This window comes from Apium graveolens, chromosome 7 (assembly GCF_009905375.1).
Source record: "Apium graveolens cultivar Ventura chromosome 7, ASM990537v1, whole genome shotgun sequence".
In the NCBI taxonomy this organism is placed as follows: Eukaryota; Viridiplantae; Streptophyta; class Magnoliopsida; order Apiales; family Apiaceae; genus Apium; species Apium graveolens.
The window spans coordinates 185,808,606-185,880,694 of record NC_133653.1 but is presented as its reverse complement, the minus strand read 5'-3'; the positions used below and the strand labels follow the sequence as shown (position 1 = coordinate 185,880,694).

Below are 72,089 nucleotides of genomic sequence, written 5' to 3'. Positions count from 1 at the left end.
TCAACGGCTGATTAGCAGAACATCCGTTGAAGCTTTCATCCGTTGATGACTTCATCCGTTGAAGGATGTTATCCGTTGAAGCTTTCATCCGTTGATGCTCTCATCCGTTGAAGGATGTTATCCGTTGAAGCTTTAGAGACATCCGTTGAAGCTTAGCTTCTCATCCGTTGAAGGTCTTTTAAGTCATCCGTTGATACCACTTCATTTATACAAAATTACAAGGCATGAAATATTTACAATTGGCCTTCCTATCTGCATATCATCTAGTAGTCAACATGACTCATAGTTTCTCTCAACTTCTAAGAATTACAATTTTAAATACAGAGACTGAAATATGCTACAATACTAGACTTATTTCTAAGTAAAGCTACACCATCAACGGATAGCCAAAGTGGTCTTATCCGTTGAGGCTACAGACACTAAATTTCTACTTAAGTGTTTTGTTAAACATATCATCAAACTAATGCACATATATTCCTAACATCTTTTTAGATAATTAGTTTTATTAACTAACTATTAGAGCGAATTTTCTACTATGTGCCCAAGTATACACAATAAGCGTGAAAACTTATAAGTTTAAAATATTTTGATTAGTTCCTTTTTGTAATAGTGACGGACCCCTGCATACACAAAAACTACACCAATCCAAATGGCCCCAATTTAGACTAGGAGTATAATCGAGCCGAACTGATCCGAACATTGTTTAACTCGACTCGAACTCGATTAAAAATATTTGGGTTCGAGCGTGAGCTCGAGTTCGACCGAGTCTTAAATTTCAAGCTCGAAGGTCAGCTCATTAAAAGTTCGATGGGCACGAGTTCGACTTGAGAACTCGATTCAATTTTCCCAAATATTGACAAAAACTCAAAATTAAATCGGTTCGGTTCAAGTTCGATTCGATTAAATATATAAAATATTAATGAAATATTAAGTATTTATATAAAGAAAATTAAAAATGGTAAAGGCTTGGCTGGCGAACCTTATCCATAGTTCAGATGATAAATCAGGGACAAATCCAAAAATTAAATCCCGAGGGACACTGACTATATTTTGTGAATACACCTTTATATTTTTGAATCGTTGATGGCACTTTCATCTATTTTCAAAAATATTAATGATGAAAAAACATCTTCCATCTGTCCCTTTTAACATGTCCATTTTGAAAAAAAATACACATATTAAGAAATTATTAGTTAGATAAATTTTTTCTTTGAATACCCGTAATTAATATCTTAAAAATTGAGAATCCAACTAAGTTTTAAATTAGCCTAATCTAGGGAATATGAACTATAAGGATAGTTTTGAAATTTATCTCTAAACTTGCTTGAAAAGTGTAAATGGACATGTAAAAAATGACAAATTTTATTTTAAAAATGGACATGTAAAAGGGCAGGGCCGAGCAAAATACCAAAAAATATCAAAATCGAACTGAAACCGGTAAAAACCGATAAAAACCGAGTCGAAACTAAAAATTTAAAAACCGAACCGATTTCACAGGTGTGGTTTCAGTTATTAGTTAACACCAAACCAAAATAAACTAAACCGAACCGATTATATAAATAATTAAATAAATATTTAATATATACAATTTGTATGAATTCTAAAATAATTTTAAATAAAAAAATATATGATATTAAATATTGATATTATATTAAGAGTTCTCTTCCCCAACCATTATTGGGTGGGATGAGCCAACGAATCACAACCGTTAAATATAGAAAGAAGCGGCTGAGATCAAAATCTTCCGCAATTATTCATTGCGGAAGCAAATTCATCTAAAATAAAACATTGCGGAAGTGAGAAATTACCTTTATGTCCTTATTATTCATTGTGGAAGCTTATTTCTTCTACACCCGACCCAACAACAACAAACATACACAGAAAAATATAAACACACATATAATCAAGGCGATTTCATCGAATTTCATCGATTTGGAGGGCGATTTTAGCGAATTCAAGGCGATTCCAAGACAATATATTCTTCTTCTTCCGCAAATGCTTGATTCGAAGGTTTTCTTCTTTCATATACACACATGCTTACATACACACACACTTGATCGCACACACACAAGATTTTAATCTTATACACACACATGAATATGTTTATGTTAGATTTGAAATTTTGTATATATTATACAGTTTTTTTATTTTAAACTAGATTTTTTGTTAAAACCAATAAAGTGTTTAATGAAAGTTTCCTGAGAATTAGTTTGTTTTTTTACATTAGTAATGTGTTATAATTCTGATATGATCATGAAAGGGTTTTGCGGCCAAAATGAGTAGAATGTTTTGAATATTTGAGTAATTCTGATGTGTTGTAATTTTGTGCAAGTTCTAATAATTTTGTTTGAATATCAACATCAAGCTTGTGTTGACCTGCATTTAGGCACCTGCATTTTAAGTTTGGAGTAATTAGATTAAAGTATTTTTTTTATTAGGATGATTTTTAGTAGTTTAAGTTTGGAGTAATTAGATTAAAGTAATTAAGCTAGGGTTAATCTTATCCTTTTTGCTTAAGAAATGTGTTAGGTCCTTAATATAACTGTAGAGGGGGTGAATACAATTTATGCAAATAAATTGAATTAAATACTCAACTGAATGAAACGATTTTGTATTGACTGATAAAAACTGATTGTAAAACTAATCTCTTAAAGGATGAACAGATATCCTTGAGAGCTTCTAGGTTACATAAAAAGATATATCAATTCGCGACACATAAAGTGTAAACCTAATATGTGCTTATGTACTACACAGCTAAACAATCAATAAGGAATCATATTCTATTACAATAAGGATTCCTAAAACATATCCATGTATTGATTGCTAGAAAAAATAAAGTCTTATACTGATATGTATTATGCAAATCCTTTCCTTTTTCGATATCTCCTGACTTTTAGCTGAAGTGACCAAATGCTGATGTCAAATAATGATCAGCAAATGCTGATGACAAATGCTAATGACATCACCTCTGCTAAATACTGATATCAAATACTGATAAATAAACTCTGATAGTTTATATGCTGATATCATCAATTCGATAAATAAACTCTGATAGTTTATAACTTTGATATTTTATAAACGACATACAATATTTATTGGTCCTGTAGGTTGAGTCAAATGAAACAACATCTCTAAAATTCGAGTGCGCATTTAATGATCGATCATCAACCCAAACCAAACCTCTAACTCTATTTTCTTCATCCAAATCAACTCGATAGCAAAAAAAATCCAAAACTTGTTTCTTGCAATTGTCGTAACAAGGCCATCAATCCCACTATCCGCATCACCGGAATCAAACACATGTCGTCGGATATCACGAATGACATTACAAATATCTTGATTTGAAAAACTAACTTTTCTCACACCACCCCATGTTTCACCAAGAAATTTCATCACTTGGGCGGTTTCAGTCCCCGATTTATTAAATAACTCAATCAATGCTCGGGTCGCCGAATCAATATTTATGATATTTGCATGAATTGTACTTTATCTGGAGCTATCATATCATGATCATGCTTCAATTGAACCAAAATTATTTTCCACTTATCATTTTTAACCCTATGAGTGACACACAATAGGGCATTACAATTTGTTCTTCGAATTACATCTCTAATCCTCCTTTTTCCCTTTCTCTCATCTTCAACATCCTTTTTCGTAGAAACTAATCTCCCAACCTTACAACAAATATACAAGCGCTAGGATACACCATTTTCCTTTGAATATTTATGGGCACTCCTAATAATAATCTCAAATCCAATACTTCTACCATAATCTCTATAAAACTTTTCGGCTTCATCCAAAGTGTTAAAAAGCATCCCAACACAGGGGACAACACTATTTATATTTAATTTTGTATCATCATCATCATCATCATCATCATCATCATCATCATCATCATCATCATCATCATTATCATCATTATCTACATTAACAAACTTTTCTTTTCCAATTAACATCATCAACATCATCACTAACATCACCATCCTTATTTATATTTATTTTCTTTTCTCTATTAGAATCATCATCATTGGATCACCTTCTCCCTTTTTTTTCATATAATCAACATCATCATCCATATCCAATTTTTTCTTAGATTTATATTCATAAGTATCAACATCTATCAATTCATTAACATCATCTACAATAAGTTTACGATAAACCGGATTTTTTTCCTACAAGTGTAAAATAATTAAAACCATCATGCTTGCTCACTAGATGAACTTGAATAACTAAACAAGTGTGAAGCTCTTAAAATAGGAAGAGAAAAGACACCTTTAATCTTGAGCTCCAATGAAAAATGGTGAAAAAATGAGAAGAAAAATGTGAAAAAGATGGAAAAAAGAGGTTGGTGGAGGTGCATCTAATGCTCCTTCCACAATGATTCATTGCTGAAGGAGTATTAAAGACTCCAACCAAACAACGCGCCACTGATGCGCGAAATTTAAAAAATTTCCAGACCTTCCACAATGAATCATTGCGGAAGCGCTACTTTCGCAATGATTCATTGCGGAAGTGCCTCATTTTTTTTTCAAAAACATTATTTTTGTAGTAATTTTTTTTAATTTTTTTAAAATTAATTATAAACTTGATACGACTTGTTAATATTATAAGAATTTTTATATCATTTTTTTAATTTGTTAAACATAAATATTGTTTATTTTACCTTTTATTATGGTAAAATAAGTACATTAAAAAATAAAAAATTTATTTAACAAATATAATTTTATTTTAGAATACTTTGTTTATGATATAAAGTCCAGTTAGAAAATAAAAATATATAATTCCGTATTACAAATATTATAACACTTCATAACTACGAATGAAGTACTTTGAGTACAGATTCTATCATTTTTCTTTGAAATAGAAAGTTTCGTACAATTCAATTTGAAACACATAAATATATTTTTAAATATAATAGATAGGCTATTTCAGTAGTAGACTTGTTATGTTCATATTTATATCCTTAGAAAAATATTTTATAAATTTTGTATAAACATTTTTTCTTAATAATAAAATTGTATTTTTATTAATAAATACTCGTTTCATTAATACTATTATTAGGTAATTTGAAAAAAGACGATTTTTGATTCATAAACTCATAATAAACTCATGGTGTCATGAGTTTATGAATAAAAAAACTATTCTGTATATAAATCAAAAATCATTCGGGATACGCGTTTATTGAAATAATCTAATAGTCTTAGATATTTATATTATAATTTTATTATTCAATGATACATAATTTTACTAAATTTATACAATAATATATTTTATTTTATTATTGTAATTTTATTATTTTATTTTATTTAATAATTAACATATAGTAATTATTTAATAATAAATCAAACGTGATTTTCACAATAATTCATTGCAGAAGATGACGTGGCAAATCATTACGGAAGGTTACGTAGTTTTCGCAACGAATGATTGCGAAGGTGACGTGGCTTCCGTAATTAAACAATACGAATTAGTTTGAACGATTCAAATTTGTTGGTTCCGGAGTCACGGGGAACCAACAGTGAATGTGATTTTTTTTTTATATTAAAGTTAGAATTCCATCAAAACATGTCCTTGTGCTCATCTGATTGTTTCTATTTGTTTACAGATGAACTTAAACTATCAAGTTAGCTAAAGTTATTAGATTAACTCTTATCTGTGTTTGATATTACTGTTACTGACAGAAACAATAGATTTTCGCTGAAAAACAATTAAAAAACTATTTTGTAAAATTCAAAAGCTGCGTTTTGGAAAAATGCTTTTGGCGTAAAAGCTGCTGTTAGAAAAAATAAGTCCTCACAAGCTTTTACAAAAAACTGTATTTCATTTTTTGCGGGAAGCATATGCTGATTTCACCATCAAACCTTACGAAAAACATTATATTTTTAATTTTTTCATCAAAACATGTACATATTAAAAAAATTACCAAATAATCATCTGATTTTTGCAACAACATTTTTCTAAACAATACTTTTTCTAACAGCACAACAATTTTTAACAACAATTCCAAACAGAACCTTAGTGTTTTTGTGTTCTGCTTGTAGGATTCCTTTGTCAATTTTAGTTTAACAAACTCTCGAGTATTTTCCTTTCATAATATTTTTAGAGTTCATGTTTTTTTTTTCAGTTTTACATAAGATAATCAAACGAATAATTTGGATACAGATAATTCGGATACAGATCTGCCTATATCCGTATCCGGATCCAAATCCGAAAATTCGTATTCGTATCAGAATCCGGAAATATTTAAAAAATAATAGCCGGATCCGGATCCGACAGATACTCTCTGGATACGGATAATATCCGGATATGAATATGATTTTCAATCAGATTTTTTATTTTTATATTAAAAATTCAAAAAAAATGAAAAAAATACAGTAAAAATTAAAATTTCATTTTAAATATTAAAATAAGAGTTAAAGAGATTTAACCGTATTTTAATTTATTTACAAATTATTTTTTATTTATCTTTTCAATATATTTGTTATCTTTAAATTGTTGAACTCAAATGATTTTTTTTATATATGTCAATACTGTTTTTACAATTATATATAATTTATATAAACATAATATTTAAATAATATATATATATATGTGTGTATTTATATACACATACACACACTATAAATTTAATATAATAAATTTTAAATTATATAAATATTTAAATATAATATATATTTATTCGGATTCGGATCGGATACGAATATACCTATATCCGTATATGTATCCGTAATCATCGGATTCGAATACGGATAATATCCATTTTGTTTCGGATATGAATAATATCCATTTTATTTCAGATACGAATACGATTTTTTCAGATCAATATCATATTTTTCAATTTTTTTTGACAGCCCTGGTTTTACGCACCAGAGCAGTTAGGCAATATTCAAGTGCCTGCGCTGTGGTTTGTAGTTCTCTTTTCAAGTGCGCCATTAATGTATCCATAACATAACTGGGAAATTAGAAAGCAAGCCATGCAGGTTTTTTACCGAGATGCACAAAATAAATGCACTCGTTCCGGTGCCATGGCGTTACAGTGTCTTGTTCCGAAATAATTTTCCATTTTTTTATTTTTAGGTTTTAGAATCAAAACTGAGCTGACTATAATCAAGCCGGTATATTTTAATCAAAATCGAATTCGAATCAAAGGTTGCAATTTGCGATTTTAAAAACCGAAAATATATAATTATTGTTTCAGTTTTATCCGGAAATCGAGCCGAACCAAAATCATTCTCTCCTCCATATAAGGGGATGGACGGACACTTGATGATTGTGCCAGTGACAAACTACGGTACATATACAAATGGCACTATAATTACCAAAGGATTTGATATTCCCGTCGTCGTGCTGCCAGGGCCCAATCCAACGCCATTGTCTAACAAATGTTGAAGACTATGACAGCACAAAAGATTTATTATACTCTTGTATATATTTAACACAAAACGGATACTCCTAATGGGTTATAAATCCACATAAACATTCCAGCTGTAAGATTCAATACAAATATGATATGGCTACCATGATCAGACCGTTGGGTAGAACATGGGTAGCCTGGATCTTCTATCACCGCCTTCATTTCTTTCTCTCTTTTTTTAAAATTGTGGTCCCCAATTATATTATATAAAAAAAAATTAAACTTTGATCATCATCAATTTATAATATTAAATTACTATCACATTGCAATTTGGTATTGTATATGCATCATATCGTACAAAACATCCAACTAAAATATACGTTGGAAATTAAATAGTAAGAGTTTTGAATAATAATGTAGGTTACACCCTATAATCTGAAGTAACTTGTTCGAATAACCAAATTTAAATCACCGATCCTCGCCGCCGACACACAAAAACAAGTTGAAAAAGATAGATAACAAAGTTAAATAATAATATTTATATTGGTTGATGGGTTGGTAAACTATACAAGAGAGAGGTTTATCACTGCACATCTCTCTACTTCAATAACAACTAACTTACACATAAGTTATAACATAGGCTGACAGGCCCAAACAAAGATAAGTTCTGACAAGTTACAAAACATACCATTGAAGCAGTTTGAATTGCTTTCAAGCAGACCTGCGTGGAGTTATCCAACAACACTTGGTGGGCCGGTGTCTGTACGTTGCAGATGTCTCCTCCTTCAAATGCTTTATTTCTTCCCAGAAATATATTTTTACATATTTTTTTATTTGTACAAGAAAATTATGAAATATAAGTTGAAGTTATACTTTGCATAATGTGCCATTTTTTCATCTACAAACATTGAAATATGCCAAATTATTATCGAAGATCCCAAAATAGATCCCGACTAAGAAGTCAGTTGTTCCCGCGATGAGCAATTTTTCACACAAATCTATATGTTGTGGGATCATATCTCGTATTTTAAATGTCTCCTCAGTCCTCATACACGAAGTTAGGTGCTGATAGTAAATCAAATATGTATTCTTCTACCTCTTTTTTAATTGGATACGAATAGCGGAGTTTTAAAAATTATCCGAACAAAGAATGAAGCACACACATATAAAACTTGACATGTTACCTTGCCTGTTTATACACAGAATATGAATAGCACTCCAGCATGCCAAGAGAACTTGTCTACCTGTACTGTAAGGAGAGGAGTTACTGAAGTTGCATCTATGAAATTTTACTATATGTTCAAGAGACCAGCATAAGGCAGGAAGCAAAGCAACTGCAATAGTACAAAAATCAGAATACGAGGTATTAAGAAAAACAAATAATACATTAATTTTAAGAAATGAATGGAACAGGAGTCGTCATCAGAGGAAAATAATAATTCCAATGCTACAAGTTCTCTCACACGTACATTTTATTTGCCACATACACTTGTGCTACTAAAGCTTTCTTCAATATATATATAAGGATTCCAACACTTCCTAGTCAGAACAATCTCTCTGTGAAATGGAAGGCGCTAGATTATGAAGTTGCAGTTGCGGCATACTAATTATAGTACTCATCACTTTCTTTTACATCTAAGATAGTTTCAAATATAAACAAGCCTCCCTATTTATATAGTCTATATAAATGAAAAACTACTCAGTGCCATATGTGAAATTATAAAGGCCGTAACAAACTCCAATTTAAAAACGAGAAAAAGAGTTCCAAAAGCCAACACGACTGATATTTTGCAGCCAAGAGAGAATATCCTATTAAAGATGTAACCGTATCTGTTGCTACATGTAAGGTTTTTGGTCTTCATCTTTTATGTTTGTGTGTGTAAGGTTCTTCATGACTTTTATGTGTTTTTAGGTCAGAATTAGGAAGATAACAGATAGAACTTGAGTTTAGAGAGAATACAGAGAAGAAACAGAGAGATTTGACAGAGAAATGGGAGAGAAGCAGAGCTCGAGAGCTTTTTATGTCTGTGTGTGTAAGGTTGTACCACTGATACTAACATTAGACAGACTACAAAGTGCCAAAATCAAAGTTGATGCTTTCTCGTATGAAATGTTTGACAATGTAAGTGTACTTGGTTCTATTAACAGACCACAAGCAATATTTGTTGTAGGCTTGTAGCTCAGTTATCCCAGTAGAACTGTGATGGACAAGTGACATGTCTGTACACAACATACCTAAGAAATATTTAGTTGGTACTTTCTCAGCAACCTCACAGGTAATACCCAAAAATCATGAGCCTTTTAGGATATGCAGATAGTCCCTATCCAGGATCAAGGAATTAAATTTTAATTTTTCGTCTTTGCTCAGCCATATTACTAAATATGCATAACCACAAAACCTTGAAAAGACCATGATTACTACTCAAGAAAATAGTGATGCTAAAGCAGACCTTAATGGTAAACTGAGATATACTGAAACAAGACTTTACCTGATTGAACAAGTAGTTTTCCTCTGCGATTCAACTGAGATTCCGGGTTTTTCAGCTACGTATCACTTGTTCATGTTCAAAGAAGTAAACTCTACTAAAAAATTATCAAAATATTAATGGCTGGAACAGAAAAGGATGTAGAATTTATTGCATTCCAAGTGAAATAGATCGTATGGTAGCAGATCCTGAATACTGAAACCTAGTCCAAAGTACTCTAAATTTCATACTCCAATCAAAATACATAAATGAAACCGGTCTAGACATAGAGAATGCTAGTGCAAACAAGATTCAAGTACGATAGAAATGGTATTTAAAACAGATTTGATTCCATTCCTCGGACATTAAAACTCCTTTCCACAAATCATTTAGTTGGTATGTGCTTCAAGCTTCTATGGGCTTTTACGTGGACCGCCAACTGACCTCCACCTTCAACTCACCTTTACTGCAGCTAATATAATCGGTACATGTTCCTTGTTCAAGAGCAGTAAATTTTACAGTCTTTTCCACTATCTTATCATCATCTTCTTTAAACGTATGTCAAGGTCACAACCATTTAGGCCAAACTGTAGAATGAGCTGATGACCTAGAGGCACAGCTACAATATCTCGCGAAAAATGAATGATTACATCATCTCCACTACTCACTTTAACTTTCTCACGATGTCGTTTGCAAAAGATGATGCTTGAATATGCAGGTTCATTAATTGCGCTTGTCCTAGCAGCTACAACACCGTAAAGATTAAATTGATCAGATTTATTGGTCAAGGTAACCTTCAGATGGGCTTCCACAGCATTATCGAATATTGCATAAAAAACCTTAAGATCTTTGAAGCCGTCTTTTGACACGAAGTATTTTGATCGAGGAGCGTTAAGCTTCTCGGGCTTACTATAGGGGTACTTAATAGTCATGGTTTCATAGACAACCCCAAACAGATAAAAACTAATTGAAAACCCATCATTGGCACAAATTGATGATTTAATAGGAGCATTCGGTATAATATGATCCAAAGATGTAATTAGTGGCTTCCTAGATCAATCTAGTGCCATATCGGCGACCTTGTAGGCCTCAAAATCATGGTACTTGAGCATTGTGCTATCGATGTCTTCATCTACCATGTCATCATCTTTAAATAGGTACTGATTACCATTCTTTTCATCCTTGCACACAATAGGTCCTTCGTAGGTCACTCTGTATACCTCTGCCAATTTCTTCAAAAAACTACATAATTTTACACAAATTAATAGGAGCATATAAACACTACATACATGGCATATAATATACATATTCATTCCGATCAATAACATTCATGTACATTACTGCAAGCATAATATGTACACCAAGGGCATGTTTGTTTTGTGTTATTAAATCATTGCTAATTTTACAGGTTGTAGCACAAGTACAACTGGCGAGTTTGTTTTAATTGGCCTGTGACAAAACCCGTGCCCGTAATTTTAGTAAGAAACAATTAAATAAAGATTGAGTATAGATAAAATTAACAACCATGGCTGTGAATTTTGACACAACTGATGAAGCCAAAGTCGAGCACAATAGCAGTGACAAAACGAGGCAGCCCTAACTCCTTTGAATTTATAACTCTAATTCGATCTATACTATATATATCAACAATATAATCTAGAATTGGGTATAATTTAGTTGGTTATGAAAAAAATAGATAGTTTTATATATCTGTTAAACTATCAAATTATTAAACTATTAAACTACTAGATATAATATATTTATTCTACTTAATTATGAACACATATTATTCTATTATTTTTATTATAAATTTATAATTATTATATATTATATAAATATTTTAAAATTATAATATAACGGAATAAATAAAAAAATTCTTTATTAGAATTGTAATTATATATTCATGAAATTTTATATATTTCTAATTTTAAAAACATAAAATTTTACTTGTTCTATTTAATTTGTTCTAACTTTATTATATTTTATGTAATAAATTTATCTATATTTTTTGTAAAAAAATTTAAGATAATATATACTAGTCCTATTCACAATTTTTGCACAATGATTATAAAATTAATAACAGTTTTGATTTTAAAACAAAGAAGGGTGCTGACTCACTGGAATATTGGTGATAGATCACAGCAGACCGAGACGATCCTTGTTCGAGTCTTGTTAGAAGTCCCTCAGCAACTCAAACTTGGCTTCTTCTTAAGCCAACAACAAGTAGTCCTTCGCTCCAACATAATCAATTCAAATCACTTAGTTCTCATTTGAGCAAGATTTTAAATAAATAAATAAATGAACATATATATATATATATATATATATACAAAGTCTTACTTCCATACAAACTAAATCAAAATACAAACTATACCTCCCACACACAACCATACATAATTCCCTCCATTTTTAATTAAATTTTTCCGTCAATTAGTAAATTCTTTTTAAAATCTAACTTCACTATATTTTTCTACATCATCCAATAATCAGTATGAATACCATATTTGATATGTTTCGACGATAAATCACTAATTATGTCTACGAGAATTACTAAAAAGTACTGATTCTGGAATTAGTACTGATTTCAGTTTATTGATTCGGGTAAATTTAAATACTGATTTGTCGTCAAAATATATCAAATATGCTATACAAATTGATGAGTGGGAGATGAATAAAAATACGGTGAAATTATTTTTTTAAAAAAGTTAACCAACTAAAGGGAAAAGTAAAATTAAAAACGAAGGGAAAGTGATTAAACATATTGTTTATATTCTAATATTGGTTTGTATTTGAACATTTGCCTATATATATATATATTTATTTATTTATTATTCTCGATCACTAGCGCGCTTATACTAGCGTCATTCCTCACACTCAAAAATTCAGGTTACTAAAGATGACTGTCCTGTCATCTTCCATGACAACTTCATCCTTTCTCAACAAAATTCGGTCCATTTTCTTCTGCCTATTCATTCATTTATGTGCGACTAACAATAAAGACAAACAAGGGTTTGAGAATTAAGAGATCTGTGGACATAGTAGAATTATAAATAGCAGAGAAAAGTGCATATGCATGTGAGAAGCGAGGAATAGAGGGATTAATCTCAGGTATGAGATTGATGACCAGTTGGTCACATTATGCTTGTACATTAATGGTAGAAGAGGAACATGTTAGATTATTTTAATAATCTATTAATAATTTGGGCAACACTTATAAATAAATAAGATATGTATGCTATCATTTATATATTGAGCCTATAATTTTGTGATCTAATTGATTTATTTATTTATTAATACGCTTAAAGAGTATATAAACATATATATATATATAAATAATCATGAGAATATTGTGAAGATACCATTACGTAATTACTATTTTATGAGGGGCTGAATAATAATTATGTTAATATAGTGTAACTGATATATTTTATTAGTTATATAAATACAGGGTTATGGTCCCCATTCTATACAAGCGTTTCTTTTCTACTCATCCTCTCAGAGAGAAAAACAAAAGGACAATTGTGATAGAAGTGGAAGATCAATCCCTCCTCCCATCCGCTTGATTTGTTCATCTCCCTTACAACATTGGACTCAGGTACGCTTCCGCGTTTTAATTATTACACTCATTGATTTTAATCAGTAGTCATATATGTATGCATATCATGATTTAGGGTTCTTTTATGGGCATACATATATGTTTATATTTACAGAACATTGCAGAGTTGTTTCACCGCCGAAGGTCATAGTTGAACAAAGAGATAGAAATGAAAGTTGGGTTTTTCTCTGACAATTACATATGGCGGTTATTGATGAGGAAAAATCAATCGAGCTGGGTACCAATTCATTTCTTCCAAGTCTCGTCAACACAAGTCAAGTCTTTTCACTAGAAGTTTTTCTGGTCTTTTCACGGGTACTTATATTTGATACGGGGAGTTTATTATCAGGGTGGTAGGTTATTAGGAGGGAGTATAGTATGTTATTGAATATACAAACTTTGACCAGTATTCGAAGTTTAAATTTAGGTATGTTTTATGTGAATAAGATTATAAACTTAGTTTTGTCTCGACCTCCTTTTATATTATGTCTTTTATATTATGTCATTAAATTTTATATTTTTAGTAGAAATTTCGACATTTTTTATATATCGTACACATACAAGTTGAGTTTCTTTCGAAAAACATGCTCTTTATTCTTCTGAATGAGTGGAAAGCTGCATACAACTTATCCTCCCGTGCGAAAGCGGGATAAAGGAGATATGTTTGGTTTGGTTTACACTTAAAGTAATAATTCCTAATTATATGACGGAACCATGATATCATACCTCCATGTAAGTTAGGATCAATTTTTATTTTGTTTGGTAAAAATAATATATATTCGAATCCTACTCCCAATTGTAAAATCATACAATATTTTAGCATCATCTGGACCAAAACAACAGATTTTCCAAGTCGTAACAGAGATAATAAATTCTTTTAATACAGGACACATGAATCACATTTTGCAGCTTGAATTGTTTGTGTTGACAACAACACGCATTCCTTTATATTCATTTAGATTGTCTAATTTCTTTTGATCTCAAGTCATGAGAGCAACCAGAGTCTACAATCCAATTATTATCCATAATTTATAAACTGATCACTGATAGAGCGACTGGAGCCATTTCTTCTTGTTCTTCTCCTTCAATATTGCAATATTCCATGAGTCCTTGTAAATTGCCCACTGCATAAGCTGCCTGAAAGTCCAATTCTTCTTCACTATTAATAATACCATAAAATTCTGGTCTAAGCCCCTGGATTATAATCCGTCTTTTTTTTTTGTATCAGTGATTGCATTTTGTGGATCAAATCTAGAAAATTCATCACAAATAATTTTATCGCCCACCGACATGTTTTGTTGTGAGACTGACAAGAGCTCGTTTTCCAACTGTTGGAGCTTCGCAGCGTTTGTTCGTGTGAACAATGTTTCCAGATTGTCCCATGCCTCCTTTGGAGTTTTTGTGCCTTTAATATGCTGCAACAACTCGTCTTCAATTACTGATCAAACATACATGGCCTTACCTGCTTTCACCTTCCATTACCTTGACTCTTCTGAGTTTGTCAGTGATGTAGTATTGCCACTGCTGATAATGTCCCACAAGTCTTGCACAAGCATGTAAAACTGCATCTGAATACTCAAGGTGCTGTAATTGGAACTATACAGTTTTTCTAGACCGCTAAATGATGTTGACAAGTCCCCCATAGTAAAGTGGATGTAATGCCCAGCAATACTCCAAGCAAGATTGGTCCCTCCCTGACCAACAGTATTTAAATCCCAGACTTCGCAGAGATTTCACATGTTTTAGTTCTTCCAAAACACCGCCTCGACAAATCTGACTCTGATGCCACTTGTAAAAGAATTTGTACAGATAATAAAGACTATTAATGATAATAAGAAATGACCTGCTTTAGGATTACAAGAACTGTATTACAATAAAGCTTTCAAACCAATCTGATGACTGCATACTTCCTGGCCTCGAATTTTCCAACTATTTTTTCAGCTTAATGTTGATGGAAGTAGATCTAGATACTTCTCTTATTCAGTACATTTTCTTCCAAATTCCAAGTTAAATTTAGTCAAATGCACCGAAACTAGAACATTTCTTAGAAAATGTGGAATTTCAGAAACTAGAAAATCTCATAAGATTCCTGAGGGAGTCATTGAACTTTACTGAAACAGAACTTTGAAAGCAATAGAAACCTTGGTTGGCTGAAAGTAAGTCAGCACCCTCTCAAGCAGGTAGTTCAGTTTCAGAAGTCAGAACTTTGAAGTCAGAGCACATGGCTTCCAAGCTAGCATATCTGAAGCCATCTTCAGCTGTAACATGAATGGTAGAAATTGCATCACCTTGGACAGCGCTCAGAGTACCCACAAGGATCAAACTGAAGATCACACATCTCAGAATCTGGAAGAATTCTCTGTATACCAGATTCTTTGATCATTTTAAGTGCAGAATCTGACCATTTTCACCATCTCTGAATAAGATCAGAATCCGGTTTGAAATATGAATTTGAGCCAAGTTTAAACAAGTGTATTGACCTGATTTTTCGAGTTCTGTACGAGATCATTTGAACTTATTGTGGCTCACTAATATTTTCTTTTGTTATTATGTACTGCAACCTAGGGGAGCTTCATAAAAATATTGTATTACTAGACTTCCTTTTTCTACCTTTTATTTCCATTAGACCATACTAGCATGCACCTGTTACAATATTTATATATTATTATATTTAATATGATTTTTCTAATATTTTCAATTATATACATATATATATTTCTCAAATTTTTATTATCTTCGTTTTTCTAATACAAAAATTTAATGCTGTTTACTTTTTAATAATACATATTTAATAAATATTTATGTATTAAAATCATGGTGGAAGATATGAGAATTTATAATACTCATTAATAACTTGATGGTATTATTTTATTAATATTAATTTTGATAAGTTAAATATTTTGTATTTAGTTTATTCATTAAAATAATGTGTCTAAATTATTTATTTTTAATATAATTATAGTACATATGTAATTTATAATTATATATTGAGAACTTAGTGGTGAAAGATATGAGAATTTATAATAATCATTAGAAGATCGTAGTAATATTTCTTTATTAGAATTAATTTTGATTAGTTTAGTTTATCTTGTATTACTCATGACTCATGAAATCTTATATTTTCTTAATCTGTGTTTAATTTTTTTACTATAAATTTTAAAAACGTGTGTTACAACTTTGTAAATAAATTAATATATTTTATATTTTTTTAAGAGTTGTTTTGTAGTTTGTTTTTACATTTTTAGTTCACTTGTAGGTTATATTTTATAAGAACATTTAAGTATGACTTCATTAGTATACCTTTTGATTTGATAACTCGATGTATAGGTTATTCCAAATCAACTAACTTTCTCAGCGATTTTTTATATTGGGACTATATGACACTAAGGATTTTACATACATAGATAAATTTATATTTTTACCCCGACGACCGTACCACATAAACTCACTTATACCAATTATATATAGGAATATAATAACGACATGAAGAAACACGCACAAAATATTAAACGGCTATAAGTAGCCAAAAATACATTAAGGATGTAATAAGAAAACCATGTCACCATATGAACACAGAATGGTTTAACACGTCAGGAGAGGAGGAGAGGGAACTAGGCTACAGGATGAAGCCTAGGAGAGCAGGAAGCAAAACCTATTGACTATTGTTTCTTGGTGCTAAGCAGAACATTAAAACTTATAAGCATATAATTATTGGACTAAACTTGATATCACGAAAAAGATTATATAGATTATATTTTGCATAATGTGCAATTTTTTCACCTAAAAACATTAAAATATGCCAAAAAAAGAAGAAGTAAAAAACAGATAAATTAAAAGAATAGAGTACTTATTCTAAATGTCTCCTCATACACGAAGTTAGGTGCTGATAGTAGATCAAAATGTGCATTCTCTACCTCTTATTTAATTGGATACGAATAGCTGAGTTTTATAAATTGTCCGAAAAAGAATGAAGCACAAACAAATAAAACTTGACATGTTACCTTGCCTGCTTATATAAACATAAAAAAAGAACACTATAGACAGAATATGAATAGCACTCCAGCATGCCAATAGTACTTGTATACCTGTAAGGAGAGGAGCTACTGAAGTTGCATCTATGAAATTTTATTACATGTACAAGGGACAGGCATAAGGCAGGAAGCAAAGCAGCTGCAATAGTACAAAAATCAGAATATGAGGTATTAAAAAAACAAATAATACACTAAGTTTAAGAAATACATGGAACAGGAGTCTTCATCAGAGGAGAAGCTGACAATTGAGGGTAAGCTGTGAAGTAATATAAGGAAGGCTATATACAAAGTTATTAAAATCTTTGGTTACAATTACAGACTGGATCCAGACTTGCACAGCCTGCAAATTCCATGCCCTCGGTTTTTGTTAGAAAAATTAATAGTGGAATAAGGTATAGACTCATCTTCAGCAAGTGTATTATGCTTTTAATGAAGAACATATAAAGAGTATAGAAATATAATGAAGAAAATGGAGTGCCTATCAATGCTAATTAATATGCACTGTTTGAAAGACTTCTAGGCACAAGTGGATAGATCGCTAGAAAAAAATGCCACAACAAACACCTGCAGGAAAACAAGAAATACATGGAACAAGAGTCGTTATCAGAGTAAATAATAATTCCAATGCTACAAGTATTTCACGCATTTTATTTGCCACATACACTTGTGCTACTAAAGGTTTCTCCAATACTAAGGATTCCAACACTTCCTAATCAGAACAATCTCTCTGTGGAATGGAAGGCGCTAGACTATGAAGTTTCAGTTCCGGCATACTAAATATAGTACTCAGAACTTTCCTTTATATCCTAGATAGTTTCAAATGTAAACAAGCCTCCATATTTATATAGTCTATATAAATGTAAAACTACTCACTGCCAAATTTGAAATTAAAAAGGCCGTAACAAACTCCAATTTAAAAACGAGAAAAAGAGTTCCAAAAGCCAACAAGACAGATGTTTTGCAGCGAAGAGAGTATCCTATTAAAGATGTAAACCTATATGTTGCTACATATAAGGTTTTTGGTCTTCAGCTTTTTATATATGTGTGTGTGTGAGGTTCTCCATGACTTTTTAGGTATATTTTTGGTTCTGGTTTATAAGTGCAGAATTAGGAAGATAACAGATAGAACTAGAGATTAGAGAGATTTGACAGAAAAATGAGAGAGAAGTAGAGTTTGAGAGAGATTAGAACTAGAAACCATAGAGTGTGAAAGCAGTTAAAGAGAGAAAGAGAATTGTGGAAATAATTCCAATATCTATATTTTTAACACCCCCTCAAGTTGGTCCAAAAATCGGAAGATATCTGGCGCCCAACTTGAAAGCATTGAAGTATAGAATATCTCCACTTAATCCCTTAGCCAGAACATCTATCAACTGATACTAGTACTTCACCTAGAAGTGAGGAAATTAAAGTTGATATACATGCTCCAACTCTGCTGGACTGGAACAATGCTGTAACCTAGGGGAGCTTCATAAAAATATTGTACTGCTAGACTTCATTTTTCCACCTTTTGTTTCCATTAGATCATATAACAACGACCTGAAGAAAAAAAAGACACGCACAAAATATGAAACGGCTAAAAGTAGCCAAAAAAGCAATATAGGACAACGAGAATACACATTAAGGATGTAATAGAAAAACCATGTCACCAATGAACACAATGGTTTAACACGTCACGAGGGGGGAAGAGGGAACTAGTCTACAGGATGAAGCTAGCAAGAAATATAAAATCAAAACTAGATTATGAAAGACCAATGACGCCTAGGAGGGAAGGAAGCAAAACCTACTGACTATTGTTTCTTGGTGCTAAGCAGAACATTAAAACTTATAAGCATATAGTTATTAGACTAAACTTAATATCACGAAAAAGAAGACAAGACAAGACTCCCAAGAGAAATGCTACAATACAATAGCTGCCGTTTAAACCCAATGACACGAAAACAAGAACATAATATAGTAACAAAAAAAAGCTTTACGTAGTTTCTCTGATAAACAGAATTCAATCCCCACAAAAAAAATTCTTGTAAATTCAGATCTTAAGATCTTAACCACAAGGGACATCAAAATTTTCACCTATCTAAAGTCTAGAAAACAGTATTATTCCTACGGACATCGTTTCTCTAATCCTTGTAGCATCTTATTCAATCTTATGCTTGACAATGTAATAACAAGACCCCAGCACTATCGTAAACCAAAGCTTAATTACCAAAAAACTTAATTAATTATCAAGATGATAAATGGAGCTGTATGCAGTGCTGATTAATGATTCATTATAGGTTTTTTTTCTAGCAGATATAAAAAACTACATGCATCAACATAGCATTCAAACGGATGTGAAGAACTTAGTAAAGATACTTGCTCTTAATTGCAAAATTGTGTATCTAAGCATTAGTATCAAATTATGTACATAACACTAAAAATAGAGTTTTTCAACCAAACTCCATAATTTCATGTTGAGTATATAACATGCATTACAGACCTATTCATCCAACAACATTAAAACAAGCATAGATGTTATACTATCCCAAATAAAGCACTAACTTCTCTTGGAAATTCTGTTGAACAACTCATTACCTTTTGGGCTGTTTACCCCTAATTTATTAATTGGATAATAAAGTCCTTCTTCAAACTGTAGTAACGTAGACGAATACCAGAACATGATGGCTCCCACAATTCGAATGTAAACTCTAGATTATACGTCACTATATCCTCAGATTCTTGAGCATTATCATCAGGAGAAAGAATAGCTCTATCATCATATTCTTGAGCATTATCAATACCACATTTGGTAAACATATCACTATCATATACTATGATCTCGAAGAGAAGGCGCAACATATTATCATCAATATCAAACCCATCCCAAGTTACTCGCACAGCTCGAATATTAACCAATCCTTCTAAAAAAACTAAAACTAAAAGTTTATCACTATGGAATTGAGGCAATCGTTGAACCCAAGCCATGTAATTGCAGCTTTCCCAAACCCATCTGTTATAAGATATACATGTCAATCTTCATATAAAAGATATATTAAACTGAAATATGGTAGCACTAATACAAAAATATACCTTCTATTAGCGAAGCCAAGACCACACATAACATTTGTGATTGCCCAAAGTGCCTCCTTAGCTACATCAGCCAATTTGCAATCTTGAACAATTTTGTCAAGATGGTAAAGGAACTTGCAATCAATTCCACCAATAGGTACATCAATTCCGCCAATAAGTACATCCTTGAAAAAATATGCCAACAGGAATTATATATTCGCAGATTAAGACTATTCTAAATTATTTTGTAAACAATATTTTCTTGCACAACTGTATTTAAACTGCAATGTACATAAATACTAAAATTTACTTCCATGCAACTAGTATACTAGGTATCATGCAGTAAAATAATTAATATTTAACCATTTTATTCTACACTCACCATTATTTGCTCTCGATTTCTTGCAGTTATGTTTGAAATAATCCAGCAAACTTGCTTCGCAATGTACATATCGTCTTCCTCTAATAAGATGGAAAACATGTTCAATGAACCTTTGTCCTGAATTATAGCCTGGAAAACCAAAAAAAAGACTAAGAAGATAATATACAAAGCACATTGAACGATGAACCAAAAAAATCATACGTTGTCCAAAATGAGCTAAACAGAGATTAAAATAAGAAGTCAAAATTATGCGAAGCTCCTTTTATCGAGAAATTGTCAAATCCGGGGCACCCTTTAACATCACATTCAAGTGTTCAACGATGTAGTAACAAAATGGTTTAAATTATACACTATATTAGTGGCTTTGTTGGGCTCTGTCAGGTTCTAATGAATTCTTGACCTAGTTTACAGCCATTTTCATATATCATTCATAATAGAAATGTAAAGAATACATTAGGTATTTATAGGATATTCAGTCGCAATGAGCACAAAGACTAAAGTAACCTTTATGAAATATACTATTACTGCAGTACAACTTTATGACAACTATATACTTCATAATAGCGTATCCTGACAGGTTTGAGATGCCCTCAAGCCTAACCAGCCTCAGAATATAACTCAAACAAACAGGCTATACATAAACATGGTCACGAGTTTTTTAACATACTAATTTTCACCCATCTGATCGACATTTAACGATCATGATTTAAGCAAAAGTTCACTACGTACCGCTGTTATTAAGTGTGCATGTAAACTCTATGTAAGACCCAATAAACACATTTATATGGAGCTTCGAGTATATGCATCAACTAAAACTTATGGTTTCACCACTTTACTATATACCTTAATAACATCGTCACTACCCCATCTCGCAATACTACCCAAGGAAACAAGTCCGGAATTGACTGCAGCGCGTTCTTCCCAACTGAAACATCAGCATCAAACATTAGGAAACATATTCAATTAGAAAGCGAAAATGTCCAAAAGAAGAGAATAATTCACTTACTTTGTGATATGAACAAGACGACGAATGAGATGTTTAAGGTCTTTATCTTCAATCACCATTTCTTTCCTTCCATCGCATAAACGTGCAAGTCCCCAACATCCAGATGTTAGTAATAACATAAAATTAGATTCAATTAGCTTTATCAGAGTCGGAAGAACAAGATTCAACTGCAAAGATGTAAAAAATAGTCAATAGTGATATGTACTCTTAGGAACGACTCTACCTAGAAAACTTGAAATATTCAATTACAAAAGTTTAAAAAATACAGTAAATAATAGTATGTATTCTTAAAAATGACTCTACATAGAAAATTTTGAAATTAAGATTGACATGTAACAACCTTTTCACGTGAGAGTTTTGGATGTTCTTGACAAACAACTAATAAAATCTCGGCGGCTGGACGTACCACACCAAAGCCGTCACAGTTCTGGAGGATAATGGATGTTACTGGGGCTAGAAATTCTTCTATACTAGATGTTGAAATTTTAAAAACAAGATTGCGTAATAACCAAAGAGCCTGCATGGTAAAAAAGATATCTCTTATAACTATTCTTTCATTGTGTCAACACATTCACATCAACAAAATTTGAATTAACGAGTCTACTTTTGTTTAAGAGGTTACCTTCACCCGTACTAAACTAACTTGAGAGCATATAAGATTCAAAACAACCGGAGTTATAGATTGTATTACCACACCAACATCATCTTTGTTGCGAGAAAAAGCAACTACGGGTCTAAGGATGCTAGCAGCATAGGCCTGTTAAAAAATGCAAAGATGTTGCATATGTTGGTTTAGATAAATCTAAATTGAAATTCATAATGATCCTCTGATAAATCTACCTGGATTCTTGGGATTTCTTGACTCTTAAGCAACCGAACAATGAGCATAAGAAAATCCAGTTCCAATAAATCGCAAAGCCTTGGATCTATTTGTTAGAAAATCCCGATGTAAAAAACATTCAATAGTAAAATTAACTAACAAACAAAAACAAATGTGTCCCTGTAAATTAACCTGTTGAAATCATTTCGCCCAACTCTTCGGTGTACCCTTCAATGTCTATTATTTGGCTATTATTTGCATGATCCTTACAAAATCGATTCTCGATATCAAAAATTAGGCCATTGAGTTTCTTAACCTGCATGCAAAAAAAGAAAAGAAAGGGAAAGCTCAATCAACAATGAGGGAAGTCATTGAGAAGCAATATTAGCATAAAAATCCAGGGTCACTTTAATGAGTATTAGTCAATACAAGTAAAGACAATAAAGGGTGTTAGAAAGTTTGCAGTTGGAGATTTTTTTCAAGCACGATTCTTACAAGGTAGTATCTATTTTTATATTTCAAGCTACTTCATCATAGTTTTGTTTTCGGAGTATGGCTTGTTTAATTTTCAATACTAGGCATGTAAAAATCAATACACGGTTTTTATTTCTCTCTATTTTTAGCCTCTTTTTCCCCTAAACACCTGGGCAAGATTATTAAAAAAACAACAAATATACATATAATGAAGATGGAAAAACATAAGACCTGATCGTAGACAGTAAAAGCGAGTTGTCTGGCAATCCATGGAGGATCGGAGTAAATATAATGAAGTGGTTCACATATGCTTTCAACTCGATTTCTTCTGTGTCGCAGTGAATTCTCGTCCTCAAACACTCGTCTGAGTTTGATTTCCATGCTAACACCATCAGGATCGCACATACTTTCATATTCTTTTACTATACGTTCTCTCTCCTCATCAATTTCGAATTTATCAGGATGCTCTCTTTCCACAGACTCCATTGTCTCAAACCCTGATTACCCTTTTCTTCTCCTCTCTCTTTTATGTTGTCGCTAAGTAAACTCTCACGCACCCCAGTCGAAGCTTGACCTCCTTCGAAGAAAGCCCTAAAAAAGCTAACAACTGCACCAAAGTTTTTGCTTTCTTCTTCTTTTTTATTTGTGTATTACCAGGCACGTATATTTATCACTCTCCAATCCCCCAGTCCCCGTTTTCCAGATAGATAGATCAACCGGCTCACTTTTCTGGGGCAGCGAAATCGCCAGTCCAATTAACTGAATTTCATTAAGCTCTTCTCTTTTTAAAATAACTAGTGTGTGGGACCACATGTCGTCTATATATAAAGAACTGTATTTCAGTTATATTTCACTATAATTTTTTTTTTTAGGAAAATCGAACTTGCATTAGATAATAGAATCTAGCTCCAGAGAGCGAACAAGAAAGTTAGGAGGAGTGACAACCCCCACTCTCCTATGTCCATCATAGAATAAGCAGCCTGTGCTAAGACATGAGCTACATTATTTGCAGAACGAAAAGCAAAACTAAATAGCACTTGATTTATGTGCTTACTTAAACCAATACAATCAATCACAATTGTATTAAATAAAGAATGCCCCGGACTTCCATTGCAGGTGGCAGCTAAAGCATAACAATCTGTTTCAAACTCACATTGCATATATCCTCGATCAAGCACCGAAGATAGCGCCTCCTTTAGAGCTAAAGCTTCAGCTTCCCGAGGGCTCCACTTTCCTGGTAATTTCAAAACACGGGCTGCAACAAAGCCTCCTTGATCGTCTCTGACCACTGCTGCAACTCCAATGCCACCCATTATGAACACCGCTGCATCGATATTTATTTTAAACCATCCAGGAGACGGCTTCGACCAAACTCTATCCCCAGTCTTTCCTCTAATGAGCAATTTCTCTTCTCTCGCCTGTGCTTCCGTCCATTCTCGAAGTAAGCATGTGGCTGTGTTAAGAACACCAAAGATAGATCCATTTACGGTGCCATAAACTCCAGCATAACATGGATACCTGTAAACACTGGTCTTTAGAACCCTGTTGAAACACACGATCAAAAACCTCCTTAGGCGCTTCCTAGTCTGTACAATGCACCAACGATTGTAAACCCACCGTTCGCCACAACGTCAGAGCAAAATCACAGAGGAAAATAACATGCAAATTCGTTTCAGCTGCAGCATGACACCACGGACATACTGGATTTACATCAACATATCTATTGTACAGTGCTGCATTAGTAGGAAGGCAATCTTTACACAACCTCCATATGACGTGTGTCACCTTTCGAGGTAATTTCAACGCCCAGATTCTCTTCCACAAACTTTTGTACTCATCATCACATTCCCCTTGAATGAACCTATAGCAGCTCTTGACAGTAAAGATTCCCTTGTCCTCCAATAACCAATACCACGAATCATGCTGAACATGCCTGGACAACGGAATGCTTTGAATTTGCTCACAAACTGCTTCTTCAAATAAATCAGCAATGACCTCAAGATCCCACTCTGTACCCTTCATTGTCATCAAATTTTGAACTTTAATATTCTGCAGATGTTCATAAACAGGTGTTCGAATATAACCATTTGATTGATTTGGTAACCACGGGTCACGCCAGACCAAAGTATTCTCCCCATCCCCAATTCTTCGACGAGCTCCACCTTTTAACCATTCCAAAGATGCAACAATTCCCCTCCAAACATAGCTCGGATTGTTCCCTAGATTAGCCATTAACAGATCAGTTTGAGGGTAATATTTAGCCTTAATGACTGCACTAACTAGAGGATTTGCCTCCGTTAAGAGCCTCCAACCCTATTTAGCTAGCATCGCAGCGTTAAACTTCTTTAACTCCTTCAGACCCAACCCCCCAACCTCCTTCGGCACACACAATTTCTTCCATGTGATCCACTTAACCCCCTTGCCTGTAGAATTACCCCATAAGAATGCATTCATTTTTCGCTCTATCTCTTCACATATCACATCCGGAATTAAGAAGAGACTCATCCAAAAGTTTGGTATAGTTTGTGCTGCTGTTCCAACCAATGTCAATTTCCCAGCCTTTGACAATTCCTTATTGCTCCACGATTGTAATTTTTTCTGGATTTTATCACTTATAAACCCAAAGACCTCTTTTTTGCTCCTCCCTACATACGTAGGCATGCCTAAGTACTTGCCCGATTTATCTTTTACATTCACTGCTAACATCTGACAGATTTCTGCTCTTACTACATCACCAGTATTCGGGCGAAAAACAATGTCCGATTTTCTAAAATTTATCTTTTGTCCTGACAGCCTCTCGTATCTCTGCAAAATATGCACCAAACTTTGAGCTTCAGTACTTCGGGCTTTGAAGAACAAATGACAATCATCTGCAAAGAGCAAATGTGTTATACACGGAGCTCCTCTTGCCACTTTACAGCCGTGAATTAAACCACTTTCTTCATATTGGCGAAGTAACCCAGTCAAACCTTCAGCACAAATTATATATAGATACGGAGAGATTGGATCTCCTTGTCTAATCCCCCTAGTCGGCTGCACCTCACCAAAAACCTTTCCCTCTCTCACAAAGCTATACGAGACCGTCGTTACTAACTGCATAATACGAGTTATCCAAAGCTGAGGGAACCCCATTTTTTGTAACATTAGCTCAACATATCTCCACTCCAAACGATCGTATGCCTTAGAAATATCTATTTTCAATGCTGCTACCCCATCAGTCCCTTGAGTTTTTTGATGAATGTAGTGATTAATTTCAAAAGCCAGCATCGCATTATCTGTGAGAAGCCTACCCCCAATAAAAGCAGATTGATTAAGAGATATTATGGAGTTTAAACAGGGCTTCAGTCTGTTGGCAACTACTTTCGACACAATCCGCATAATCACATTGCACAAAGAAATAGGACGTAGATCCGCAACCTGTTTTGGGCATTTAATTTTAGGAATTAGACATACCAACATTTTATTCACTTCATCTGGCAACCTCTCATGTTAAAGAAAATCTCGACAGAACTTAAACACATCTGCACTTACTATGCTCCAGTAGGTTTGGAAAAAACATGGGTTAAGGCCATCTATACCCGGTGCTTTTTCAGGATACATAGCAAACACTGCTTCTTTCACCTCTTGTTCAGTCACTTGCTGCAACAACGCATTACTTTGCTCCTCTGTAATTTGCTTGAAACGAATTCGCTCTGGTAAGAGTTCATCCGTATTGTTTGCCAAGAAAATCTCATCAAAATATTTTACTATAGTGCCTTGAATATCCTCCTCCGTATCACGCCAATTACCATCTGCATCCTTCAACCTGCGAATTTTATTATGCTCCTTTCTCGTGGATGCAAATCCATGAAAAAATCGAGTATTGTTATCCCCATGCTTCAACCAATACTGCTTAGCCCTTTGGCTCCAAAACACTTCCTGTTTCTCCAATAATTTCAAGTAATTCCATTTCGCCTCATTATACAGATTCACGCCATACGCATCCCGCCTAGATCTCATTCGTTGCATCTCTTTTCGATAAAATGCCAACTTCGATTTTAGGTGCCTGATTATACCTCCTCCCCATTCCTCCAACTTCAAACAACACCTATTCAATTTTTCCATCAGATTTTGAGTTGCAGAATCAGTCCAGCACTGTTGGATGAAATTACGACACTCTGTTTCATGAATCCATACGTTCTCAAAAGAAAACGACGACCTTTAGGCATGTACACTTGTCTATTTAGCTACAAACTTAAAGGTTTATGATCAGATGTCGAGACCTCATGCACCTGAACTACCGTATTTGGAAACAACTCAATCCATTCCTTATTGGCAAAACCTTTATCCAATCTCTCAACTACCCACTTGTCTGTTCCTCTAAATCGTTCCCAAGTGAATTTCTCCCCTTCATATCCCAAGTCCACCAAGTCACAGTCATTTATTGCTTCTGAGAAACCACTTAGTAAATTACGTGGGTGACCTTGACCTCCAACCTTCTCATCAACTGTCATTAAATCGTTAAAATCGCCAATAATACACCATGGCAACACCGAATCTGTAGCCAAGTTTCTTAACATATCCCAGGCCTCAACCCTCCTCCCTCGTTCTGGAAAGCCATAGTACCCAGTGTACCTCCATTTGCCCAGTACCTCATGATTAACCTCGAAGTCTATGAAGTTCTAACTACTATTGGTAACAACAATACTCCCCTCATTCTTCCAGAGGAGTGCCAAGCCACCTCCCTGCCCCCGCGCTTCAATAGCAAAGTAACCTACAAAACCAAGTTTATTTTTAACCTTCTCTACTCGATCTTTTTTATATTTTGTTTCACTAAGAAAAATAATGCTGGGCCGATAAAGATTATTCATCTCCTTTAGTAATCTAACTGCTCGTGGGTTGGCCAGCCCACGACAGTTCCATGCTATAAGGCTCATAATCCTAGGCGGGCCTGGGCTCCAGGACCCGCCATTTGCAAGTTTAAATGATCTGCCATTTGAATTTGGTTATTTATTTCCTCCTGATTTTTCTCCTGCTCTTCCTCCACCTTATCCTCCACTCTTTTTCGTTTTGGGTCGCATACAATCTTCTCTCTTTCCATATTATCACTTTCTATATTTTTGCTTGTAATAATTGATTCACCAGATGCCCTGAAATCTCTCCCCTTAACTGCCACACTTCCCTTATCCCCGTGATTTTCTCTAACCACCCCATCAACCTCCATGAATCTTGCTTCTTCCTGTTTGTCGTTCTGCACCACCGTCGGCGCCACCGGATTTGTCCACATGTTGCTATGAATCCCCGTATTTTTCAACCACTTAGCGCCAGTGTTTAGTTTTACAGCATTTTTTGGAGGAGCTCGCAACCATACTCCATAAGCACGCTCCACAACCTTATCCGAGTTAGCATAGACAACACTACAATCACGTTCAGAATGTCCCAAGATGCCACAAACGAAACCGAACGTCCCCAACCTTTCATATTTGAAGTTAAACCAGTGTAAACCAGTGTCATTCACGGACTGCATATATTTATTTTTTTAATATTAAATAAATTTATTTAAAAAATTATTTTGAATTGATTATTAAATCTGTTTATTTTAAATTTTAAATGATATGAATTCATGATATTTATATTAATACATGTATAAAAAAATACAATGTCTCCATTATGTTTGGGATCTTTAAAAATACTATTTTAGATAGATTATTACTTAATCGACTAACTATTAGAGCTATTTAAAAAAAATATTAATTTGATGTAAAAAAACAACAAATATAAATAATAATTGCTAAATACAGTAAATAATTGCTTCACACAGTAATAAGTAATTACTATAATAGCCTTCCTCATTTTCTGTGCAACAAAAATAACTGTGCATGTTTAATGTTATACATTTGATTATTTTCAGTGTAAATTTGGGATAAATAAATATGTACACTGTTTCTCTGATTTTTTTTTATTTTCTAAGCTTGTTCCGATCCGTTTGTAATTGTTATGTTTAGATAGTAAGAGTCGTCAAAATAAAATTTTATTATTTTAAAATTTTGATATCTATTTTGGAAGTTTTTAAATTAATTCAAAATATTTTTTATAAATTATTAGTTGAAAAAAACATTCTTTTTTATAAAAGCAAAATTTTAACAATCTTAATAAAATCTTGAATATCAAATACTCACTCCGCCATGTTCAATTATATACAGTTTTTTTCAATTTGCGACACACATTTTAAGGTGAATAAAAAACATATTTTAATAACTCATTTTAAAATTTTCTTTTTGTGTATTAAACTTCAAATATCAAAATTTTATTTAAAAGAAAAAATAAATTAAAATAATTTATGCAAATATGTTATAAATGAGCGTTATCCTCGTTCTCAATGTATATTTCGTATGGGACGAATGAAGTACATAATAATAATAAGTAGTGTTGGATATATTAAATTGGTAGAAAACTTCGATATTCCTCTGAAATATATGTAATCATATTCGGAATAAAAAGGATATTGAAAAATAAATAGATATTTTAGTATAATTTTAAAATATAAAAAAATTATATTAAAAAGATAAATAAAAATTATGTTTAAATGAAAAAATGTATATTGAGTAATTTGTGAGCTAAATTTAAAATGTTCTAAATACTAGTACTAGTAGAGTAATAAAAGCAGCTAGTTGAATTCTGTGCATATTAGATTCACGAGGCTATGCATTTAACACCTCAGGTCTCTTAAGCTCCTTAGTCTTTCTTCTAACCACATTGATGTAGGAGTTCACACATAGGGGTTTCAACGATGGAGATTAACAGGTTTTTATGGAGAGCCGGATAGAAATCTGAGACAAAGAATGTGGGGCTTGCTGAGAAACTTTTCGCGGGATTCAAACTTATCTTGGCGTGTTATAGGTGATATGAACAACATTATTAGTCAAGAGGAGAAGAGAGGGGGTGCTGCTTACCCTCAACGTCTTATTGATGGTTTTAACAAAGCTCTTGAAGATGCAGAGCTGAAAGATCTTGATTTATATGGCCATCCATTTAAATGGGAAAGAGGTCGTGATACTGAAGTATGGATCGAGATTAGACTTGATCGAGCACTGGTAACTAATGTTTGATGGGATATATTTGCACTAGAAAAGTTATATAATTTCGAAGTTTCTCCGTCTAATCAGAGTCCAATTTTGTTAGACCCAAAAACCGGTCGTCTGCAGCGTTCGAATAGGCGTTTCCGGTTCGAAAATGCTTGGCTATTGGAACCTTTATGCTCACAAATTGTTAAGGATAACTGGGAGGTTGACATTACTCTTAATATCATGCAAAAAATTGCTCTTTGTGGCGAAAGTTTAGAGGTCTGGGGAAAAGAAATCACTGGCTGTTTTAATCGCAGAATCAGGGATTGTAAGGAGAGACTTCAACAGCTCAGAAGTGCACGTGATGCCCAGTCCTCGAGGATGTATAAAGAGGCAAAACAAAAGCTATTCTTGATTTTAAATCAGAGGAAAATTTTCTGGAAACAGAGGTCTAAACAGCTATGGCTACAGTCAGGTGATAAAAACACGAAATATTTTCATGCATCCTGTAATGTTAGACGTCGTACAAACCACATTCAGAAACTCAAAGATACCGACGGCAGTTGGGTGGATTGGCAGACTAATTTGCAGCAGTTAATCACAAGGTACTATCAAGACTTATTCACTGCTACTAAAAGTTCAGAGGTGATCGATTGTGTAACTGAGTCAGTGAGTTAAGCTCAGAATAGAGAGTTGTTAAAGGAAATCTCTGATGACGAAGTAAAGGTAGCTCTCTTCCAAATGAATCCAGATAAAGCGCCAGGCCCTGATGGCATGGCGCCAGGTTTCTTTAAGAAGCACTGGAGCACTGTTGGGAAGGATATCATTAAGGCGACTAAAGAATTTTTTGCTACTGGGGATCTACTGCAAGGCTTAAATGACACTAACATTGTGTTGATACCAAAGAAGAAAAATCCGACAGTCATAGGTGAGCTTCGACCTATAGATTTGTGTAATATTTTGATGAAGATTATTACAAAAGTTATGGCCAACAGCTTAAAAGAAGTGATCAATGATGTTGTGTCGGAAACACAAAGTGCTTTCATTCTAGGTCGTTTGATTTCGGATAATATCATGACAGCCTACGAAGTTATGCATTATCTCAAATGTAAGAAAGTAGGGAAAGATGGTTTTATGGCGCTGAATTTAGACATGAGCAAGACCTATGATCGAATTGAATGGGATTTCTGCGAGCTATCCTTCTAAAGATGGGGTTTTCGATGTGGTGGGTGCACTTGGTTCTTCAAAGTGTTACTACGGTTCAGTATACAATAATGCACGGTGAATACGAAATGGGTCTAATAATTCCTATGAGAGGAATTCGTCAAGGCGATCCCCTCTCCCCTAACCTGTTTATCATTTGTGCTGAAGGTCTGTCATCTTTGATTCGAAAGTACGAAATAAACATTTGATCCATGGAGTAAAGATCTGTCGAAGAGCTCCCACAATCTCGCACATGTTATTTGCCGATGATATTATTTCTACTGTAAAGCTGATACTTCTGAAGCGTCGAATGTATTACAGTTGTTGAATGTGTATGAGAATGCTTCAGGTCAAAAGGTGAACATTGACAAATCATCAGTATTCTTCAGTACAAATGTTATCGAGTATTATAGATAAAATATTTGCATGACATTACATATGAGAGAGGCTGATGCTCATTGTAAATATTTGGGTCTGCCAAATATTATAGGGCGAAATAAATCAGCGATGCTGGGCTTTTTGAAGGATAAAGTGATGTCAAAAATCAGAAGGTGGGATGGTAAAACTATGGCCCGATCGGGAAATGAGATTTTGGTGAAGTCAGTGGTGCAAACCCTTCCATCCTACGCCATGTCTGTCTTTTTATTGCCTCTCCAGATCACCAAGGACATAGAGAAAAGCCTGCCAAAATTTTGGTGGACCTCTAAGCCAACAAATTCATCGCACATAAGTTGGATGAGCTGAGAAAAGATGTCAAAACACAAAACTGCAGGAGGCTTGGGATTCCGCAATTTCAGAGATTTTAACTTATCCATGTTGGGTAAACAAGGTTGGCGTTTTATGACCAATCCTGATAGCTTAGCCTCGAAAATTTATAAGGCCAAATATTTTGCTGGTGGAGATTTTCTTACTTATAGCTTGGGCCATAACCCCAGTTTTATTTGGAGGAGCATCCACGCAGCAAAGCAATTACTATTGGAGGGAGTAAAATTAAAGATAGGCAATGGAGAAAGCATATACATCTCAAGCCAGCCTTGGTTGCATGATGACACCAACCCGTTTGTTACTACAGAGTCTCCAATAATTGAAAATCAAAAAGTCTCATCTCGGTTCTGCTTAGATGAAGAAGCATGGGATGTCGAGATTATTGAAGATATATTTAATGATAGAGACCAATGGCAGATTCTAGCTATCCAGTTAAATGAAGCAAGTCATGAAGATGTGATGTATTGGTCACTCGAAAATTCTGATAACTATTCCGTCAAGAGCGCGTACAAATTTCTTCAGGTGCAAAAGGGTGCTTGGAGTGTTCAACATAATTCTGGTATTTGAAAACTTTTATGGAGCGTGAAAGCTCCTCCAAAGGCGTTGAATCTGGTTTGGCGTGCGCTTTTACAATGTTTACCTACACTGTCTTAACTGCAAAGCAAACAAGTCCCGATTCAAACACTCTGTCCAGTCTGTCATGGTGAGGAGGAAACTATTCTGCACAGTCTGGTAACATGTCTGTTTGTAGCCCATTGTTAGAGTCTTCTCAGAGTAGTGATCAGCCGAGGTCAAAACATGAATATTATTAGTTGAATGATATTGATGTTGAGTTCGGGCTCAGTGTAGCAGCGTGTAGAATATATAACGCTGTGTTGGGCCATCTGGAGGGCTCGCAATAATCTAGTATAGAACCAGAAATTCTCATATGTTAACAAGATAGTAGCAGCAACGAAACGGTACCTTACACAATGGACAATCGCCCAGAGCAGATCTTCTAGCACTTTTCTTCAACCACAGGCTAATGGAGATGAAGTGACTTCCTGGGCAAAGCCCCAAACAAACATAGTTAAGGTGTCCGTTGATGCAACTATTTTTGAAGATAGATCTTAAGATGGTTTCGGAATGGTCGCTAGAGATTTAGATGGAAGATTCATAGAAGCAAAAGTCATAACTGAGTCGAAGTGCACTAGCCCGGTTCTTGAGGAGGCCATAGCTGTGAAGGAAGCCTTAACCTGGATTTATCAGAAAAAATGGTTATCAGTTACCCTAGAGTCTGATTGTTTGGTTATGGTTCAAGCCATCTGGTCTGTAAATCCAATGCGGTCTGTTAGTCCCTTAACAATATAACAAGAATTACAGAAGGGGGGTTGAATGGAATTATTGAAACTTTTTCTTGAATAAAAATTATTCTAACTCAAATATATATATCAGTGTGAATTGATTAGCAGAATGCGGAATAATCACTTGAAATGAATCAAAACACAAGTAATTAAAAACAAGAGTCTTTAAAAACTTTCTGATGGATTTGAATGATTCCACCAGAGATATATAATATATATCGAGAGAACTCTATGTGCAAAAAGCTCACAACTGCTTACAAAAATGAAAATAACTAAGAATGAGAGAAATGCTAAGAATACAGCTTACAAATATTTCTCTCTAGGTTCTTCAGTTTCTTAGTTCCTTAGTTACTATTCTAATTGCTGCTTCTTAGTTTATATAACACCAAGATTACAAAGTAATAAGACAGGATAATAAAACAAAACTATCAAGTCTATTACAATGCTACTTCATTACTATATTCCAGCATCTTTGAATATCTTCATAATAGCATGGAAATGGCAATGCTTCTTTGTTCTCGAAAACCTAGTTGAATAGGCTACCACATTCCATTTGCATACACTCGACGCATGTGACTGTGTTGTCACTGTCAACGGATGTTTGAATTCTTTATCCGTTGAGTACATGATCATCCGTTGATGGCTTTGTTGATCATCCGTCGACAACTTTGTTGATCATCCGTTGATAGCTTTATGATCATCCGTCGAAGCTTTGTTAATCATCCGTCGATAGCTATTTTGGTACTTGATTTCATTTTATTTATGCAGAATTATAAGACATCATCTATGTATAATTAATCAACCTATTCTGCATATCTAGTTAAAGTCAACATGACTTATATGCTACTACAGAATCTATACAAAGGTGAATGCAGAAATGTGCTACAGATTTATTGTTACATAAGCTACTCACTCGATGGATAATAAATCATCATCCGTCGGAACTATATTGAGTCATCCGTCGGGACTATAATCCTTATCCGTCGAGTTCTACATTTTCACTAAGTAAAATCTACCAAGGTGTTTTGTTAATGAAATCATCAAGTACACAACATATACACAACAATCTCCTCCAATTTATGTCTACTGGAATTATAGCCATAAATTAAGAGATACTTGATGATAACAAAACACCCTAAAAATATAACTTTAAAAGAGAGTAGATAATACTGAAAAGTGCTTCAATTAACAAAATGTACAAAGTTTAGCTCACAGTCATTTTCAAGGTGCTCCTCTAGCCTGAGCAGATTTATCTAGTTCCTTGAAGGTCTGGATCTCTTTCCAAGCTTTCTGTTGTTTTCTTCAATCTGATTTTGGAGCTGCTTGTGGAATTCCAGTTCATCAGATTATGAGAGATTTAGCTTTTCTTGCATTTCCAAGAGAGTCTCAATGCTAGAGATGCTCAATTGGTCTTCTAATCTGAAAAAATTTCTCACTCCTTTGTTATCCATAAACTCCATCAGCCAGTTGGGCCTTAGATGCACTCTTCTCCCTGTGTAAGGGATAATTAGAGTCTTTGGGAGTGAATCTTTAGCTCTAACACTCCTTAGTTCTTCAATCTTCTTTATAACCAATCTTCTTACAGTAACATTGAACCCAAAGTTCTTCTTGAAAGATGAATAAACCTTAATCAATACAACTTGGCTTTCTTGAAGGATCCTGTGAAGTGGCCACTGAATCTCCTTTCCTCCCTTATACTTGAACACTAACCTTTCATGTAGATTTTTGTATGCATCAATTCCTCTCACTTCATCTAGTTCATCTAGATAGAGGTTTAGATCAGAAAACTCCTTGATGTCACATAAGTACAGGTAATCTCCCTTATTGGCTTTAGATTGAGCTTTGACTAGAGATTTGGATTTGAGAGGTGACAACTTCACTTTCTTGACTGCTCTTGACTTTGTTCTTTTTGGCTTGCTAAGGATTGGCAGATTAAAGTCAGGAATTGGTATGTTCTCCCATTCTATTGGTTCATCCTTAGGCACAATAGGTTCACCATGAATGTTCCTGTAAGGATCCACCACCTTGATATCTTCAAATACCACATAGGGTTTTGTTGCTTGAGTTGTAGTTGGAGTGGATTCCTTGGGAAACTGATTCTCCAATTCCTTATCAACAATGTCCAGTTTCCTTTTGGTTCTTTTAGCCAATTCCTTGATTCTTGGAGCTTTCTTCTGTTGTTCAACTTACTTCTCTGGATCTTGAGATTCAATGATTTCAGATGGCTGAGTAGGAATTTGTTGTGATGAATTTACAGTATGTAGTTTGGTCAAGATAGTAATTTGCTCTTTCTTTTGTTTAGCCTTTTTAGCATCTAGAGCAACTTGCTTCTTTTCCTGCTTCAATCTAGCCTTTTCTTCTCTCTTTGCTTCAGCAAATTGTGGGTGTCCAGCCACTATACAAATTTCTTTCCCATTCCTGAAAACTTTAGGAATTCTTTTTTTCAAAGCCGAATCAGCTGGATCTTTGTAGAAAGCAATTGACCTTGACAGAAGTTTCTTCTCATCAAGCTTAGGTGTCTCATACACAGTATCCAAAGGGTTCTTCAATGATGATTTTGGATAGTTCACCCTTGGTCTCAGAATTATTTCAGCCTTTGGAGATTTGATGCAGGATGACTGTCCCCTTTCCAGATAGTTCATGCTCATCTCATTCACAGAAATCTGCTTGATTTGAGAGTGATGGATGGCTGAATTTTTTGGCTCCTTTACTAGCCCAAATTTCCTTTGTATATCCTCATCAATCTTCTCCCAGTTGATTGGCTTCAACTACTTCATTTCAGCTGCTCTAATGTTGGTTGCTACTGTATTTATCAGATCTATATTATCTGTAACTGGTGGCTTTGAGATAGTAATTGAAGGCACAATTACTTTACTGATTTGAATTTGAAGCCTCTCCCCCTCACTTGGTCCTTTCTCCCCCTTTTTGTTATCATCAAGTTGAGTAGAGGAGGAGGTTTGAGCAGCCACCAGTTTTTGAAGTAAATCTGTTTGTTGGGCTTGATGAAGATGAATAGCTATTAAAGATGCTTCCATGGCTGTCATTCTTGTATCCAAGGTATCTATCTTGGTTGCAATATCAGAATTTTTCCTTAATTGCCTCTTGATGTCAAGCATTATAGCTTCAGGAAGCTTAGAATCCATCTTGTCTGAAATGGCCTTCTTCATCTCCTCAATATCACCCTTGATGGTGTTTACATCCCTAGCATGTTGGAAGCCTTGAATTTGTCGAAGTTGCAGAGAGGCTAGATGTACCTGAAGGAACTTCTTGGTCCTGGCATTTGTAGTAGTTTGAAGAGTAGTATTTGTCTGATTGATTAGTTGGATCAGGGTTGTCTTGAAGTAGTGCTCATCACAGTACTTTGAAAATGCCCATGATGGCATACCCGATCTTGAACTGGAGCCTACTTCTCCCCCTATGTCCATTGCTTCATCTTCACTATCCCCACTTCCATCACCAAAGAAATCAGCTGAACCACCAGTCTTATAATCCACATCACCAGCTGTAGAGGGCAAAGCTGTGTTGGCATCCTTAGCTCTTAGCATAGACCGTGTGGTATGCACCAGATTGAGCATCCTTTCTGCATTGTCATTGCCCTGTTCAGCTAGAAGTTGATAAGCTGAACAGGGTGAGTAAATGCCTCAGCATCAAGGGAGGTGGAATCTATAATAGCTTGAGGTTGCTGAGATAGTCCCTCCCTGTTTGCATCCTGAGCATTCATTGACTCACTAGCAATGACATCCATCCTTATAGCTCCAGTACCTGCATTTCTCTCGTTTTCTCTCTTTTTTTGCATCAGGGTCTCACCCTGGCTCCCCACCCTCACACCCTCACCTTCACCATCTAAGGTGGGACTCCTCTCACTTTCTTTTGCCAGTCCTGAAGGAATGGACTGCATAGTTTCACTCATTTCCTCTCCTTTTTCCTGGGAGCAACCCAGACTCTCACTCAAAACACTCTTCTCTCTCAATCCTAATAGTGACTGTACAACCACTAATTCTTCTGCACTTGAAATAAATGAAGTTTGAGGTGGTGCAGAGACACTCGACGGATGAATGATATCCATCGGGTGAGTGGTTTTGCTATCCGACGGATAACTGCTGTCAAGCTTATCCGTCGGGATACAGTCACTACTCGACGGATGAGCAATATCCATCGAGAGAGTAGAAAATGAATGAACTAGGAATGAAAACTATTGTGGACTCTGTGCTGATTGAAGATATTTTGGGCACATATGATTCAACAGTTCCTGAAATAAATAGCAAGTGAGCCAACAAATCATCTAAAATATGATGCTCACTTGCACTAGATTTTGGCTTTCCCAACAAAGTTAAAGAAGGGGAATCAGGAATTGATGTGTTTATCATATCCACATCCAGAGAGTTTGTGGGTGAGTTTGGTGTTTGAGGTGCTTCTATTACTAGATATTTTGGCTGTGACTCCACATTTATTGGAGCCACATCAAACTGAATTTATGAAGGTGCAGGGACTGTGTCTTTAGCACCAGTTTGCACAGTGTGTGTACCCTGTGCATCCCCAAGGGTTTTAGATTTTTTCTTTCTGGCATAAGTTTGGGGTGAGATTGTGTCCCTAACCCTCTTGGCCTGTGCTCTTTGTTGAGAGCATTGTTCAATAGCTACATCCTTTTGGGAGGATGCAGCTAGAAATGAGCTTTTATCCTTTTTAAGCACTGCAGTATGTTGGGAAACTGCAGTGTGGCTAGGCTGGAAACCACTCAACTCTCGATCCTTATCCTTAGGGTTTCTTTTATGTTCACCCCTTCCCTCACCTGCCTTACCCACCTGCACACTCCCCTCTTTGGTTTTGGTGGATTTTACAACTGGCATCTTTTGAGAGATACCAGAGGGGGCTTTCTTTGATTTGGATTTTGAAATTTTTGTTGGTTTGGTAGCTTGGGTAGGCAACTGTTGGGTCATTGACTCAGTTGCCATAGCTACACTAGAAATCAAAGAAACTAGTGAGGTTGGAATAGTAGTAGGGATAAATGAACTTACCTCACTTACCTGAGGTGCTTCCATTACAGGGAAATAGAAAAGTGACACTTCTCTGTGATGATTTGCCCTGTTCAAATCTGCAATGATTCTTCTCTCTTGAACCCAACAATCTAATTTGTTGTTAGGGTTCTCAAGCACAATTCCCTCAGAGAGGTGATTAGCTAACATCATAAAGAATCTAGCATAATACACATTCTTACCTCTCTTAATTAACTCTCCTAGTTTGAATCCCAACTCAAATAAAACAAGGCCACTAAAATTATAGAACCTATCTGTAACTAGCATGTAGAGCATGTTAAGCATGGAGATATTGACTGAATCAAAATTACTGATTTACCCTAAAAAGACCTTTGTCACTACATCACACATAAAACTCCATTCTTTCCTAAGGCCCAATCTCATAATGTCACTTAACTTAGAAGTAGAAAGAGCATAGTTCATGGAATTAAGCATATTGATTATGTCAGTGTCAGTGTGTGGTGAGGTTACAGTGTTATCAGGAATCTTGAAACATGCTTTTATAACATCACTATTGATACAAAATTCCTTATCTTTAATAGTGAGTGTGATTGTCTTATCTGTTGAGTTGTATGTAGCAGTAGTCCACATCTCTTCAACAACCTCACAGAAAATGGTGGGTGATTCCAGCATGGCATAGCTAAGCTTACAGTTCTGCACAAAATCCATCATTTTGTGGTAGTCACCAGATTGTTGAATCCCCTTATTTACTAGAGCAGTAAATTGTTCTTCTCATAAATAAACCCAGTTTGAGACATAATCTTGACAACATGCGCAATTGTTAGAGAATAAGAGCTTGCAGAGAGAGAGAGAGTAAGTGCTTTGAAAGAGAAAGAAATTGGAGCAGATAATTTGAGAATGATAAAAGAAAAGCAATGGAAATGAAATAAGATTTTATACTATCTCAAAAATAACTGCCAAAAATAATAAAGTAAAATAAAGTAGCCAATTAAAATTGCCTAAAATAGCCGTTTAAAAATAAACTGTAAAAATTTCACCCATTATCCGTCGTGTTATGCTTACAAACTGTAAGTATACTCGATGGATAATGTTCAGGAAGTCAATGGCTAAGATTAGGATAATTCGACGGATGAGGATACACTGTTATCCGTCGAGTCATAAAATATTCCAGAAAAATAATTGACTTTTATTAGCAAATTATATTCCGACGGATGATCAAACTCGATGGATAATGATCATCCGTCGAGATGTAAATTTTGACTTACCCAAAATTTCATCCAAGACTGAAAAATTAATTAAATTTCTGGCTGCTTTTCAACTTGCAAATTATCTCATAAAGATTTAAGAATAATTAAGCATACCTAACTCACTTACCAACCTTGAAAAGGTGGATTCATCTAGTGGCTTGGTAAAAATATCTGCAAGCTGCTTCTCACTTGGAACAAAATGTAGTTCCACAATACCATTTATTACATGTTTCCTTATAAAGTGGTACTTGATATCTATGTGCTTTGTCCTTGAATGTTGTACTGGATTTTCAGTGATGACAATTGCACTTGTGTTATCACAGAAAATAGGAATCCTTTCAACTTGCAAACCATAGTCTAGCAATTGATTTTTCATCTATAAGATCTGTGCACAGCAACTGCCAGTAGCAATTGTTAGGTCACACACACACTGTAGAGGGGGTGAATACAGTGTAAAGTACAATCAAATCGAACTTTAATAACTCAAGTAACAGAAAACAAACTTTATTGAAACAATGAACTCTGTTACAGTATGGAACTGTTACCTCTCAGTGATGAACAAATATCACGAGAGCTGCTAGGGTTATAATGAATAATCTTCTCGAATATGATAACACTTATAGTGTAAACCCTATTGTTAGGGCGAAAACACGCGCTAATATTCACGCAAGTATACGCGTTCGCAAGTAATATAGAATACTTTCTAGTTCGTTCCCTCAGAGACTCAGACTAAATTATTGTCTAATTAAACTCACTCACCAATGTATGATTACTTCTCAATGTTAAGATAATAACACTTAAAATTGTTGATTAAATATTAACTATAATTAACTACTTAATTAACCACTTAACTAACACTTCAATTTATCAATAATAAAACACTCATGAGATCACAACTTCATTATTACTTCCTTCTATAGCCATTGTTATTACCTTTAGCATGTGACAGTGATGATATTAATCGAATAACACGAAACTAATAAAAGCCAACTTTCATTGTACTAATACCATTCCACCAAGCATCCACAATTAAGATAGAAGTTGAATAGTCATCAATTATGTTGAGTTCCTATATGTCTACAGAAATTGACAACACAACGATTTAAGCACAAGTTATTCCTTTTTGATTACATAGGGCAAATAAAACTGTTAGAGTTACCCACTAATCATGCACAACGTACATGAACCTATGCTAGCATGGCAAGTTCTAAATCTCAAGATCCACCGTCGCTTCACAAGAGATTAATGTGATATCCCGTATTTTCAGAATTATTATTATTAATATTTGAATATGTTTATGTGATTTTCTGATTTAGAAGGAATAAAATGGTGGATATTTTATTCCTATTTGACGAGTTTGTGTTATTAATTGGTAATGTGCTAATTGTTGAGTGCTATATCGGTCCTTGTTAATATCTGAAAATATTTCCTTAAATGTATTAATTTCAAAAGTTTATTTGAAACCCGATCATTTATTGATATCGGTAAATTGAGTTCGTTTAGTAATATTAGGGATTGGATGGATATTATGTCTGCTATGTGTTGTATGTAATATTAATTGTGTGTGACTTAGTTGTGATTGAGGATTATTTGTATTATTAATTACTGAGTCGTATCATTTTGTTTTTGTCTTTAAAAGTGATTTTATTGAAAATCTAATTTCATAAATATTTAAATTATCTTTCAAAAATATTTTTATGACTTTATAATTACAATAATTATTTTTGGGATTTTATAAAATTTAGAAATCAATATTTCATCAATTATTTAGCCCTGTATGATTTTTAGATTTCATTTATTTATAAAATCCATATTTAATTCCAAAATTCTTCAAAAATTATGAAACTCATATTTATTTAAGTTTGAAATATTCTGAGAATTTCAAAATTATTTTGGGAATTTTTAGGATTAATTTTAACCGCGCGTTGAATCGTTTAATTGATAAAAGCGGGTATAAATTGTGTTTCAAAAATTATTTTAAAATTTCGAAATTTATGTTTTTATAAACTTCGGGATATTTGTAATATTTTAAGACTATTTTTGTAATTTTCTGAATTTGTTTCAAGTGCAGCTCGGTTCATTAAATTGTGTAATGCGGGTATAGAGCGCAAGTCAAAAATATTTTAAAAATTATGAAAATTTTATTTTACTAGTTTTCTAATTATTCTGAGAATTTTAGAATTTTTTTGGTAATTTTCTGATTTTATTTACCGGCGCGTTTATTCGATAAGTTGAGAAATGCGGGGCAAAACAAAATTTTCAGATATAAATAAGGATACGTTGCTGTGATCTGTTTGAAAAAAAAAAAAAAAAAAAAAGAGAAAACGTGGCAGGTGGCCACCACCCCACCTGCCACCCGTGAACTAAACAAACCCCCCCCTTTTACCAAAACAGTTTTTTCCCCCTCTGTCTCTCTGTCTCTCTCCCTGTTTATATACTTTTAATTTTCAAAAATTCATATCTCTCAAACCGTTCATCCAAATTTCAATTATTATATATATAAACGATCAGCGCTTCGATACCTACGCATAGGTATATATATTGCAAGGTTTTGAGAAGAAAAATTGCGGGGCATATTTCCGTTATATTTCCATTTTAATTTATTTTCGGGGCGTAGAAAAAGAGTTTGGAGGTGGTGATTACTCCACATGGCATCTCAGCGTGTATATATCTATCGCTATTAATTTCGGATTTTTCTGGAGATATTTTCCGGACATCAGATTTTCTCCTCGGGGTGATCAGAATTTATTTTGGGTAACGATTCCGAAATTCCGCCTTCGTACTTGTGTATATTATAGCATGTTAGTGTTTATATATTTATTTCATAATTTTTAGAAATTGTTGGAGAAGTCACTTTTGGTCCGAGTTTTGGTTCAGGTGGCCGTGTTATTCATTTCTGGAGTGTTTATATGCGTAAATATAAATTATTGTGTTGATTGTTGTTGGTTGTGTCGATATGATATCGACTGGCATTCCGAGAAATAGAGGAGGTGCTGTCCAATTTCCAAGAAAATATTATTTTAAATTATTTTCCAGGCTCGATAATTCTTATAAAATTATTTTCGGGTGTTCGAGCCCTATTATTTAGTTATAAAATGATTCAGAGACCTGTTTTAATTCCGAAAAATGTTCAAAAATTCATATTAAATAAACCGTTCGTCCGTTTAATACGAAACGAACGCGTACAGACTCAGAAAAATATTCCGCTTTCATTAAAAATACTTTCGAGACCCAAATCCTTTTTGTTTCGAAAGGTCGTTTGTTTTACAAGTTATTCTGAGTCGATTATTGATCGAAAAATCATATTTTTGACCTGATTTCAGTTTTAAACATATCGAGTCGACCCTTTTGACGAACTGAGTCATATGTGATATGAATTAAGTGATACATGAGTTATGTGCTTATGTGCTATGTGAATTATGTGTGTGTGTGGATTAAGAGTCCTGTGTTTGTCTGTTATATTTATATGTGGGCTATCGTATGGGTAGACGATAGGGTTTTGACGCGCCGTTCGTCAAGTAATTATCATTTAGACAATTAAAGTTGTATCTTTTAATTATAGATGCGGATCATTCGAGTTGATCAGGACAAGACGTTGAATAAAGAATGAGATGGAATGGTATTGGGCATCTGGCTTCTAGCAATCGCAGGAGCAGTCAGTCAAGTGTTGAAAAGAAGGATGGTGATGTTTTAAAACAGAATTTCAGAATAGATGCGTGTTTGCGAGTGTGACTAACTGCTAAAAACCCAAAGGCAAGTACCCCTGATTTCACTTATCATTCAAGTGACGTTTAATTCGATTCATATTATGCAAGTATCCCTATCATCACTTATTGTTCAAGTGATATTTATTTTAAATCTTATCATGCAAGTGTTGCTTTTCCTATTCTCAGTTTAGAATCGATAAATGTTTTACATATCGCTGAATTATCATGCAAATATTCTTCTGCTATTCTATGTTCAGAATAGCTAAGTGATTTTACTTATCAACTTATTGGATTTACAAATGTTTTGGATTTTGAGAAAGATGACGTTGTTTTGGTTTTTCTGCCCAAGTAAATGGGGGAATAAAAGTTTTTAAGGGTGTCGAGTATTATGACCCCTCTCAATAAAATGTTTTTAATATTGGATGGTTGCGTAAGAGGCCGTGGCGGCGGTCCAGTGTGAGCTATGTGTTATACAGGATATAACACCTTGCTAGGCCGATATGTGCTTTGGGTGCCCCTTTGTTTAGTTGGATATGCTTCGGCATACCGGTGTTGCTCCGCGGCTGATCACCGGCGGCAACACACCGTCGTTCGAGGATTCCAATCTAAATTATGATATTGTTTTGATATTCATAGAATAAATGATTTATCAACTGTTTCTGTTTTGGATTAACGGTGAAATGCAGTTTTGATTCAAATTCTGATTGATGTTGATATTTAAGTTGTTAAATATCAAAGGTGGTATTAATGCAGATGATTGATGTTGACTTCCCTATTTTAGCGCAGGTAGGTTGTGAGCATCAAAGTTCGTATTAATATCTAATTTGATATGACAACAAAATAAGTATTAATCTCAAGAGTTTGGTTTTGAGTAAAGTTTATGATTCAATCCATAATCATTGTTTCATGTTATTGTGGTTTACGATATTTCCGTAAACACTGTTTTACGAGTTTTATTCTCGTTATGATTCAAAGTATTGCTGAAGCACGTCGCTGGAAAATATAAAAAGGGTTTTTGAATACAATTAAGGAATCAATTATGAGGTTCCACTACTATAATTTTATGATTCAGCAATTATGATTTTTAAATGTTCTGCGCTGATGCAGATGTCGGTTTTATATCAAGACGACCCTATATATGTTATAATTAACTTGCTGAGCATTTCTTTCGCTCATACTTGCCTGTTTTTAAATTTAACCTCCAGTGAGGATTAGCTTGCGCTACTTAGCTGCGAAATTCGAGGAAGCAAAGAAGAAGCTCTTTGAAGGTGGTTGGTCCAGGATTTGCGGACTAGTGTAAGTTTTATTGTGTAAAGTTGTTTATATTATATTATATATAGTTGTATATTTTATTTGGGCCTAGTATACTTCATTTCGAAGTTATACTAGTGGGTTTAGTTTTGAGTTGGAATTTATTGAAAAGAGTTTTAAAAGAAAGTGAAAAATTTATTTGTGGAATTTGGATTTCTTGTTTCTAGAACTGTAACCTTAAAAGATCTTGGATTAGTTTGGGGTCATTTATGCTAAATATCTTCCGCTGGCATTTAATTTTGATTAAACAGGTTATTTTGGATTGAGGTTTCATAGTGACGACCAAATCTTCTGACCCCGGATTTGGGGGCGTGACAGGTTGGTATCAGAGCTGAGGTTATAGTAAACTAGAAACGAGAGTGTGTAGGAGTGTGTATAGCTATGTGAGAACGTTTGAGCTCATATCGAGTTCCTGTTGGACTATTGGATATAGTACCAACGAGTAAGTTAAGATAAGGCGTATTCGTTTGAGATGGTTGTGTTGAGCTGGATGGAACTCCTGGCAGTTGCAAACTTCTATTGTGGAATCTTTCGAGGCTACTACGTTTTGACGACGATGAAGATTATCGATATCCTTGGAACATGAAGAAGTGTCTAGAATCAGATGGCGAGTCAACTGGAGAGTTCAAATCGAAGATAAATATTAAGACTTTGGCAATACCTTTTCTTTCTATAATTTCTTTTGTCATCTCTCAAAAAGAGGTATCTTTTAGAGGATATATTCCCTAACACTCATTTTCAATCCTATCTGTGTTTTAAATGTGCCAGAGGCTGTCATGAAGCCTATTTTTCAGGTTTTGATAGCTCTGTCAAGTTATGATAATAAATTCCACTTTTCTTATTTAGTGGATAGTTTCTTGATGACGTGACACCATTTGCTTATTTGGTGACATAATTTTGTTTTCTGGATTTCATTTCCTTCAGAAATATCAGCTTTGAAATCTTTTCAGTTTATTCATTTGATTTTCAATTTCTTTCATATTCTTTCATTCTGACTGAGATGAACAACCCTAACTATAGGGGACACAAGGTATACCTGTCTGTGTGATAGGAGTTGGATGGGACGCCATCACTTGTGTGTGTTGTGAATACATGAAGGTTAACAACCTTTAGTAGTGTCTTAATTTGGACACGCAATACCAAGTTCGTTTGATCATATTGATCTCTCAGTTATTCTTTTATTTCAACAATACTTTTTCTCAAATTCAGATTTTGGTTCCGTTATGGTATCAAATTCTCTTCTTTTTGAAATTTCATGATTTTATCATTCCAAATATTCGAAGGTGTGCCAATCAAGTTAAGCTGAGTTATCCTGGTCAAGTCAAAACATGGTTATGTGATGGGATTATCAAGAGCAACACTGGATTGCAATGCGATTAAAATATCAGGGGTGTATAGCGAAGTCAATATGTTTCTTTATTTCTCTATCTCTCTCTTTCTTTTCTTCCCTCTATCTTTCTCTCTATTCTTCTTTCTCGCAATCAGTAAAGCGATTCTATTGAGGAATTGGTCAAAAGAGGTGAATGGAACAGTGGTGCACGGTGAAGCTCCTATAAAAGTTTTATTATACAAAGAATACAAGATTTATTTGAGATTATGGAAAATTGAGGTTATTTGGAAATGGAAAGTTGGCTAGAAGATCCCTTATTGCTTTCTTCTGCTGATTCCGAGGACGGAATCCTTATAAGGAGGGTAGATTGTGATATCCCGTATTTTCAGAATTATTATTATTAATATTTGAATATGTTTATGTGATTTTCTGATTTAGAAGGAATAAAATGGTGGATATTTTATTCCTATTTGACGAGTTTGTGTTATTAATTGGTAATGTGCTAATTGTTGAGTGCTATATCGGTCCTTGTTAATATCTGAAAATATTTCCTTAAATGTATTAATTTCAAAAGTTTATTTGAAACCCGATCATTTATTGATATCGGTAAATTGAGTTCGTTTAGTAATATTAGGGATTGGATGGATATTATGTCTGCTATGTGTTGTATGTAATATTAATTGTGTGTGACTTAGTTGTGATTGAGGATTATTTGTATTATTAATTACTGAGTCGTATCATTTTGTTTTTGTCTTTAAAAGTGATTTTATTGAAAATCTAATTTCATAAATATTTAAATTATCTTTCAAAAATATTTTTATGACTTTATAATTACAATAATTATTTTTGGGATTTTATAAAATTTAGAAATCAACATTTCATCAATTATTTAGCCCTGTATGATTTTTAGATTTCATTTATTTATAAAATCCATATTTAATTCCAAAATTCTTCAAAAATTATGAAACTCATATTTATTTAAGTTTGAAATATTCTGAGAATTTCAAAATTATTTTGGGAATTTTTAGGATTAATTTTAACCGCGCGTTGAATCGTTTAATTGATAAAAGCGGGTATAAATTGTGTTTCAAAAATTATTTTAAAATTTCGAAATTTATGTTTTTATAAACTTCGGGATATTTGTAATATTTTAAGACTATTTTTGTAATTTTCTGAATTTGTTTCAAGTGCAACTCGGTTCATTAAATTGTGTAATGCGGGTATAGAGCGCAAGTCAAAAATATTTTAAAAATTATGAAAATTTTATTTTACTAGTTTTCTAATTATTCTGAGAATTTTAGAATTTTTTTGGTAATTTTCTGATTTTATTTACCGGCGCGTTTATTCGATAAGTTGAGAAATGCGGGGCAAAACAAAATTTTCAGATATAAATAAGGATACGTTGCTGTGATCTGTTTGAAAAAAAAAAAAAAAAAGAGAAAACGTGGCAGGAGGCCACCACCCCACCTGCCACCCGTGAACTAAACAAACCCCCCCCTTTTACCAAAACAGTTTTTTCCCCCTCTGTCTCTCTGTCTCTCTCCCTGTTTATATACTTTTAATTTTCAAAAATTCATATCTCTCAAACCGTTCATCCAAATTTCAATTATTATATATATAAACGATCAGCGCTTCGATACCTACGCATAGGTATATATATTGCAAGGTTTTGAGAAGAAAAATTGCGGGGCATATTTCCGTTATATTTCCATTTTAATTTATTTTCGGGGCGTAGAAAAAGAGTTTGGAGGTGGTGATTACTCCACATGGCATCTCAGCGTGTATATATCTATCGCTATTAATTTCGGATTTTTCTGGAGATATTTTCCGGACATCAGATTTTCTCCTCGGGGTGATCAGAATTTATTTTGGGTAACGATTCCGAAATTCCGCCTTCGTACTTGTGTATATTATAGCATGTTAGTGTTTATATATTTATTTCATAATTTTTAGAAATTGTTGGAGAAGTCACTTTTGGTCCGAGTTTTGGTTCAGGTGGCCGTGTTATTCATTTATGGAGTGTTTATATGCGTAAATATAAATTATTGTGTTGATTGTTGTTGGTTGTGTCGATATGATATCGACTGGCATTCCGAGAAATAGAGGAGGTGCTGTCCAATTTCCAAGAAAATATTATTTTAAATTATTTTCCAGGCTCGATAATTCTTATAAAATTATTTTCGGGTGTTCGAGCCCTATTATTTAGTTATAAAATGATTCAGAGACCTGTTTTAATTCCGAAAAATGTTCAAAAATTCATATTAAATAAACCGTTCGTCCGTTTAATACGAAACGAACGCGTACAGACTCAGAAAAATATTCCGCTTTCATTAAAAATACTTTCGAGACCCAAATCCTTTTTGTTTCGAAAGGTCGTTTGTTTTACAAGTTATTCTGAGTCGATTATTGATCGAAAAATCATATTTTTGACCTGATTTCAGTTTTAAACATATCGAGTCGACCCTTTTGACGAACTGAGTCATATGTGATATGAATTAAGTGATACATGAGTTATGTGCTTATGTGCTATGTGAATTATGTGTGTGTGTGGATTAAGAGTCCTGTGTTTGTCTGTTATATTTATATGTGGGCTATCGTATGGGTAGACGATAGGGTTTTGACGCGCCGTTCGTCAAGTAATTATCATTTAGACAATTAAAGTTGTATCTTTTAATTATAGATGCGGATCATTCGAGTTGATCAGGACAAGACGTTGGATAAAGAATGAGATGGAATGGTATTGGGCATCTGGCTTCTAGCAATCGCAGGAGCAGCCAGTCAAGTGTTGAAAAGAAGGACGGTGATGTTTTAAGACAGAATTTCAGAATAGATGCGTGTTTGCGAGTGTGACTAACTGCTAAAAACCCAAAGGCAAGTACCCCTGATTTCACTTATCATTCAAGTGACGTTTAATTCGATTCATATTATGCAAGTATCCCTATCATCACTTATTGTTCAAGTGATATTTATTTTAAATCTTATCATGCAAGTGTTGCTTTTCCTATTCTCAGTTTAGAATCGATAAATGTTTTACATATTATCATGCAAATATTCTTCTGCTATTCTATGTTCAGAATAGCTAAGTGATTTTACTTATCAACTTATTGGATTTACAAATGTTTTGGATTTTGAGAAAGATGACGTTGTTTTGGTTTTTCTGCCCAAGTAAATGGGGGAATAAAAGTTTTTAAGAGTGTCGAGTATTATGACCCCTCTCAATAAAATGTTTTTAATATTGGATGGTTGCGTAAGAGGCCGTGGCGGCGGTCCAGTGTGAGCTATGTGTTATACAGGATATAACACCTTGCTAGGCCGATATGTGCTTTGGGTGCCCCTTTGTTTAGTTGGATATGCTTCGGCATACCGGTGTTGCTCCGCGGCTGATCACCGGCGGCAACACACCGTCGTTCGAGGATTCCAATCTAAATTATGATATTGTTTTGATATTCATAGAATAAATGATTTATCAACTATTTCTGTTTTGGATTAACGGTGAAATGCAGTTTTGATTCAAATTCTGATTGATGTTGATATTTAAGTTGTTAAATATCAAAGGTGGTATTAATGCAGATGATTGATGTTGACTTCCCTATTTTAGCGCAGGTAGGTTGTGAGCATCAAAGTTCGTATTAATATCTAATTTGATATGACAACAAAATAAGTATTAATCTCAAGAGTTTGGTTTTGAGTAAAGTTTATGATTCAATCCATAATCATTGTTTCATGTTATTGTGGTTTACGATATTTCCGTAAACACTGTTTTACGAGTTTTATTCTCGTTATGATTCAAAGTATTGCTGAAGCACGTCGCTGGAAAATATAAAAAGGGTTTTTGAATACAATTAAGGAATCAATTATGAGGTTCCACTACTATAATTTTATGATTCAGCAATTATGATTTTTAAATGTTCTGCGCTGATGCAGATGTCGGTTTTATATCAAGACGACCCTATATATGTTATAATTAACTTGCTGAGCATTTCTTTCGCTCATACTTGCCTGTTTTTAAATTTAACCTCCAGTGAGGATTAGCTTGCGCTACTTAGCTGCGAAATTCGAGGAAGCAAAGAAGAAGCTCTTTGAAGGTGGTTGGTCCAGGGTTTGCGGACTAGTGTAAGTTTTATTGTGTAAAGTTGTTTATATTATATTATATATAGTTGTATATTTTATTTGGGCCTAGTATACTTCATTTCGAAGTTATACTAGTGGGTTTAGTTTTGAGTTGGAATTTATTGAAAAGAGTTTTAAAAGAAAGTGAAAAATTTATTTGTGGAATTTGGATTTCTTGTTTCTAGAACTGTAACCTTAAAAGATCTTGGATTAGTTTGGGGTCATTTATGCTAAATATCTTCCGCTGGCATTTAATTTTGATTAAACAGGTTATTTTGGATTGAGGTTTTATAGTGACGACCAAATCTTCTGACCCCGGATTTGGGGGCGTTACAATTAACACCCTATCTTATATGTTTGCGACGCACATAAGACGAATACGCACAACCAATACTGGATATCAAGCAATCATCACACACTAAAGTATTAAACAATTAACTAAAGAATTCCATAATAAATCTGTTGCAACCCCATGATCACGATTAGCCCATAATAGAACTTATCGCCATCATGGGTTCATATGAAATCATGATAAACAAACACAAGAAAATAATAACTAAACTAATTATATTAAACCGAGTACGTCACAAGAGTAAATAAGTCAAAGCAAGAAAACTAGCATCCAACGTTACAACGAAACAAGAATCACAAGAAAATATGCTTCCTCTTCGTTGCGATGTGCTAAATCGGTCTTCTTCCTTATCTCCTTCGCTTCTTGCGTAAAACACAATCTTCTTCTTCTTAATCCCCCCTGTGAAAACGTCTCAAATCTACTTATATAATAGTCCCATAAAACTCAGATTACATAGAAGTTGGAAGCCAAACAGAAGTAGAAGTCTAAAATAATTCAGCAAAATTCCCGACCCTGCGCGGCCGCTCAGCATAGCTGCGCGGGCGCACAGGCCTCTACTGGAAAAAATCCAAGTTTGCTCCGTTTCTTCGCCGTAATCTTCCCGTTCCTTTCCTCTCGCAATGGTGAACACATGCCAAGGCTTATTCTTGATGGTTCCTCCGCCAAAATGCAACTAATACCCTGAAATGCATAAACACTAGAAAAACGCATCAAATACACAAAATACTTGATTTCAAGACACCAATTTAAGCCATTTTAAGACGTTCTAAGTGGTATAAAATGCCACTTATCACACCCCCAAACTTAAATCGATGCTTGCCCTCAAGCGTCACAGACTCAAAAACAAATAAAAATATGCATGAATGCAATCTATATGAAAATGCAGCGATCCCCCTTACTACAATTAATCAACCAAATTGCCACATCTCAACGAATGCAGTTAGACAACTAAAGATCAATAAACTCATGCAAACGGACATACAGCCAGAAACGTGGTGTGTGCAAATGCTTAACAGATATGCTTCGGAACTAGACCAATTACTATGACTAGACTATCCTCAAGGCAATCCTACGATTATACAAAGAATAAAAATTCCAGGCACAAAGTGATATACAACACTACAAGAACTCTGGAGCTTACTACGGAATCGTGCTTTTTATTTTCAACTCAAATGCTTATTTGACCGTGCAATGAGTGAGGTCCACAAAAGACTTATACAATGATATCCATGTAACGAGCGTTAGGTTAGCGGATCCCAGACTCTAAAAGCCTTAGGTCGCTAGGCACAAAGTCCCCTAAGAACTTAATAACTCGAATACCAAAGAGCCCACTCTTGATCAATTATGCCAATTTTTTTTTTAATTTCTGAGCAAGTGCGTTTCGCTCCATCTTGCTCAACCCTAGACTACTCGCAACATACGCGAGCCGGCTACTAGCCATTTGACGCCTAGCCACAACTAGCAACAACTTCCATATTTTTTTTTCCAAAATTTTTATCTTTATCACTAAGAACCTATAATCGAATTCTAAGCATAATAAGTAGATTGACCTTGAAAATAACCAAATCATAACACAATCTAGCCCTTTCGCATTCTCTAAGACTTAGTGGCCTTACAATTGTTTCTAGCATGCATATCAACCTACACAACTTAATATCACTTTAATGCTATCACTACACTCACATCAATATCACAATTCAGTTGATAAATCATTGCAAAAGGGATCATGGTAAATGCATGAGCTACATGACATTCATAAAAAAAAACTATATGCCATAAATTATGCAACTATATGAACTAAACTATCATGAATATGCAACTAAATGACACACACACAATATTCCTTAACTACCACCCCCAAACTAAAAATCTTCACTGTCCTCAGTGAAAGTAGTAGAAAGGAACACAGGGTATACCTACTCGGAGTCATCATCATCATCACCCTCAGTGGGTGGAGTATCAGGCGGCGGGTATGCAGAGTCCTCACCAAAAACTGGCCACTGGATATCAGCTCCAAGGCCTCGAAAAGCAGTCCCTAACGCAAGGGTGAGTTCCTGAGCAAACCTGCTCTGTGTCTCATACATGGCATCCATCCGCCGTGAAAGCCTCCTATACTGGGCATCAACCATCCCAGCACCCTCCTGAGCTCTCGAAGAACCAGCCTCATCACGCCCTGGCCTAGCCATAGTAGCACCTCGTGCTGGACGCCCTCCTGGAAGACGATAACCCAGCCCATGCTCCTCAGGCTCACCACCGGTCCACTCCTGCATCCCATTCAGAGTGCCAGAATCAATCGGAGCGGCTGGCAACTGCAACTGCTCATGAGCCGGCCAGTTCACTCCCACTGCTCGGCATAGCTTCGTAACCGTAGATGCATAAGGGATGTTCATATGCTTTGCTCCCCTCAAAAACTTCAGAATTCCTTGGTAGATAAACTAACCAAGGTCCACATAGTACTCCTCATTCAGAATTCCCCACAACAGCTGTGCTCTCTCAACTGTGACCTCGTGTGCATGCGAAGAAGGCAAAATATTAGCACAAATAAATGCATTCCATGCACGGGCATACCTGTTCATGGTGATCGCCGGAAAGTGACGATACTCATTATTGCCTGTACTGCAGGTCCAAACTGTGCCCGGTCGACAGAGAGTCACACAAATCAAATCCAAGTCAAAATCCTCAACAGTCTTTTCATTCCAGTTCTCCTCCTCGGGCTTCCTCTCTCGCTGTCCAATCACACGGCGAATCGCCGCAGGATGATAATCAACCGTCAGCCCACGGACCACAGAAAACCCATTCTTTTCAGCCTTCGCGTTCGCGTAGAACTCGCGAACAACGCTCATCGGTACTGCTTCGGGTGACTCATAAAAAGCTATCCACCCCTTCTCTGCAATCATGGGCAACAACTCACCATCCCTCCCCGATGGTAAAAACCCCCTCTCCTTCAGAATCGGCTTACCCAACAGCCTAGTGTACTCCTCCTCCGCGGCTCTGTCAGTTAACCGAGACCTTGCAGCAGTACCCCTCGATGAATCAGCAGTAGGAACTGTGCTGCTGCTGTCAATAGTGCGTGCTCTCTTGGGTGCCATTGATTCGTGAATAAAAGCGTGTAAAAACTGATATTTGATGTTTGTGAGAGGGTTTAAGTGTAGGAAGTTTTGTGGGAGATATGTAGGATAGGTGTATGTATATATAGGGTGTGGATTAGATTAGGGTTTGGGAATTAAGGGATAAAATGATGGGGTAGTGGGAACAAATCGTGGGTTTATGGGCTAAAACTGTTTTTGTGTTTGTTTTTGTTTGGTTTTTTTTTTTTTTTTTCTTTCTGAACTGTAAAAAAAATTTCTGGTCCTCGACCCCTACGCGGCCGCTCAGCATAGCTGCGCGGGCGCTCAGCTTGCTGCGCGGCCGCTCAGCTTGCTGCGCGGCCGCTCAGCTTAGCTGCGTGGGCGCGCAGGGGGTCACTGGATTTTTTTTTTCAGCCCTTGTTTTCTGATTTTTTTGTGTTTTTGGATAAGTTATTAACTTCTAAGGGTTCCTGTAACAATAATTGATGGGTTGCCTCCCACGCAGCGCTTCTTTTTCGTCATTAGCTTGACGTTTCGTACCCTGCTCAAGTAGTCAACAAAATGGCACTAACCACTTCTCGGTTTGCCATGTCCCCATAGTAGTGCTTCAACCGCTGACCGTTAACCTTGAATGCTTGGTCCGGATCATTCTCAAAAATTTCCACCGCTCCATGTGGAAACACAGTTTTGATAATAAAAGGTCCAGACCACCTTGATTTCAACTTCCCAGGAAAAAGTCGGAGCCGAGAGTTGAATAAGAGAACTTGTTGCCCTGGTACAAATAACTTTGGATGTAGCTTCCTATCGTGCCACCTCTTCACCTTTTCCTTATACATTTTATTATTTTCGTACGCTTGAAGTCGAAATTCATCCAGTTCATTAAGCTGAAGCATTCTTTTCTTACCAGCTGCATCTAAATCCAGGTTCAACTTCTTCAATGCCCAGTAGGCCTTATGCTCAAGCTCCGCAGGTAGATGACATCCCTTACCGTACACCAACTGGAACGGTGACATCCCAAGTGGAGTTTTGTATACTGTTCTGTAAGCCCAAACAGCTTCATCGAGCTTTAAAGACCAATCCTTCCTTGACGGACAAACAACCTTCTCTAGAATGCGCTTTATCTCTCTGTTAGACACTTCCGCTTGACCATTTGTTTGCGGATGATAGGCAGTAGCTACTCGATGATTCACATTATAACGCTGCATCATAGAAGTGAACTTACGGTTGCAAAAATGCGATCCTTCATCACTTATGATTACCCGAGGTGTTCCAAACCTTGTGAAAATTTGCTTATGAAGAAAATTTAGTACTGCCTTTGCATCATTTGTCGGTAAAGCTTTAACTTCGACCCATTTTGAGACATAATCGACTGCCAGCAAGATGTACTGATTATTGCAAGACGAGATAAAAGGCCCCATGAAATCGATTCCCCATACATCAAAGACCTCGACTTCAAGCATCACATTTAATGGCATTTCATCCTTCCTTGACAAATTTCCCACTTTTTGGCAACGATCACACCTTAAAACAAACTGATGAGCATCCTTGAACAAAGTAGGCCAGAAAAAACCTGCTTGCAGAATACGAGCTGCCGTCTTCTCACCTCCATAGTGTCCCCCATAAACCGTGGAATGGCAGTCTCGTAATATCCCCTCCGTCTCACAGAACGGGATACATCTCCTGATGATCTGGTCAGCTCCCTGTCTAAACAAATATGGTTCATCCCACATATACCATTTCACCTCATGCAGAAACTTCTTCTTTTGAGCGGATGTCAAATTAGGAGGCATTATATTGCTGACGAGATAGTTTACAATATCTGCAAACCATGGTTCTTCCTCCTGAATTGCAAACAACTGCTCATCCGGAAAAGATTCATTGATTAACGTCCTATCTTGTGAAGTAGAATCGGGATTCTCCAACCTAGAGAGATGGTCAGCTACTTGATTCTCAGTACCTTTTCTATCTTTGATCTCTAACTCAAATTCCTGAAGTAAAAGCACCCAACGAATGAGTCTCGGCTTCGAATCCTTCTTAGAAACCAGATAGCGAATAGCTACATGATCAGTGAATACTGTTACTTTCGTACCAAGCAGATAAGATCGAAATTTCTCAAAGCCAAAGACTATAGCCAAAAGCTCCTTCTCAGTAGTGGTGTAGTTCAATTGGGCACCATTTAAAGTCTTACTCGCATAGTAGACCACATGGAAGAGATTTTTCTTGCGCTGTCCCAGAACTGCACCTACCGCATAATCACTCGCATCACACATCATCTCAAATGGTTCTGTCCAATCTGGTACTGTAATGACTGGTGCCGTGATCAAACTCTCCTTGAGAGTCTCGAATGCTGCCAAACATTCATCATCAAATTTGAAAGGCACATCTTTCTCAAGCAAATTGCACAACGGCTTAGATATCTTTGAAAAGTCCTTGATGAATCGCCGATAAAAACCCGCATGACCAAGAAAACTACGGATTCCTTTCACAGAATTAGGTGGGGGAAGATTTTCAATGACTCCCACCTTGGCCTTGTCCACCTCCAGACCCTTGCTAGAGACCTTATGCCCAAGGATAATGCCTTCACGCACCATAAAATGACATTTCTCCCAATTAAGCACCAAATTAGTTTCCACGCATCTTTTGAGTACGGCGCGCAGATTATTCAAACATTTATCATATGAGTGTCCAAAGACGGAGAAGTCATCCATGAACACTTCGACATTATTTCCAATCATGTCAGAGAATATAGCCATCATACATCTCTGAAAGGTGGCCGGTGCGCCACATAACCCAAACGAAACTCTGTGAAAAGCAAATGTGCCAAATGGACAAGTGAAGGTAGTCTTTTCCTGATCCTCTGGTGCAATACAAATCTGATTATACCCGGAATAACCATCCAGAAGACAAAAATACTCATGACCCGCCAATCTGTCAAGCATCTGATCAATAAATGGAAGGGGGAAGTGATCCTTCCTTGTGGCTTTGTTCAATTTTCTATAATCCATGCATACTCTCCATCCTGTAACTGTTCGAGTAGGGATGAGCTCATTCTTTTCATTTGCGACCACAGTGATACCTCCCTTCTTAGGTACACATTGTACGGGGCTCACCCATGAGCTGTCAGAAATAGGATAAATGATGCCTGCATCTAGCCATTTCAGAATTTCTTTCTTCACCACCTCCTTCATGATGGGATTCAGTCTTCGCTGCTGTTCCACAGTTGGCTTACTACCTTCCTCTAGCAGAATTTTATGCATACAATATGAAGGACTTATCCCCTTGATGTCTGCTATGGTCCATCCAATAGCCGATTTGAATTCTCTCAAAATTCTTAAGAGCTTGTCTTCCTCACTACCTGAAAGGTCAGATGAAATAATAACAGGTAACGTAGATGAATCACCTAAAAAAGCATACCTCAAGTGTTCAGGTAATGGCTTGAGCTCCAAGGTAGGTGCTTCCTCTATTGATGGTTTGAGCTTCCCTTCGGCGTTCTTGAGTTCAGAAGTACCAAGAGATTCAAATGGTATGTCCAGCTTTCGCTTCCAGGGAGAAGCGTTCAGATATTGTAATTGCTCGTTGCTATCTTCATCATCGCTGTCAAAATCCCCCACTAAGGCCTTTTCCAATGCATCAGACATTAGCATGTGATCGAGTTCCGAAGTAACCGCAGAATCAATCACATCCACTTTTAAGCACTCCTCATCTTCTGTAGGGAATTTCATTGCCTTGAATACGTTGAAGGTCACATCCTGATCTTGGACCCGCATAGTAAGTTCCCCTTTTTGCACATCTATCAAGGTACGGCCAGTAGCCAAGAAAGGCCTCCCCAAGATTATGGGAATCTTCTTATCTTCCTCAAAATCCAGAATAACAAAATCTGCTGGAAAGAAGAGCTTATCCACTTTGACGAGCACATCCTCAACTATGCCCCTTGGGTAAGTAATGGAACGGTCAGCCAATTGTAGTGACATGTACGTGGGTTTTGGATCAAGCAGATCCAGTTTTTTAAAGATCGACAACGGCATCAGATTAATGCTTGCTCCCAAATCACAAAGGCACTTGTCAAACGTCAGATTGCCAATTGTGCAAGGAATGGTGAAGCTCCCTGGATCTTTCAGTTTTGGTGGTAACTTTTGTTGCAGAACAGCGCTGCATTCTTCCGTGAGAGCAACGGTTTCAAGGTCATCTAGTTTCACCTTCCTTGAAAGAATAGTCTTCATAAACTTCGCATAACTAGGCATTTGTTCCAGAGCCTCAGCGAAAGGTATATTGATGTGAAGTTTCTTGAACACCTCCAGAAACTTCCCGAACTGTCTATCCAGCTTTTGTTGCTGCAATCTCTTAGGAAAAGGTGGTGGAGGATAGAGCTGTTTCTCCCCTGTATTAGCCTCAGGCAGAGTGTGTTCAACAGTAGTCTTCCTTGGTTCCGCCGCGTTCTCCTTTTGCTTAGATTCTTCACCTCTAATTTCAGCTTCTACTTCTTTTGCCTTTTCAGCATCAGCTATTTTTCCAGACCTTAAGGTAATAGCCTTGACTTGCTCTTTAGCTTCCTTCCTGCCTGGTACTTTCGTGTCACTGGGAAGAGTGCCAGGTTGACGATTGAGCACTGTATTGGCTAATTGACCAATTTGATTTTCCAAGGTCTTGATAGAAACCGCCTGACTCTTGCACAACAGCTTAAGTTCCTCAAAATCAGCACTAGTAGGTGCAGCTGCACTTCCCTGTTGAGGATATGATTGCCTTGTTACCTCTCAGTGATGAACAAATATCACGAGAGCTGCTAGGGTTATAATGAATAATCTTCTCGAATATGATAACACTTATAGTGTAAACCCTATATCTGTGTTTATATACTACACAGTTACAAGATAATCGCTAATTGATATGGAATATAATTCTGCTTCCTAAAATATATCAATCAGATATCTTTTCTTCCAAGTATTCTATTCTTCATAGAATTCCTTCTTCATGCATATCTCTTCTTATGTTTGTCTCGATCTTCTTTCCTTTAATCAGCTGCTGTCCTTATCCGATCGTCCTTCAGTACTTAAGTTCTGATATCCATCTTCTGATAATTATCTCTTGATAATATAAGTACTGATATCCTTAAGTCCTGACTTCCAGTAAGTACTAATTAATCCTGTTTAAGTAAGATCTGAAAACTAAACATAAATCATATTAGCCATGACATTATCAAATATATCTAACAATCTCCCCCAACTTGTAAATTAGCATAATATACAAGTTTAACAGATATTTGATGATGTCAAAAACATTAAGTACAAATGCATGAGAATTAGACTAGATAACTACAACTTACAGTCCTTAAAGCTTTACCAATCTTTAATTTCTGATAACAACTTCAGTCTGTACAAATATCAGAATTTAAGCAGTTGTAGATCTTGACTTGGCTTCATCTTCTGATCTCTCCGATGTCAGGAGTTGTTCTGAGATAGTTCTTCAACAAACATCTCTCAGCATATCTGAGTTCATCAATCATCCTCCTTTTAGCATCTTTAAGCTCTGCAGTATCTTCACCAATTTGAAAGATTGCAGCCCTGAGATCATTAATCTTAGCTTTTCTTATATCCTGATCCAGTCTAATCAAATATGCTTTATCAGACTCAATATTGAATTCCACAGCCCTGTAACCCAGAAAGGTAGTTATAATCTTAGCAGTGTTGGGCTTCATTTCAACTATATCACCCTTGTGATCTCTGTACTTTGGAAGATATGTGCTGTCAGACTTAACAGAATAAAGCCTTTTCTGTCTATGAATCTGATCCTTCAAATAGTTTGCAGCACTTTCTGTTAATTTGTCATTCACTTGAAGTAAGAATAGTACATGCTCCAATTCTTCAAAATACTTTAATGGAATAGCATTTTGCCTTATATGATAAACCCTACCATCTGTCATGAAGTACAACAAGATGTGTTCTTTCAAGTAGGTATGGTAACCATTTGTACAGATTCCAGTTGATTCAATCTCTCAGGAGTTGCTCCAATACCTGGTTCACTCAAGGAAGTTGGATCATTGGTAGTGTTCTGTATTCTTCTTTCATCAGCACTTCCCAATCCAGTTTTATCTCTTGCTTCCTTTCCAGTAACTACTCTTGCTTCAAAACCACTTGCAGCAGTCTTTAAAGGTTGAGTCTGTTTTGCTTTAGTGAATCCTGGTAGGAGTGTCTTTGATTTATCTTCTGATATCAAGTTAACTTGAGCTATGTCAGAGATTACTTGCTTCTTTGAAATATCAGAACTTACTGTCTCTTGACTCTGAACAACTTGAGCCATGTCAGAGGTTGTCTTAAAAACTTTTCTTGAAGTCAGAGCAAGATCATCCTTTTCATCAGTGATTTCTTCATTCTCAGGAGGCACATAAACCTTGATAGGTTCACCAACTTTTTCTTTACCCTTAGATCTTGGATCTATCTGCGGTTGTGATTTAGCCAATGTTGCTTCAGTATTTGTCCTTTCTTTTATCACAATGCCTTTGAGTTTTGGAAGTATCTTTTTACCACAAGCTTCAGATTTAGATGTGACTTTTTCTGATTTAAGTCTGGCTTCTTCTTCCATTAAACTCTCCAAGTCCATTCCTGGATTTTCCTGAAGAAATAACTGTCTTGATATTTCTTCATCAAGATCTAAAAGTTCATCAGAACTTATCCTTTTACCAGTAGCAGAACAAATTCTTTTTCCAGTATCAGAACTTGTCCTGTGACTTGTGATTTCAGCTTTTCTTGATGAGAAACCTCAACCTTGACTATGACCTCTACCCATTCCAGGGTTTCCATGATCATCCTTTTCATCATCCTTCCCCTTCAGTGTCTTATCAATTTTGCATTTGGACTTAATTACTTTCTCCCCCTTTTTGGCATCAGCAGGTAAGAGAAGAGAGACAAGCAATTCCACCGAGGCTTGGATTTCATTAAGTTGAGATTTCTGAGAAGCTTGATTTTTCAGAATATCATTAATTTGAGCTTGTTGTTTCTCTTGAGTCTTCTCAATATAAGCAACTCTGTCAAAGGTAGGTTGGAAGAATTTTTTCTTGTCAATCTTCTGAACTTGTTCTTGCTTAATGAATTCTTCCTGAATCTTATATAACTCTGCATGAGTAGTTGAATGAAGACCTTGTAGATGTTTAGTACTCAATGCAGTGACTCTAAGCTGTGTTTTGAAATCATCAGTGATTAACATCTCATCAGCTTTAGTTAAGTGCTCAGCAAGATGCTTTGCATTTGGAACACAGGAAACTAAGTTCCATTCCTTAGTCCACTCCTGTCCTGCAGGAGTTTCACTCCAAGGCACTAGTGCTTCTCTTGTAACAAACTTTTTCACAAGTTCAGATTTAAGAACAGTTTGTTGAGGAGCTTGTCCTGAAGGACCTGCTTCATCAGCATCTGCTGTTAGAGCAGCATCACCAGTATCTCCAATATTTGCAGCATCAGAACTTACAGAATCAGTATCTCCTGATAAAACAACAGTATGAGTAGCAATGGAGGCTTCAGGATCATCCTCTAATTGCTGATCTGGTTCCAAGTTCTGATCAACAGCCATATCCTGATGCTCACCTATATTCTGATCATCAGCATCTAGATGCAGAGAAGGTGTAGTAGATAACTCTGGAGGTTGAGCAGCATCAGTAACAGGTGTTGTTGATGGATTAGTTGCTGTTGGAGCTTCTAAGTAAAGTACTTCAGGCACAACCAAGTTCTGGATATCAATATCAGCACTTGTGCCTGAATTAACAGGAGATACAGTCTTAGGAGACACAGATGGTGTGTTGGCCTTATCAGTAGCAGCTTCCTTAGTTGGAGTTAATGGAGAAACAATAGCTTTAGCAGATTCTGATTCTTGTGAAATCAGAGATTCCTGATCCCCTTCCTTAGCTGCTGCTTCCTCATCATCTGAAACTGACCTTTTTGCCCTCTGTTTCTTGTATCCCTTTGAAGATATGGATTTCTTGGGAGTTTCATCAACAGTCATTCTTCTAAGCCTTTTGAGAAGCCTAGATCCCCCAATTTCAGAATTCTTCTGAGAAGGAACTTTCTCAGTTTCTTTATTAGCAGGGTCTGAAGTAGAAACCTGTTCCTCACTATCAGATTCATCTCTCAAAACAATCCTCCTTCCTCTTCTGAGGTGTTTGAGAAACAGTCTTTGTCCTCTTGGCCTTGGAAGATGAAGGCTTCACAGTAGGTGCTGAGGATGAAGGTTGAACTGTCTGTGAAGTGGAGAGACATGATTTGAGATATTGTCTAAGGGTAGGTTGAGTAGTATGAGTGGTATGTTCTGATGGTTGCTGTGATGTTTGAGAAGTGGTGCTTGGTTGGTCATCAGGATAAACAGATCTGTAGGTATCAGGATCAACATTTACTAAGATCTGTTTTACAGATTGAGGAATCTGTAAGGGTCTAACCACCCTTTTCTTAAGATCAGCATTTACTAGGTCATTAAAAGCCCGTTTTGCAATTTTGAATGGTGAAATTAAGGTACTGGCTAATTGAGGGGGATTAGTACAACAAAAGTTATATATAAGCTGACAGAATCTAGCAAAATAAACTACATTTCTGTCTTCTGTCATCCTATCCCCTATGAAACCTATCACAACATTTGCAAAATCGAAATGAGTTTGGTTAATGAGTGCATACCCGATGTGCTGACTCATTATAGGGATTGCATCAAAGTTGGAACACTTGTTCCCAAAAGCTTTAGTGATGCAGTCGAAGAAGAAGCTCAATTCCTTTCTGATATGAGCCCGTTTCAACTGCCCAAGCTTAGCCAAACTCTGCTCATACCCCAAACTGGCCATTAACTCCTGAAGAGCTGATTCCTCTGGGGTTGAAAAAGTACATCCTTCTGGTAAATGAAGAGCCTTTCGAATTGTACCAGGAGTTACCACATGTGTAGAATCATCCACTTTGAAAACAATACTGGGAGTACCATGTGTACCACCATTATCAAAGTGCCCAGTCCGCCAAAATGTCAGAACTTGTTGGCTCGAAAAGACTGAAGGCTAGGTCAATGCATACCCAATTTCACTGTGTGCAAGAAGATCTTGCACAAAATGCAACTCAGACAGAGCTTCAGCATGATCAAGAATTGCAGCATAGTTATTTGGAACAAATTTAGCTCCATCAATGATTAAATCCTTAGGTGCCATGAAAATAATCGAGATTTAAGAGTGCCTGTTAGGTGTTTGATAGAATGTCTATATGAAAAACCAACGTCAGGAGAAGAAAGAGAGTAAAAGCAAATAGAGAGATAAAGTATAAAAGTGAATAAAAGATTAAAAAAAATCTTCTCTCTGTCTTACTTATACTTTGAGAAAAAAAATGTAACCGTTGGACACCTGTCAGACATGCAGTAATAATGAATAGTTAATGGGCATGGGAAAACAGTAATCATTACTTACCCCCTTGCATTTTTTCAAGGAAAAACCGTTCCACTTACCCAGTAATTCCATTAATCAAGGTAAATCAGTTTTAATTCAAAATTGAAACTGTTTCCACTTATTCAATTATTTTTCACTGCAACACCAATATTCTGAAAAAAAATTCGAGTGAGAATGACCAAAATAAATCAAGGGAACAAGTACTGATAATGTAAAATCAGAACTTAATTTAAATTAAAATTGAAAAGGTCATCAGAATATGAATATTTATCAGGATTTATCAATGCATTTCAGAACATCTCAGAGACAAGAACTTGCAAAAAAAAAAGAAATTTCATTAATATATTAAGAGAATACATTCATGAAATTTAAATTACATCAGAACTTTTACAAGATTGCCCTAAGCTGCTAAACCTAACATCAACAGCCTTAGTCCTAGCTCAAGAAGCAGGGCAAGGCTGACGATGAAGAAAAATAGGAAGAAGAAAATAAATCATTTTTTCTTCCTACTCTCGACAAGTAGAATAGCGAGTCGGATGATTCGCTCTTGCTGGCGGAGAGCTTCCAGCCTTTCCTCCTCCAATCGCTCCAGATGGCGATGGTAATCCATGTAGAAGAACATGAGGTGGGTAAGTACCTCCTGGGGAACTGAGTCCCATATCTCATCAGGAATGGCAGTGACGTGCCATTTCTGCTGCCAGGCTTCACAGCTCAGCTCCATGTTGAATATTTCATAGTTCAAAAATATATTGTAATTGACATGGTGTTGTTGATATAAAGAAAATGGAGATGAGTTTTGTGAAAAAAGAGTTGATGTGAAGGCTGATGTGAAGTGGTTGTTTATATAGGCAAAAGAATGTCAGGAGACGCAAGGAAATTCAATGCTGACAGGTAGAATTAATTCTACCTCATCTCCCTAGACTGGGAAGACGAAAAACAGTCATTGGAAGTGTAAGTCAGGGTTTAATGCGCACAAGTAATAAGTAAACATTATTGTACATGTACATGAACCACTTTCCCTAATTATTTTGACTGTTAATATTCTACCCAAACATAGTCTGATTTAAAATGAAACTGTTTTTAGATTTTATCCACAAATAAGTCAAGTAAAGAATCAGAATTTAATATCAGAACTTAGACTTATATCAGAACTTAACAGTTATCAGAACATAATTTCTTAACTCGAAAAATGAATGCCTATCTTAGTAAGTCCTCACACAAATTCTGATATAGATTCTTCAGAACTTAATCCTCAGAACATGCAATCAGAACTTGTCCTCAGAATTTGTACAATATGACACAGAAACTGTTCATCTAAAATAACATAGATCACCACAGTTATTTTCATCATTCATATGGAGTGTTTAGTGTGTGCATTAAGCTAAATATCAGACAAAGAGTAAAGTCTGATTCACTTCAGTATATCTTAGAAATAAGGCATAACTAAAACTTTACCAAAAACCTGTCATTATTCTGAAACCTACTATTAAATGAGTTCATGCTTGAGTCCACCTCAACTATTTTTTGCTAATTTTGTTCATCTTTTTAAATTCCATTTTACAGTGGCTTCTCAGTGTAAGTGAGGCACGACTGCTTATCAGAATTTATGCTATTATCAGAGTATTTCTCCAGTAATCATAGAGTGTGAAAAGTCACCAAGAAAATATTTTGCTTTTCTGATGCATATTTACTTAATACCAGCAATGCACTTGGGTCATTCCTTCCACATTTGTACTCTAGATCTCAAAGGAGTACCTGAATTTTAATCCTTGATTCTTTTTCTTTTTCTTTTGATAAGTGAGGTTTATCAGCACTTAGTACATCCAAACAGATTTACTAGCATTAGAACTTAACAGATGAGAAGCAATATTCTAGTTTGTCACTTAGTAATAAGATAGACAAAGTAAACTCAACTAAGCTCAATATAAGAATTTGCTTGTGTCAATAGATTTCCACAGAAATAATTACTTTTTACATGGGATCCCTAGTTTATTGAAGACTACTAGGTCAGCATCTAGCACAGGTATCCTTATAGGATTGAATAGTTACATAAACAGACATATCATTTTCAGAGTTTAGAAACTTACATCAGACAACAGTCAGTACTTAAGCAAATTTTCAATTAAGCACAGAATACACAAAGAGAGTAAATTCTGTAAATACTGATCATAAAGTCTGATGCATCAGAACAAAACTAAGCAGATTTAGAGAAAGAACCTGAAACCATTCCAAGTTCATTTACCAATCTTGTAAAAGTAGCTTCACAAAGTGGTTTTGTGAAGATATCTGCTAGTTGTTGATCTGTTGGAACAAAGTGCAATTCCACTGTACCTTCATCCACATGTTCCCTTATGAAGTGGTACCTGATGCTGATGTGCTTTGTCATAGAGTGTTGAACTGGATTACCTGTCATAGTAATAGCACTTTGATTATCACAATAAATAGGGATTTTGAAATATGTTAACCCATAATCCAGTAACTGATTCTTCATCCAAAGAATCTGTGCACAACAGCTTCCTGCAGCAATGTACTCTGCTTCTGCAGTTGATTTATAAATTGACTTTTGTTTCTTGCTAAACCAAGAAACCAATCTGCCTCCAAGAAATTGGCAGCTTCCACTTGTGCTTTTCCTGTCAATTTTGCAACCTGCAAAATCTGCATCTGAGTAACCTATTGGGATACCACAATCCCAGATCAGCTGTTCCCTTAAGATACTTAAAAATTCTTTTCACAGCTGTTAAGTGAGGTTCTCTTGGATCTGCTTGAAATCTTGCACAAAGACAGGTAGCATACATGATATCAGGTCTACTAGCAGTTAGATAGAGTAGAGAGCCAATCATACCTCTGTAATCAGTAATATATACTGATTTACCAGTATCCTTGTCCGGTTTTGTTGCAGTAGCCATGGGAGTGGATGCACTTGAACAATCTTGCATTCCAAATTTCTTCAGCAAGTTTCTGGTGTACTTAGTTTGACAAATAAGAGTGCCTTCTTCATTCTGCTTGACTTGAAGGCCCAGAAAATAGCTAAGTTCCCCCATCATACTCATCTGATACCTTGACTGCATCAGTTTGGCAAACGTTTTGCAAAGTCTGTCATTTGTAGACCCAAAAATGATATCATCAACATAAATCTGGACTAGAAGTAAGTCCTTTCCATGGTTGAGGTAGAACAGTGTTTTGTCTATAGTTCCTCTGTTAAATCCACTTTCCAGAAGAAACTGAGCTAAAGTCTCATACCATGCTCTAGGAGCTTGCTTAAGTCCATAAAGTGCTTTATCAAGCCTGTAGACATAATCTGGATATGTGGAATCTACAAAGCCTGGAGGGTGTTCAACATATACTTCTTCCTCCAATTCTCCATTGATAAAAGCACTTTTCACATCCATTTGAAAGACAATAAACTTTTTGTGAGCAGCATAAGCCAAAAATATCCTTATGACTTCTAACCTAGCAACTGGTGCAAATGTTTCATCATAATCAATTCCCTCCTGTTGAGAATATCCTTTTGCAACCAGCCTTGCCTTATTCCTTGTAATTATGCCATCACTATCAGTTTTGTTTCTGAATACCCACTTTGTACCAACAACAGATCTATTCTTTGGTCTTGGCACTAGGGTCCAGACTTTATTTCTTCCAAATTCATTTAACTCTTCCTGCATTGCTTGCACCCAATCAGCATCTTGAAGAGCTTCTTCCACTTTCTTTGGCTCAGTCTGAGAAAGAAAAGAATTGTAAAGACATTCATTTAAAGTACCTGTTCTAGTTCTGACACCTGCATCAGGATTTCCAATCATCAAATCAGGTGTATGTGATTTATTCCACTTCCTTACAGATGGAAGGTTTTCTCTAGAACTGGATGCTCCCCCATGATCCATGCTGTCTTCATTTTCATTTTCTGATGCTCCCCCTGAAACTATGCTGTCTGAGTTGGATTCTTCAGAATTTAGATTTTCAGAACTATCAGAACTTGGCTTATCAGAACTTGACGAATCAGAACTTGAAGAGCCAGATGTATGTTCTGATGCTTCTTGAGATGTGGTAAGATCTTGAGTATGCTCCCCCTGCATAGGTGCATCTTCCTTTGGCGTAGTCACCACAGTTTCAATAACATCAGAGTTTAATCCATCAGAGTTTGCAGTATCAGGACTTATATTGTCAGGATTATCAGTATCAGAATTTGAGTCTTCATTTTCAAATCTCAGCTGATCATGATCAATAAAGTCTTCAAGTCCAGTAATCTTCTTGTCATCAAAAGAGACATTAATAGACTCCATGACCACTCTTGTTCTCAAGTTATAGACTCTGAAGGCTTTGCTTCTTCAAGCATTGTACGTGCAGCTTCAATGAGAGTTCTATTCTTTCTGTCAACAACTCCATTTTGCTGTGGAGTTCCAGGAGCAGAGAATTCCTGCTTTATTCCATGGCTTTTGCAGAACTCTTCCATTATCAGATTCTTGAACTCAGTGCCATTATCACTCCTTATTGTCTTCACAGAATCTTTGACCAATTTATCCAGTTGTTTGACATGATCAATCAAGATAGATGCAGTTTCACTTTTTGTATGCAAGAAATACACCCATGTGTATCTGGTGAACTCATCCACTATGACCATAGCATATTTCTTCTTTGCAATAGACATGACACTCACTGGACCAAATAGATCAGCATGTAGTAGGTGATAAGGCTCAAGAATTGATGATTCAGTCTTGCTCTTGAATGAAGATTTTCTTTGTTTAGCCCTCTGACAAGAATCACAAAGGCCATCAGGAGCAAATACTGACTTTGGCAGTCCTCTCACAAGATCTTTCTTGACTAGCTCATTTATAATGTTGAAATTTAAATGTGAGAGTTTCTTGTGCCAATTCCAGCTTTCTTCAATTGATGCTCTACTCATCAGACAGATTGCAGAACCATCAATACTTATTGAAAGCTTAGCTTCATAAATGTTACCACGCCTGTATCCTTTCAGAACAACTTTGCCTGTAGATTTACTCACAACTTCACAGTGTTCTTCAAAGAAATCAACATGATAACCTCTGTCACAGATTTGACTTATACTCAGCAGATTGTGTTTAAGTCCTGAGACCAGAGCTACTTCTTTAATGATGACATTCCCAAGATTGATATTGCCATATCCCAATATTTTTCCAATGTTGCCATCTCCATAAGAAACACTTGGGCCAGCTTTCTCCACAAAGTCTGATAGCGGGGCTTTATTTCCAGTCATATGTCCTGAACATCCACTGTCCAGAACTAGGATGTTTTTCCTGTTGCCCTGCAATCACAAAGACCACTAATGATTAGTTTTAAGGACCCAGACTTGCTTGGATCCTTTGGCCTTATCAAGTTTGTTAACATTTGCAGCGGATTTAGCATCAGAGTTTATGTTAACATTTTTCTTATCAGAACTTACACTATCAGACTTTGAATCAGAATTTACACTAGAAGGAACAATGGAAACTTTCTTTAAAGAAGGTTTTATTTGATAATAATCATAATACAAACTATGATATTCCTTACAAGTATAAATGGAATGCCTTAAACTACCACAATGAAAATAAGGATTTTGTGGCTTATATCTAACAGACTGACTCTTAACTCCTGACTTTGAAGGTAAGGAGTTTATGTTCTCATTCTTCCTGCAAAAAGAGGCCAGATGGTTAGAACTTCCACAGTTATGACACATTTTCCTAGGAGATTTAGGAGCAGGCTTATAATCATTGTTTTTATTCACACCTTCCTTTCCATTCCTATTTTTCCTAGGTGATTTTACCTTGTTTGTGTTCTTAAAATCTTTCAGCTTATGCTTAAGCTGCTTCTTAGTCATTAAGCCTATGTTTACTTCAGTTGTCTTTTCCTGTTTTAGTTTGTCAGAAGTTAATCCCTTTTTAACTTCTGATTTCTCATTATCAGAATTTACAGTTACAAACTTAACAAGTTTTAACTTTGGCTTTTGCTTAACAACAACAGGCTTAATTTCTACAGTTCCTTTATCATTCTTATCCTCTCCATAACCTAAGTCCTCTTTCCAGTTTTCACTACTTAGCAAATTTTGAGTTGTTCTGCCAGAGTTAGTCCAAGTCCTGATAGCCTCTCTTTCCTTTTCTAACTCAGTTTTTAGAGATTCATTCATTTTTAGCACTTCATCCCTAACATAAAAAACATCATCTCTATCTTTTTGAGTTTGAGGGAACATAACTAACTCTTTTTCTAAGAAATCATTTCTTTTCTTAAAAGTAAGATTTTCAAAAGTTAATCTTTCACATGTTAAAGTTTGATCTCTATAACTAACAAACATGGTTTTAAGATATCTTCTCAACTCATTAATATCATCAGTATGAAAAGCATAAGTAGTCTGAGGTACCTTTGATTCAGCAGCTTCAGAACTGCTTTCAACACTTGCTTTATCAACATTTGCCATCAAAGCATAATTCTCCTCACTTTCAGAGTCTGAGGTGTCTGTCCAGCTTTTCTTCTTTGTGACAAAAGCCTTGCCTTTGTCACTCTTTACTTTCTTGCAATCAGGAGATATGTGGCCTTTCTCACCACAGTTATAGCATTTGACATTGGTATAATCTCCTCTGTCAGACTTTCCTCCTCTGCCCTCAGATCTTCTGAAATTCTTCTTATCAGAACTTGTGTCTCACCTGGAAAACTTCTTTCCCTTCCTGAACTTCCTGTATGCAATCTTTGTGATCCCTTTCACCATAAGAGCACACAGCTTCATCATCTCCTCATCAACATCAGTCTCAGGCAAGCTTTCAGAGTCTGAGCCATCATGACTTTCAGAACTTGATGACTCAGTATCAGACTTTGTGAAAAGAGCTTTACTCTTATCTTTCCTTGAGGTAGCTGCCTTGGGGGATTCTTCTTCAGCCTTAAGAGCAACTGTCCTTGACTTTCCTCCTTTCCTCTTGCTTCTTTGTTCCATCTCAAGTTCATGAGTCTTGAGCATTCCATAAATTTCATCAAGAGTTGTTTCATCAAGATTGTAGTTGTCTCTTATTGTTGTAGCCTTCAAATCCCAGCATTCAGGAAGAGCTAACAGGAATTTAAGGTTTGAATCTTCAAGATCATACTCCTTATTAACCAGTGACAAATCATTCAAGAGTTTGACAAATCTATCATATAAATCAGTCAATGACTCATTAGCCTTTAAGACAAAGTGTTCATACTCTTGAGTGAGTATTGTCTTCCTGTTCTTCTTAATTATATCAGTTCCCTGACACCTTATTTCTAGAGTATCCCATATCTCCTTTGCAGTCTTGCAGTTAATTACCCTGTTTGACATTACATTATCAATGGAATTATGCAGTAAGTGTCATACCTTAGCATCCTTAGCAATTGATGCGATATCTTCAGCAGTGTAATCACTCTTCTCCTTTGGTACAGTCTTTGCTGCTTCACCTGTAACTGCAACAGCGAGCTTGGTTGGTTTGTGAGGTCCTTCCTTGATTCTATCAAGATATTCTGGATCTGTAGCTTTCAGAAACATGGTCATCCTCACCTTCCATATGGCATATTCAGATGGTCTCAATATGGGAACTCTGATGGTTTCATACCGACTTTGAATTTGTGTCTTTGGATGTTCTTCAGTTTTGGTGGGCTTAGTTGGAGTTTCTGTGTCACACATGATTGTGTTTGGATCTTAAACTGTTTGTGCGTTAACAAATAGGCTCTGATACCACTTGTTAGGTCACACACACACACTGTAGAGGGGGTGAATACAGTGTAAAGTACAATCAAATTGAACTTTAATAACTCAAGTAACAGAAAACAAACTTTATTGAAACAATGAACTCTGTTACAGTATAGAACTGTTACCTCTCACTGATGAACAAATATCACAAGAGCTGCTAGGATTACAATGAATAATCTTCTCGAATATGATAACACTTATAGTGTAAACCCTATGTCTGTGTTTATATATACTACACAGTTACAAGATAATCACTAATTGATATGGAATATAATTCTTCTTCCTAAAATATATCAATCAGATATCTTTTCTTCCAAGTATTCTATTCTTCATAGAATTCCTTCTTCATACATATCTCTTCTTATGTTTGTCTCGATCTTCTTTCCTTTAATCAGCTGTTGTCCTTATCTGATCGTCCTTCAGTACTTAAGTTCTGATATCCATCTTCTGATAATTATCTCCTAATAATATAAGTACTGATATCCTTAAGTCCTGACTTCTAGTAAGTACTAATTTATCCTGTTTAAGTAAGATCTGAAAACTAAACATAAATCATATTAACCATGACATTATCAAATATATCTAACAGCAATATATATAGCTTCAGCTGTAGAAGTAGAAACTGAATTTTGCTATTTACTGAACCAGGACACAAGCTTGTTTCCTAGAAATTGACATGTTCCTGTTGTACTTTTTCTATCAATTCTACAACCTGCATAATCTGCATCTGAATAACCAGTTAAATCAAAACCAGAATCTCTAGGGTACCAAATGCCAAGTTTTGGTGTTCCCTCGAGATATCTGAAAATTCTCTTAATAGCTATTAAGTGAGATTCTCTAGGATCAGCCTGAAATCTAGCACATAAACATGTAGCAAACATTATATCTGGCCTACTAGCTGTTAAGTACAGAAGTGAGCCAACCATGCCCCTATAACTTGAAATATCCACAGACTTTTCAGTAAAGTTTAATTCAAGCTTAGTTGCAGTAGCCATGGGAGTTTTTGCAGATGTGCAATCCATTAGATCAAACTTCTTTAAAAGATCAAAAATGTATTTAGTTTGACTAATGAATATTCCATCACTAACTTGCTTAACTTGCAAACCAAGAAAGTAAGTTAGTTCTCCCATCATACTCATTTCATACTTACTCTACATCAGTTTGGCAAACGTTTTACAAAGTTTCTCATCTGTAGAGCCAAAAATAATATCATCTACATAAATTTGAACAAGTATACTAGAGCCATTAACATTTTTAAAGAATTAAGTTTTATCTACAGTACCTCTTGTGAAGTAGTTTTCCAAAAGGAACTTTGATAAAGTATCATACCAGACTCTAGGTGCTTGCT

At 35.4% G+C, this 72,089-nt stretch overlaps 4 protein-coding genes and 1 long non-coding RNA gene across 5 annotated transcripts; 3 read left to right on the top strand and 2 right to left on the bottom strand.

The window, feature by feature from the left end:
* Positions 1-13,279: 13,279 nt before the first annotated feature.
* Positions 13,280-14,080, top strand: LOC141672911 (uncharacterized). Its single transcript, XR_012555738.1, has 2 exons — positions 13,280-13,414; positions 13,530-14,080. It is a non-coding gene; the product is annotated as an uncharacterized LOC141672911 (long non-coding RNA).
* A 5,837-nt stretch (positions 14,081-19,917) lies between these two features.
* LOC141675188 (importin subunit alpha-8-like) lies at positions 19,918-23,887 on the bottom strand. Its single transcript, XM_074481899.1, has 10 exons — positions 23,407-23,887; positions 22,894-23,017; positions 22,722-22,807; positions 22,504-22,638; positions 22,222-22,398; positions 21,882-22,048; positions 21,719-21,800; positions 20,876-21,004; positions 20,515-20,678; positions 19,918-20,434 (listed from the first exon to the last, which is right to left on the bottom strand). Exons 1-10 carry the CDS (start codon positions 23,659-23,661, stop codon positions 20,038-20,040), a joined length of 1,716 nt encoding a protein of 571 aa, XP_074338000.1. The 5' UTR covers positions 23,662-23,887; the 3' UTR covers positions 19,918-20,037.
* Positions 23,888-24,077: 190 nt separating this feature from the next.
* Positions 24,078-25,407, bottom strand: LOC141674258 (uncharacterized). The gene is made up of 2 exons (XM_074480978.1): positions 24,877-25,407; positions 24,078-24,761 (listed from the first exon to the last, which is right to left on the bottom strand). Exons 1-2 carry the CDS (start codon positions 25,405-25,407, stop codon positions 24,078-24,080), a joined length of 1,215 nt encoding a protein of 404 aa, XP_074337079.1.
* A 4,589-nt stretch (positions 25,408-29,996) lies between these two features.
* On the top strand, positions 29,997-30,896 carry LOC141674256 (uncharacterized). Its single transcript, XM_074480977.1, has 2 exons — positions 29,997-30,248; positions 30,321-30,896. The coding sequence occupies exons 1-2, from the start codon at positions 29,997-29,999 to the stop codon at positions 30,894-30,896; spliced, it is 828 nt and encodes a 275-aa protein (XP_074337078.1).
* A 530-nt stretch (positions 30,897-31,426) lies between these two features.
* Positions 31,427-32,165, top strand: LOC141674254 (uncharacterized). The gene is made up of 3 exons (XM_074480974.1): positions 31,427-31,589; positions 31,711-31,809; positions 31,912-32,165. The coding sequence occupies exons 1-3, from the start codon at positions 31,427-31,429 to the stop codon at positions 32,163-32,165; spliced, it is 516 nt and encodes a 171-aa protein (XP_074337075.1).
* The last annotated feature ends 39,924 nt before the right edge of the window (positions 32,166-72,089 follow it).

What these genes read in the sequence shown, in the direction of transcription:
- LOC141675188 (XM_074481899.1), bottom strand. Translation starts at nt 23,661, where the DNA reads ATGGAGTCTGTGGAAAGAGAGCATCCTGATAAATTCGAAATTGATGAG. An exon ending in CTTTTACTGTCTACGATCAG is followed by an intron (nt 23,018 to 23,406) that starts GTCTTATGTTTT and finishes TTTTGCATGCAG; the next exon opens with GTTAAGAAACTCAATGGCCT. An exon ending in GTAGTGACGATGTTATTAAG is followed by an intron (nt 21,005 to 21,718) that starts GTATATAGTAAA and finishes TTGGTTTTCCAG; the next exon opens with GCTATAATTCAGGACAAAGG.
- LOC141674258 (XM_074480978.1), bottom strand. Translation starts at nt 25,407, where the DNA reads ATGGCTAATCTAGGGAACAATCCGAGCTATGTTTGGAGGGGAATTGTT. An exon ending in GATATGTTGATGTAAATCCA is followed by an intron (nt 24,762 to 24,876) that starts GTATGTCCGTGG and finishes TGCATTGTACAG; the next exon opens with ACTAGGAAGCGCCTAAGGAG.
- LOC141674256 (XM_074480977.1), top strand. Translation starts at nt 29,997, where the DNA reads ATGTGGGGCTTGCTGAGAAACTTTTCGCGGGATTCAAACTTATCTTGG. An exon ending in TTAGACTTGATCGAGCACTG is followed by an intron (nt 30,249 to 30,320) that starts GTAACTAATGTT and finishes CCGTCTAATCAG; the next exon opens with AGTCCAATTTTGTTAGACCC.
- LOC141674254 (XM_074480974.1), top strand. Translation starts at nt 31,427, where the DNA reads ATGGGGTTTTCGATGTGGTGGGTGCACTTGGTTCTTCAAAGTGTTACT. An exon ending in GTTTATCATTTGTGCTGAAG is followed by an intron (nt 31,590 to 31,710) that starts GTCTGTCATCTT and finishes TCTACTGTAAAG; the next exon opens with CTGATACTTCTGAAGCGTCG. An exon ending in CAAATCATCAGTATTCTTCA is followed by an intron (nt 31,810 to 31,911) that starts GTACAAATGTTA and finishes CAAATATTATAG; the next exon opens with GGCGAAATAAATCAGCGATG.